Raw genomic sequence first — 60,948 nt, 5'->3', positions numbered from 1 at the left:
CTCTACAATGAAAATTATAGAACAATAAAGAAAGAAATTGAAGAAGACCTTAGAAGATGGAAAGACTCCCCATGTTCTTATATAGGCAGAATTAATATGGTCAAAATGGCCATACTACCAAAAGTGCTATATAGATTGAATGCAGTTCCCATCCAAATTCCAATGACATTCTTCATATAACTAGAAAAAGTAGGTATCAAATTTGTTTGTAAAAAAAGAGGACAAGAATGGCCAAAGCAATCCTTAGTGAGAAACATGAAGCAGAAAGCATCACAATACTAGACCTCAAATTATACTACACAGCTATAGTAAAAAACAGCATGGTACTTGCACCAAACTGCATGAAGACCAATGGAATAGAAGCACAAAGACAAACCCACATAAGTACAGTTATCTGACACTAGACAAAGCTACGAAAAAACATACATTTGAGGAGGAAAATAATACCCTTTTTAACAAATGGTGCTGAGAAAACTGAAAATCCATATATAGAATGAAATTTAAGCCCTCTCACCTTGCACAAAAGTCAACTCAAAGTGGATCAAAGACCTAGGAATTAGACCCGAAACCCTGAAAATGCTAGAAGAAAATGTAGGCCCAACACTCCAACACATTGGCTCAGGAGTTGATTTCTTTTGCAAGCCTCCGAAAGCACAAGAAATGAAAATCAAAAATCAGTAAGCAGGATGGCATCAAATTAAAAAGTATCTTCACAGCAAAGAAAACAATGTATAAAGAGAAAGCCAACAGAATGGGAGAAAATCTTTGCCACTTCCTATTCAGAACATTAATATCCAAGATATACAAAGAACTAAAAAAACTTAACACCAAAAAAAATAAAACCAAATAACCCGAAGTTAACAGATAATTCTCAAAAGAAAAAATACAGTCAACAAATACATGAAAAAATGTTCAACATCTCTGGCAATTAGAAAAATGCAAATTAAAACTACATTGAGATTTAATCTCTATAGTCAGAATGGTAATTATCAAGAATACAAATAATAATAATGTTGGCAAGGATGTGGGGGCAAATGGTATATTCATACATTGTTGGTGGGAGTGCAAATTAGTACAACCACTCTGGAAAGCAGTATGGAGATTCCTCAAAATAACTAGGAATGGAACCACCATATGATCCAGGTATCCCACTCCTTGGAATCTATCCAAAAGAATTAAAGTCAGCATTCTACAGAGTTGCAGCCACATCAATGCATATAGCATCTCAATTCCCAATAGCCAAGCTATGGAAGAGCATGGGTGCCCTTCAACAGATGAATGTATAAAGAAAATATAGTATATATACAAAATGTAATATTACTCTGCCATAAATAAGAATGACTTGTGGGATTTGCTGGTAAATAGATGGTTCTAGAGACTATCATGCTAAGTGAAATAAGCCAGTGCCAAAAATCAAAGGTCAAATGTTTTCTCTAATATGCAAATTCAAAATAAAGGGGGATTAAAAAATAAGAGAAGAAATATAAATGGAGTAGACAAAAGGGAATGAAAGGAAGGGAGGAAGGATGGCTTGAGGGAAAAACAATGGAATGAATCTGACCTAACTTTCCTTTGCACATATATGAATATACCACAGTGAATCTCACCATCATGTACATCCACAAGACACTAAAAAAAAAAAAAACTGGGAGCCGCCCCCTCCCCCTGCGCCGGCATAGTAGAGGGAACTGGGACCAAACACAGAGCAGGCCCAGCGGCCTGCTGAGGGGCAGAGCCGCCCCCCACCCCCCTCGCCTGCCAGGTAGGGGAAGGGTGACCACCGACAGAAAAGGCCCAGTGGCCCAGGGCGGGACAGAGCTTCCAATCACTCCTGCAAGGTAGGCGGGCCTGCGACCCACCGGCAGAAGAGGAGCAGCCGCCTGCTGAGAGGCTGAGCCGCCCCCTCCCCCTGCGCCAGCATAGTAGAGGGAACTGGGACCAAACACAGAGCAGGCCCAGCAGCCTGCTGAGGGGCAGAGCCGCCCCCCACCCCCCTCGCCTGCCAGGTAGGGGAAGGGTGACCACCGACAGAAAAGGCCCAGTGGCCCAGGGCGGGACAGAGCTTCCAATCACTCCTGCAAGGTAGGCGGGCCTGCGACCCACTGGCAGAAGAGGAGCAGCCGCCTGCTGAGAGGCTGAGCCGCCCCCTCCCCCTGCGCTGGCATAGTAGACGGAACTGGGACCAATCACAGAGCAGGCCCAGTGGCCTGCTGAGGGGCAGAGCCGCCCCCCACCCCCCTCGCCTGCCAGGTAGGGGAAGGGTGACCACAGACAGAAAAGGCCCAGTGGCCCACGGCGGGACAGAGCTTCCAATCACTCCTGCAAGGTAGGCGGGCCTGCGACCCACTGGCAGAAGAGGAGCAGCCGCCTGCTGAGAGGCTGAGCCGCCCCCTCCCCCTGCGCCGGCATAGTAGAGGGAACTGGGACCAAACACAGAGCGGGCCCAGCGGCCTGCTGAGGGGCAGAGCCGCCCCCCACCCCCCTCGCCTGCCAGGTAGGGGAAGGGTGACCACCGACAGAAAAGACCCAGTGGCCCACGGCGGGACAGAGCTTCCAATCACTCCTGCAAGGTAGGCGGGCCTGCGACCCACTGGCAGAAGAGGAGCAGCCGCCTGCTGAGAGGCTGAGCCGCCCCCTCCCCCTGCGCCGGCATAGTAGAGGGAACTGGGACCAAACACAGAGCGGGCCCAGCGGCCTGCTGAGGGGCAGAGCCGCCCCCCACCCCCCTCGCCTGCCAGGTAGGGGAAGGGTGACCACCGACAGAAAAGGCCCAGTGGCCCGCGGCGGGACAGAGCTTCCAATCACTCCTGCAAGGTAGGCGGGCCTGCGACCCACCGGCAGAAGAGGAGCAGCGGCCTGCTGAGAGGCAGAGCCGCCCCCTCCCCCCCGCGCCTGCAAGGTAGTCGGAACTGAGACCACCATCAGAACAGGTCAGACCTGCAACTGAGAGACAGAACAGGCCCAGTGGCCTGAGGAAGGGTAGAGCCGCCCCCCCCCACGCCTGCAAAGTAGGCGGACCTGCGACCCACTGGCAGTACAGCCCCAGAGGCCTGCAGAGGGGCAGTGCCGCTGCCTGCGCCTGCAAAGTAGGCAGAACGGCGACCACCGACAGAACAAGCCTAGCGGCCCGCAGAGGGACAGAGCCGCCGCCCGCGCCTGCAAGGACGGCGGACCTGCTACCGACTGGCAGAGCAGGCCCAGCGGCCTGCCGGCGTGGTAGGCACATCGCCCCAATTGGCGGAGGGGCAGAGCCGCTGCCCGTGCCTGCGAGGGAGACTTTGCAACTATACAAGACCAATATAAATATATAGGGGGAAAATTCAATAGCACAACAGTTTCACCAAGAAGAAAGGAACGCGAACAGTATGAAGAGACAAGGAAAGAAAGGACCACAAGCATTGCAGGTCAACTCAACTTTAGAAGAGGTAATAGCTGCAGCTGATGGAATGTCAGATAAAGAATTCAGGATATACATGCTTCAGATGATCTGGAGTCTCAAGGAAGACATCAGACAGCAAAATCAGACAATGAAAGATCACTTCAACAATGAATTACATAAACAAATCCAAGAAGCAAAAGATCAACTATACAGGGAAATAGAGGTTATAAAAAACAAACAAACAGAAATCCTAGAAATGCAGGAAGCAATAAGCCAACTTAAAAACTCAATTGAGAATACTACCAGCAGAGTAGAACACTTAGAAGACAGAACATCAGACAATGAAGATAAAGTATTTCAACTTGAAAAGAACATAGACAGCTCAGCAAGACTGTTAAGAAACCATGAGCAGAACATCCAAGAAATATGGGATAACATCAAGAGACCAAATTTAAGAGTCATTGGGATACAGGAAGGAACAGAGTTTCAAACCAAAGGAATGAGCAATCTATTCAATGAAATAATTCGAGAAAACTTCCCAGACTTGAAGAATGAGACAGAACCCCAAATCCTAGAAGCCTACAGGACGCCGAATGTGCAAAATCATAAGAGACCCACACCTAGACACATTATAATGAAGATGCCCAACATACAGAACAAGGAGAGAATTTTAAAAGCTACAAGAGAAAGGAAGCAGATCACATTTAGGGGTAAGCCAATCAGGATAACAGCTGATCTTTCAACACAGACTCTGAAAGCTAGAAGATCCTGGAATAACATATTTCAAACACTGAAAGAAAATGGGTTCCAACCAAGAATTGTGTTTCCAGCGAAATTAAGCTTCAGGATGGAAGATGAAATTAAAACCTTCCACGATAAACAAAAGTTAAAAGAATTTGCAGCTACAAAACCATCTCTTCAAAACATCCTTGGCAAAACATTACAGGAAGAGGAAATGGAAAATAACAATGAAAACCAACAGTGGGAGGTAGGACACTAAAGGGGGGAAAATAATCAAAGTGGAAAACAAACCATGTTTAGTAACATAAATAAACAAATATGGCTGGAAGAACAACCCATATCTCAATAATAACCCTAAATGTTAATGGCTTAAACTCACCAATCAAGAGACACAGGCTAGTAGAATGGATCACAAAACAAGACCCAACAATATGCTGCCTACAGGAGACGCATTTGATAGGAAAAGACATACATAGGCTGAAGGTGAAAGGTTGGGAAAAATCATATCACTCATATGGACTTCGGAAACAAGCAGGAGTATCCATACTCATATCAAATAAAATAGATTTTAAGCCAAAGTTAATCAAAAGGGATAAAGAGGGACACTACATACTGATCAAGGGAACCATACATCAACAAGACATAACAATCATAAATATATATGCCCCAAACAATGGTGCAGCTATGTTCATCAAACAAACTCTTCTCAAGTTCAAGAGTCTAATAGACCACCATACAATAATCATGGGAGACTTCAACACACCTCTCTCACCACTGGACAGATCTTCCAAACAAAAGTTGAATAAGGAAACCATAGAACTCAATAACACAATTAATAACCTAGACTTAATTGACATATATAGAATATACCACCCAACATCAAACAGTTACACTTTTTTCTCAGCAGCACATGGATCCTTCTCAAAAATAGATCATATATTATGTCACAGGGAAACTCTTAGACAATACAAAGGAGTAGAGATAATACCATGCATCCTATCTGATCATAATGGAATGGAACTGAAAATCAACGATAAAAGAAGGAAGGAAAAAGAATATATCACTTGGAGAATGAACAATAGGTTACTGAATGATCAATGGGTTATAGAAGACATCAAGGAGGAAATTAAAAAATTCTTAGAGATTAATGAAAACACAGACACAACATATCGGAATCTATGGGACACATTGAAAGCAGTTCTAAGAGGAAAATTCATTGCTTGGAGTTCATTCCTTAAAAAAAGAAAAAACCAACAAATAAATGATCTCATACTTCATCTCAAAATCCTAGAAAAAGAAGAGCAAAACAACAGCAAAAGAAGTAGAAGGCAAGAAATAATTAAAATCAGAGCTGAAATCAATGAAATCGAAACAAAAGAAACAATTGAAAAAATTGACAAAACTAAAAGTTGGTTCTTTGAAAAAATAAACAAAATCGACAGACCCTTAGCCATGCTAGCGAAGAGAAGAAGAGAGAGAACTCAAATCACTAACATACGGGATGAAAGAGGCAATATCACAACAGACACTTCAGAAATACAGAAGATAATCAAAAATTATTTTGAATCCTTATACTCCAATAAATTAGAAGATAGTGAAGGCATCGATAAATTTCTTAAGTCATATGATCTGCCCAGATTGAGTCAGGAGGATATAGACAACCTAAACAGACCAATATCAATTGAGGAAATAGAAGAAACCATCAAAGGACTACCAACTAAGAAAAGCCCAGGACCGGATGGGTATACAGCAGAGTTTTACAAAACCTTTAAAGAGGAACTAATACCAATACTTTTCAAGCTACTTCGGGAAATAGAAAAAGAGGGAGAACTTCCAAATTCATTCTACGAGGCCAACATCACCCTGATACCTAAACCAGACAAAGACACTTCAAAGAAAGAAAACTACAGACCAATATCTCTAATGAACCTAGATGCAAAAATCCTCAATAAAATTCTGGCCACTCGGATACAAAGGCACATCAAAAAAATTGTGCACCATGATCAAGTAGGATTCATCCCTGGGATGCAAGGCTGGTTCAATATAAGGAAATCAATAAATGTTATTCACCACATCAATAGACTTAAAAATAAGAACCATATGATCATCTCGATAGATGCGGAAAAAGCATTCGACAAAGTACAGCATCCCTTTATGTTCAAAACTCTAGAAAAACTAGGGATAACAGGAACATACCTCAATATTGTAAAAGCAATCTATGCTAAGCCTCAGGCTAGCATCATTCTGAATGGAGAAAAATTGAAGGCATTCCCTCTAAAATCTGGAACAAGACAGGGATGCCCTCTCTCACCACTTCTGTTCAACATAGTTCTCGAAACACTGGCCAGAGCAATTAGACAGACGAAAGAAATTAAAGGCATCAAAATAGGAAAAGAAGAACTTAAATTATCACTATTTGCAGATGACATGATTCTATACCTAGCAGACCCAAAAGGGTCTACAAAGAAACTATTAGAGCTAATAAATGAATTCAGCAAAGTGGCAGGATATAAAATCAACACGCATAAATCAAAGGCATTCCTGTATATCAGCGACAAATCCTCTGAAATGGAAATGAGGACAACCACTCCATTCACAATATCTTCAAAAAAAATAAAATACTTGGGAATCAACCTAACAAAAGAGGTGAAAGACTTATACAATGAAAACTACAGAACCCTAAAGAGAGAAATAGAAGAAGATCTTAGAAGATGGAAAAATATACCCTGTTCATGGATAGGCAGAACTAACATCATCAAAATGGCGATATTACCAAAAGTTCTCTATAGGTTTAATGCAATGCCAATCAAAATCCCAACGGCATTTCTTGTAGAAATAGAGAAAGCAATCATGAAATTCATATGGAAAAATAAAAGACCCAGAATAGCAAAAACAATGCTAAGCAGGAAGTGTGAATCAGGCGGTATAGCGATACCAGACTTCAAACTATATTACAGAGCAATAGTAACAAAAACAGCATGGTACTGGTACCAAAACAGGCGGGTGGACCAATGGTACAGAATAGAGGACACAGAAACCAATCCACAAAACTACAACTATCTTATATTTGATAAAGGGTCTAAAAGCATGCAATGGAGGAAGGATAGCATCTTCAACAAATGGTGCTGGGAAAACTGGAAATCCATATGCAACAAAATGAAACTGAATCCCTTTCTCTCGCCATGCACAAAAGTGAATTCAAAATGGATCAAGGAGCTTGATATCAAATCAGAGACGCGCCGTCTGATAGAAGAAAAAGTTGGCTACGATCTACAGTCGGTGGGGTCGGGCTCCAAATTCCTCAATAGGACACCCATAGCACAAAAGTTAATAACTAGAATCAACAAATGGGACTTACTCAAACTAAAAAGTTTTTTCTCAGCAAAAGATACAATAAGAGAGGTAAATAGAGAGCCTACATCCTGGGAACAAATCTTTACTCCTCACACTTCAGATAGAGCCCTAATATCCAGAGTATACAAAGAGCTCAAAAAATTAGACAATAAGAGAACAAACAACCCAATCAACAAATGGGCCAAGGACCTGAACAGACACTTCTCAGAGGAGGACATACAGTCAATCAACAAGTACATGAAAAAATGCTCACCATCTCTAGCAGTCAGAGAAATGCAAATCAAAACCACCCTAAGATACCATCTCACTCCAGTTAGATTGGCAGCCATTATGAAGTCAAACAACAACAAGTGCTGGCGAGGATGTGGGGAAAAGGGTACACTTGTACATTGCTGGTGGGACTGCAAATTGGTGCAGCCAATTTGGAAAGCAGTATGGAGATTTCTTGGAAAGCTGGGAATGGAGCCACCATTTGACCCAGCTATTCCCCTTCTTGGTCTATTCCCTAAAGACCTAAAAAGAGCATGCTACAGGGACACTGCTACATCGATGTTCATAGCAGCACAATTCACAATAGCTAGACTGTGGAACCAACCTAGATGCCCTTCAATGGATGAATGGATAAAAAAAATGTGGCATTTATACACAATGGAGTATTACTCTGCATTAAAAAATGACAAAATCATAGAATTTACAGGGAAATGGATGGCATTAGAGCAGATTATGCTAAGTGAAGCTAGCCAATCCCTAAAAAACAAATGTCAAATGTCTTCTTTGATATAAGGAGAGTAGCTAAGAACAGAGTAGGGTCGAAGAACATGAGAAGAAGATTAACATTAAACAGGGATGAGAGGTGGGAGGGAAAGGGAGAGAGAAGGGAAAATGCATGGAAATGGAAGGAGACCCTCAGAGGTATACAAAAGTACATACAAGAGGAAGTGAGGGGAAGGGGAAAAATAATACAAGGGGGACAAACGAATGTCAGTAAAGGGGGCAGAGAGAGAAGAGGGGAGGGGAGGGGAGGGGAGGGGAGGGGGGATAGTAGAGGATAGGAAAGACAGCAGAATACAACAGACACTAGTATGGCAATATGTAAATCAATGGATGTGTAACTGATGTGATTCTGCAATCTGTATATGGGGTAAAAATGGGAGCTCATAACCCACTTGAATCAAATTGTGAAATATGATATATCAAGAACTATGTAATGTTTTGAACAGCCAACAATAAAAAAAATAATAATAAAATTAAAAAAAAAAACTGTAAGTAAATAGCTGAAAAATGAGCAGAGTTGAAGAAAGGGAACAAGGGAAGGGAGGAGAAGAGGGATGGAGAAAATACTGAGGACAGAATTAGAACAAATTTATTCCATGCTTTATAATCATGTCAAAATGAATCCCTATTGTTATGTATAATTTAAGAGAGCCAATAAAAAAGAAACTAAAAACAATATCATAAAATAATTCAAAAGAAATTTTCCAGTTATTTCTTCTAATAAAAACGAACATTTTTGCTTTTTAATACAAATAAAATGTATTAGCATGAAGTGAGTTACATTGTGATGAATAATTAATGTCATTATTTTTGATTACTGCCAAAAGCAGAGTTAGATATACACATTACATAGCATGTCTTTTTTATATTTTGTTACTTATAACATCTGATTTTTCCTAATATACGCTGCATTATTTCCAATTAAATAATGAGTCGAGCTCAGATGACCATTAGCATCTTTAGCAATATTTTTAATTGAAAAAAGGTTACAAATTTGAAACTTGTATTAAAAAAAATAATATATACACATGACATGACAGCACATCTAAAAACTTTTAAACATATGTATGCTCTTTGACTTTGCAAAAATCTATAAATTATGAGAGCTATGCCATTTAAAACTTAAGAACTATGTTTTTGTCTGTACCATTACTCTATTGCTTATGTTTCCTGTTTCAATGAATACAATAAACTCTTCTTAGAAAAGTAAGACACTTGAAAGCCTTCCATGCAAGTTCCTTATTATTTTAAAATTATATTGGCTGATAAAAGCATTTCCACTACAGAACTGGAGAGATCTGGGAAAGTACAAGATGCACTTTGGGGTAGAACACCCAAATCATTATTACATTATGCCTCATGGCAAAATTAGCAGGCCAGCAAAATTTCAATAGTATCTTTATACGATGTATTTCATAATTTCTTAAAAAAGTTTTTACAATATTACTATAAACTATCAGCATTGTTGTAGCTGTTATTACTATCAGTATCATCACAACATCTAAGTAAAACTTGGCAAACAATTTTGTTCCCTTCCTTCCCCCAAATTTTTTTCTGTTCTGGTACTGGGGCTCAAACCCAGAGCCTTGTGAGTACTGAGCAAATGCTCAACCATTGAGCTACATTCCCAGCCCTCTTTATTCTCAAAATCTAACTCTACTGTCTGCGCCTAGATTAAATAGAATCCTCTAAAATGAGAGTTCTGACACTGGAAAGTTCCACAGTAAACAAAAGAGCCACAGTGAGCACAGGGGATTCATTTGGTTAATAGTCATGAACCAACCCTGTGTGCATGCACACAGACGCATTTCTTATTTGCTAAAGGAAAAATTAATCCTGCAGCATTTCCCCTAAATTGCTTCATATTCAAAAGTAAACTGCAGACAGTTGAAGATAAGAGTTTCTACACAAACATTTAACAGGAAAAAATACAAGAGAACATTTTTATATGCTATGTGTACAGAAGGACTTCCTAATCAGAAAATAAACCTCCTAAACAAGATAAAGGGCAAGCAACAAACAGAACTCCTAAAAGTAACAATGATCTTAAGCATCATAATCACAAACTTAATTATATATAATCATAAAAACTTTAAAAGACAAGTTGTGGAGAAATACATACTCTTAAGAATTGATGGTAAGAAGGTAAATTCACAAAGTCATTTTAAGAAAGGTGACATGACAGCACATCTAAAAATTTTTAAACATATGTATACTCTTTGACTTTGCAAGTTCCACAGCACAGATGAATCAAAATACCTCTATCCATTCAAAAGTATGTATATACAGGATAGTCATTGGATTTTATCAGTTGTATAAACTTCCAGTTCCCTTGTATCACAATGTAGACTCCAGTAACACCAATCCTCTTAAAAAACCAAAGAGCAAATAGAATTTTAATTGAAAGGATAAAACACTTACTAATATTCTGAAGATTTGCGAAACTATGGCAAGCATATTGTTAAGAGAAAAACAATTTGAGAATTTATTATAATTTTGACTTTGTACATGAAAATATTATTCTTATTAAAAGTTAAGGGGGAAAATTGTTAGAGGAAAACAATGTTAATGAGATAAACAAATGAGAACACTCTGATCTTTGAGATCATCTCTGTTGATACATTTTGCTTCCCTAACTCCAGGTTTTGTCCAAGATAATATGCAAAAATAAAGCCAGTACACTCTATGATAACTTAATATAGTTATGTCACCAACTGAATAATCTGATTTTGAAGGTAGTTAATATGCAACCAGCTGAAATGTCCTTGTCATCACTAACAGGAAATAGATGAATCATAAATGTTCTATTTTCTCAGGCAAAGTAGACTAAGTGTATGCTGGTATGATTAGATAAGTCACATTCAATCCCTAGCAAGCACATTGTGATCCAAGGAGAAAATATTTTTCTTATCTATTTTTATGAAGGCCCATCTACCTCCTAATTTTTCTCAATGCCCCAATATTCCTCCTTTGTTCTTTTTTTAATTTTTTTTTTAGTTGTAGGTGGACACAATACCTTTATTTTATTATTTGTATGTGGTGCTTAGGATTGAACTCAGGGCCTCACATGTCCTAGGCAAGTGCTCTATCACTGAACCACCACCCCAGCCCTCCTCCTTTGTTCTTAATGCCATGTGTTTTTCTGTACTTTGCTCCACTACTTTCTTTTCCTTAAAAATTTCCCCTTTCTTTTCTCTTCTTGTTTTGTTTGCCTCAGCTTTCTAGCAGTAAATATTTGCTTAGTTTTCAAAAGCTGTGCAGAACTTGTCCAAGTCAGATGCACTATTTTCTGTCAAAGACTTGCTACTCTAATAGCCTAAAGCATTTTTTTTCCTAGAATGGCTGTTGGATGCTAGTCCTACAGCAAATCCCACAGCAGATATGAAATGACCTCTTTCTCAGTCATTATAATGCAAAATAAAAATCTATACTAGTATACTAAGGTTTACAACTTTAAAGCTCTGCTACATACACCACTTTATATAAACTACTCCCACAGAGTTGATGACACAGATATTATGACCACAAAATTTACTGACAAGGAAACTGAAGCTCAGAACCATTAACTAATCCAAAACTACACAGTTCAGTCAAAGCTACAACTCAGGTGTTCTGGTAACTGACTGGTTCAGTCATTTTTATTTTTTTTCCTTCCAAATTTTTCCCTTTGGTGAAAGGGAACTTTCATAAAACTTTTCTTTTTACAAATATACAGAAAGTGGAGTCCCTCCTCCCAAAGATAATTTCTCCATATACATTCTTTTTTAAAAACTTTTTATTAACATATATTAACTTACATATTAAAGGGTTTGAGGTGGTATTTCCATACACACATATAAGTGTGCATTGATCAAATCCAACCTTCCTTCTGACACCCACCCCCACACATGCACACTTTCAAGTCTCTAGTGATCACTATTCTATTTCCAGGTTGAATATTTTTAGCTTTCTTATTGAGAGGAAAATCTTTCATACTTGTCTTTGTGTGTCTGGCTTATTTCACTTAACACAGAGTCCTCCAGTTCCATACATTTTGCTCCAAATGACAGGATTTCATTCTTTATAGCAGAATAATACTCCACTGTATACACATTCTCTAATACATCTGTTCATTGCATCCTCAGAGGCCTCATTCTGGGATTATCCCTTTTTATTATACATGGTTCCGTTGCCTACTTTTCATCTGCTCCTCCCACTCCGCATTTGTAGAAGCAACATTTTTTTTAAACTTGTTCAAGTATCTCTCCTTCTAAATATATCTTCCTTTCAGCCTGCATCTCTAATAAATACTGCCCTATTGTTTTTCTCCCCTTCACATAAGCCAAAGCCTGTTTCTCAGTTTCACATTCCTTAGGAAGCTACAATCAAACATCTGCTCTATAGAGACACTGAAATAACTGGATCACATTGTTTTTGTCTCTAACTCCAGCAGAAAAATTATCAATACATAATTTGATTTCACAGTGGCATTTGAAGGAATAACCAAGAATTTAGCAATAATAATTTATATCATCTTGGCAACTTATGAGTCATCAAATCAATGCTATTAATCCCTCCTATTTGAAGTAGTTAATCTTACAAGTAAGTGTTCAGTTATTTCTAGCTTCTTAAAGACAGTTTAAATTCTGTTATTTTTAAATAAATACTCTAAAAAATTATACAATTGTTCATAATTTTTAATTTAGTATTCTATTAATAATGATGTGTTGACATAGTCACAATTACTCTGACCTAGTAAAAAAAATCTTCGGTTGATTATTATTTTGTTAAAATGATCCCCTTTGTAGGAACTCAGAAATCCCACTCTCCTGTGTTTCTCCCCAAACTGACCCATTTGTTTCATTTGCATGTTTCTACACATCACAATAACAAAACTTATGTTCATCAGTTTTCTGTTGCTATGACAAAATACCTGAGGTAGATAAACTTAAGAAGGAAAGGTTTATTTCAGTTCATGGTTTCAAAGGTTTCAGCCTCTGGTTGCTTGGCCTCATTGCTTTGGGCCTGAGGTAAGGCAGAACTTTGCAGTAGGGAGCACATGATGGAGAAAATCTGCTCACTTCCATGGTGTCTTACTGTTCTGCCTTTCTGGACACATGATTTCCATTTTATGGTCAAATGCTAAACTCCTTATGCATGTTAATATCCCACAAGCACTTTCTAAAACTATGCTCTTTACTAATCCCCAGGCCTCTGTCATTCCTTCTGTTCTTCCCAATTTGTTTCCTCTGTTTTACCCACTAAGTTAAAAGCAACATCCTTTACTCAGTAAGCAGCTGGAAATTTAAAAGGCACATTTTTTGTTCCCTTGAAGATTATATAAATTTGCAATATTTTGCAATATTTTTCCAAATCTATCATGAATTACCCTGGTTCCAAATGCCATCAGCTCTCACCAATATAATCACACCAATTCCCAGCTGGTCTCCCTGCCTCCCACAGCACCTCCTCCAGTCAGTCTCCCAAATTTCAGGAAGAGCCATCTCTCCAGAAAACAAATCTGAAGTCAATCCACTGATTACTCCCCAAAAACCTTAACATTGCTAATTTTTTCCTGATTTGAAGCCAGCTTTCTTGACCACACTTCTAAGTATACTAAATAGCTCTCATCTCACGGAAAGCGCCTTAATTGTTGCCACCTCCTGAGCATTTGAACACATCATTTCCTAAGCTTAGAATTCTCTCTTCATCTCCTTCATCTCACAAACGCCACTCATACTTCAGAACACAATTTACATTTTTATCTCCCCTAAATTTCCTTTCCAAGGCCCCAAGTTTGGGTTGTATGCCCCTTTATATTTGGCCATTCTATCTCTAGGATCTTGCATGGTATCTAGCTCTAATAAGATAAATAAGTGCTTACAAAATAACCAAATAGCCACATCAATGAATGGATGGGTGGATGAATTAATAAAATTGTTGTATATAACTTAAAAATAGGTCTGTCATACTTAGAAGACAGGAAATTCAAATGTAGATGTTAGGAGTAGAGATCTTTGTTAGTTACAGTGGGTTGAAACTTGTTATTAAGGTCCTGTTACTTCTCCTCTTTTCATTTTCTTAATAAATGAAACCCCATTTTCTGTTATCATTCTTCCAGTGCCTGGATTTTCATTTGTGACCTAGTAAGATCACTAAGGTCAAAACCTACTATCTTGTTCTAATATTGTTTCCACAGAGGACCACTGAGCTCTGAAACAGCTTCAGCATTGAAGGAAGGCGTTATCAGATGGAGGCACACTGACTTAAAGTGAACTATTTTTTTTTAGTAATGAGTTATTGGCTTTTATTTTATTTATGATAAATGTCTGCCCTGTGTTTTATTGCTCTCTCTTGAATACTGCCAGATTCTAAGAGTCTTACAAAGTTGTCAATTGCAGAAACTGCCCTTTCCCAGGAGACTTACTATAAAATCAGTGCTATGAGTTCTAAATTTTCTCTCAACAAAGCTATAAAAGTTACATTAAAATTAGGGGTACTGAATTCCATTTTCAAAAGCATCATGGATTATTTATTCCCAGTCATTCTACAATGTCTTTATTTGTTTAAGTTTGAATGCAATAGTTCTAAAACGCCATTTATTATTTTTATTGGTTGTTCAAAACATTACAAAGCTCTTGACATATCATATTTCATACATTTGATTCAAGTGGGTTATGAACTCCCATTTTTACCCCGTATACAGATTGCAGAATCACATCGGTTTAAAGTGAACTATTTTGAGCCTTCCCAGTGTTACTTAAACGGCAAAACTTCCTTGCCAACAATTCATACAAGACACACAAGAAGAGTTGTAAAAGGCACTATGGAAGGTGGTGGGGACAGAGAGAGAAGTAGTTGAAAAGCTGATTAGCTGCTTTACTGTAAAAGCTAGAGAAAGTGAGCATTAACGGGAATATGGTTTTATCCCTCCAAGAATTCTATTTAGCCTGCCAGGGATTAACCTTGACTGAAATTAGACCATCAATGACCCTTTCAGAGAACGTTCAGAGACCTCAACTTTGTTTAGAGAACTTTATGCTGTGCAAACAGGAAGTTTGCACAGAGAGCAGCATAAAGCCCCATTGCTTTGCCGTGTTTAGGACCAGATCGATTGGAGGGAGTAGGGTCCAAGACAGAGTTTGTTCTCCTCTGGGCCTTTCTCCCTGCAGCATGAGGAAGAGCAAACTTCTTCAACTAAGTCTGGTTCTCCTCTTCCTGATCCTCCTGCCCACAGATGCCTCCATCTCTGGAAAACCGTGAGTTCCTCAGACAGCATGACAATGGAACTTAAATAATTTTTCCTTTATTTCAGATTCTCCTTTATTTCATTCATCTTTCCTCTGAAACTGTCACCATTATCATCTCTAAGTTTCCTTCCAACCATGAGATTTTGTAAATTTGGTGTATTTATTTTTCACTTAAGTCTTAGTCATCTTTCTCTAACTCACTGGATCTCTAAATCTCTAACCTCCCCCAACGACATGCAAAGCTTAAGGAACATCAGAAATTGATACTTTTAAAATAACTCAATTTTCAGTTACTCTTGTTCCTATGGATCTAATGAGGACATGCTATTTTTTTTTCTTCTTTCCCTTTCTTAATTTCCTATCTTCTACATCATAAAATAAGGACAAAACTTTCCCTAACCAGACCTGACCATGGAGCATTGTCCTGGACTATAAAAACTCTCTAGGGTGCACTGGTATTCCCAATGACCAGGGAGGCTGATGCCAGCAGACCACAAATTCTAGGCCCACCTTGGGAACTTAGTGAGATCCTGTTTCAAAATAAAAATTAAAGGGGCTGGGGTCGTCATGGCTCAGTGGTAGAGTGCTTGCCTAGTATGTCTGAGGCACTGGGTTTGATCTCAGCACCACATGAAAATTAATAAATAAAATAAAGGTATTGAGTCCATCTACAACTGAAAAAATAAACAAATAAATAAATAAAATAAAAATTGAAAAGCACTGGATGTGTTCAATAGGCCCTGGGCAAAACAAAACAAACAAAAAAAAAAAACCCCTCTAGGGTTCCAAATAAACGAACAGGTGAAATACAGGTATCAATGTTGCAAAAGTAAAGGACTCTTCCTGACAGAATCAGAGCACATGGTAATGTAGTCTTTGTTTCACCAAAAGTGAAAAAAGAATTAAAGGAAATACCACCTGACCGATGATGAGAAACTATTCTTAGTAATACAGTACTGGGTGATTTGGGTCATAATACAGAGTTGCAGGAAGTAATGGCAATGACATGATTTTTTTTTTAATCTGACATTTACTTACTTTTCTGGGACCAATTCTTTATATCTACATAAACCAAAGTAGTAACCAAAGTATGTCAGCCCTTATTTATTTCTTAAAATAAGAAATATCTTAAGATAGATATATAAATTCACTTGAAGGAAAAAGTTCATCATTCTCACTGAATATGTGCTTCCAAAGAATTTTAATTTTATGTCTAAGATGTATAAATCATAATTTGTAAGATATTTATTTTATTTTTATCATTCATACACTAGAACTTTTGAAAATAATTCAATCAGAAGAACAAATTTAGTACTTACAAGTTTACAGTGGCATTATATTTAAAAGTTAAAATTAAATTTCTATACCCACATAAAATATTGTATAAATATATGTATATACATTTGCATACATATTTGTAAAATGTAAGAGTGATGTATAAAAAATTTTAAAGCATAAAAATCTTAGAATAAACTTCTGTGTGGATAAGTGGCCTGAAAATTAAAGTTCAAGAATAAGAATGAAAAGGAAAGATGTTAAATTTTTGATCATAAAAAAAAAATTCTTACTTTTAAGTAAATGATATTGGGTATATTATCTCTATAATATTTAAGGTTCTATGGGAAACTTGTGAATGTAATGTAAATATTAATTGAAATAGCAAAATAATATGCTTCGCTATCATTTAAAATTGTGATAAAAATAATCTTCTCCTCCTTTGTGGGTTAGTATCCACATATCGGAGAGAACATTCTGCCTTGGGTTTTTTGGGACTGACTTATTTCACTTATCATGATATTCTCCAGTTCCAAACATTTACAGGCAAACTAGACAAAGAGGAATTAAGGGAAGGGAGGGTGGCTGGGAATAGGAAAGACAATATGAATGAGACATAACTTTCCTATCCTCATATATGAATACATAACCAACGTAATGCCACATCATGTACAACCACAATACTGGGATCCTAATTAGAACAAGTTATACTTATTCTATATGTATAATATTTCAAAATATATTCTACTGTCATGTAAAAAAATTTAAATAAATATAAAAATAAAATTGTGATGAAAATAGATGCTTACTTGAAAGTATTTAAGAGGTTGCACAATGTCTAAAAATTATTTTAGGAGTTCTATATGAAAAACTGTTTAAAAACCACAGAATCAACCTTACATTATATTTATGGGTATTGAGAAATTTTCTGTCCTGTTCATAAATTACTAAGATCTACATTCATCACTAGAGGACCATTTTTGGATGGAGCCATCCTCTAGTCATGAGTTGAAAAGCAAATATTTAAAATTAAAAAGACTGTGGCTAGGTAAAGTACCAAGATTTCATAAGCTGCTTACCACAACTAAGATTTTAATGACTCACTTTCTTTGAGCCTCAGTTTCCATATTTATAATGTGAAAGCAAATACTTGCCATGTAATTTTCAGAGTTGTTGAATCCACACTTACACACGTTTCACAAAAGTACTATGCTTTGAATGGTTTTTCTGGTGCTCAAATGCCTGAGAGCTTGCTTGCCTTTTATAGCGATCCTAAAGTATAACAGATTTACAACATAAGTAAATATAACTAACATTTTTATTCAGATTTCAGATGTGTACATTTTTGTGTTTCCTAAAGTGAGGTCCTTATAAAGTTTAATCTGCTTGAGGCCCACCTCAAATAAAATATTCACTGCCATGGTGTATAATGGAGAGGGGAAATAATTCTTATGCATGCCGTTCAACAACAGTTTCATACTCATGAATACGTTCTTCTTAGTATAAAACTAATGATGATAACAACAATCCTGAAGGAACATAGTGCTGTTGATAGCAATGTCTCCCTTCTTTCATTCTCTTCTAACTGGACTTCCCCATTCCCAGACAATATATGGTGCTGGTCCCCTCCCTGCTCCACAGTGGGACCTCTGAGAAGGCCTGTGTACTTCTGAGCAACCTGAATGAAACAGTGACTGTAAGTGTCTCCTTGGAGGCTCTAAGGGAAAACAGGAGCCTTTTCACTGACCTGGTGGCACAGAAGGACTTATTCCACTGCATCTCCTTCACTGTGAGTATGTCTGTTCAAATATACTCAGTTCTATTGGTCAGGGTCTGGGGATCTAATATTGTCAAGAAAAGGCTTTGGGAGGCTAGTAAGAACTTCAGGAAGGACTCTAAAGGAGAAACTAAGTGTAGGAATTACAGAGCAGTGCATAAATTTCCAACCATAAGAGACAAATATTTATAGGCATGTTGAAAATTAATTTAATGGTCAAGGAAAAATTATATTAACCAGGGAAAGAAGTATGCTCTAGACAAAGGAAAAAAAATGTGACTTCTTAAAATTAAAATGGAGAAAACATTTACAAAACAAACCAGGTCATGGTTCAACACAAGCCACCAGTAGTGGACTTAACAGGAAAACATCACACTTTTTCTAATAATAAAAATTGTAAGCCAGGCATAGTGGTGCAGTCCTATAATCCCAGTGACTCAGGTGGTGGGGGATTGAGGCAGGAGAATTGCAAATTCAAGGCCAGCCTCAGCAACTTAGCAAGACCCCCAGCAACTTATCAAGGCCCTATCTGAAAAAAATAAAATAAAAAGGGCTGGGAATGTCACTCAGTGATAAATTACCCCTGGGTTCAATCCCCAGTTACTCTCTCCCACCAAAAAAAAAAAAAAAAAAAAAAAAAACCTCTAAAATTACCCTAAGCAAATACCCAATATCTCTTTAGAGTCAACTACATAAGGATACTTGCAACCTCGTGCCAATGAAATATCATCATGCTTTATTTTCACAACATTAAGACATGCTTCTACCATGCCATTTTAGCATAAAGCATCAACTTTGTAAAGCTTAGTGTATAAATGAATCAAAATTGTTTGGTCTGAGCTCTATGAAGATATGATTCTCAGTTATAACTTTTCTTAATAATCTACTTTTTGAAAACCTTGTGTTATGTCTTTCCATTTGGAAAAAAAGTAGAAGCACTTCCTGTCTATGCCAACTTTCCCAGATGGGAATGAGGGAATGAAATTAAGTGAAAAGGGAAAGATCTTCAGACAGGAGTGGAACAGGGTATGGAGAAGACTTGAGAGGCTGAATGGGTTCCCAGGATCTCGTCTGTATTTCAGGTTCCACAGTCTTCATCCAGTGAGGAGGTAATGTTCCTTACTGTCCAAGTGAAAGGATCAACTCAAGAATTCAGGAGGCGGAACACAGTGGTGGTTAAAAACCAAGAGAGTCTGGTCTTTGTCCAAACAGATAAACCTATCTACAAACCAGGACAGACAGGTATGAAGAGATTTACAGTCAAGACAGCATCAAAAAGGAAAGATCTTCCTCCCCTGCCTAGTACCCCAAATCCCTAAAATCCTGGTGCCTTAATAGCTTGTCTTACACTAAGCTATGGGCCCAGTCCAGGGTTTGGGAAGCTCACGGAAAATACTTTCGTTTCAGTGAAGTTTCGCATTGTCTCATTGGATGAAAACTTTCACCCCCTGAATGAGTTGGTGAGTCTCCTGCTAATATTTATGTATAGTCACTATTATTTGTATAAACTGGATGGGAACCTCTTTTTTGTGTTGAAATGATAACCAGGGAAAGAAAGAATCTGATATCACTAATTTCTGATGTTAGAATAGCACAAGATCCTCATGGAAAACATTATCCCAGGTCATGAGTACACAGTATATGTCTTGGTCTGATAATCAGTTGTCAAATACTTAAACTTACTCTTTAGATTCCAGCTAGGAAAATTAGAAAAAATTATTAAACAACGGATGCAGAAAAACTGTCAAAAAGCCTAAGTTCAAATTGACTTCTCAGAGATTTAACGTTTTTCTAAACACATTTACCAAAATCTCTGTGAAGGAATATGAAGGTAATCAATGTGTTCCTCAGTATTGAAGCTTCAGAATTTGTGATAGGAAATAACTCTTTCTATTATAGTGTAGATATCAAACCAGATTCTTCATTTTTCTCTCTCAAATTGACAACTTCACATTTTGTCATCTCAAAAAAATAATTCTTCTCTTCTAGCTCCTAAGACAAAAGATGATGAAATAATCCTTGCTTCTCTTTCTCACATCCACTTCCCCTTCACCAGGAAATCATTGGCTTAAAATACATCCAGACTACTTCTCACTACCTGAATTGTAACAACCAGGCCAACCAGCTGTAAACAAGTTCATTGCAATTACTTTGAAACTCACCTCCCAAGCTCTACCTTCACTCTTATATACAAAATCAAATACCACATCCATCATTCTATCAGCTTTATACTTATTTGTTCTTTCTTCTTGGCACTTATATCTATATTACATATGTATATGAATGATATATATAAAAGGTCTTTTTTATCCATCCATAATAAGCTTACTTTATTGAAATGTAAGCTTCATAAGAATAGATATATTGTTCTTTTATGCTTTGCTATATTCTCAGCATCTAGAATAATACAAACACAAGAGTAAATACATAATAAATATTAGTTTCAAAAAATGAATACTCAGTCATGTTATCCCATTTGGCTTTCTAAGTTTTACCTCTTTTTTAAATTTACAATATTTCTATGATTTCTTATTTATAGAAGCCTAGTCTTATTTTATATGCCCTTAAATATTTTTTAAAAATATCTTTTATAGTTGTAGATGGATACAATATCTTTATTTATTTATTTTTATGTGGTGCTGAGGATTGAACCTAGTGCCTCACACACGCAGGGCAGGTGCTCTACCATTCAGCTACCGCCCCACCCCCCACTTAAATCTCCCTAAGGATAAAAAATTGAATTACATGAAAAGAAAACATTGATTAAGAGAACTATTTCCATTTCTTCGAGCTCTTAAAATTACCTAAGAATTCTGTTAGCCATATTAATAATTAGACTTAAACATGATTAGATAAGTATCTAAAAATTAATTAAGATATCATAAGTGTGTCTTCCTCAAGCATAGCAAAGCAATGTTTTTTACTCTGCCATTGTATGATGCAATTTCCTTTGGGATCCTCCAGATAAATTATTGGCCAGGTTGTAGCAATTCATTCTGAATGCTATTCACACTTAAGTAATGTTAGTAAATTCCATTCCTAATGAATGGCAATACACATATATATTTGTTGATGGTCTAGTATTTAACATCAATTATTAATTGATTAAGATGGATTAATTAAAAGTTTTATAAAATTTAACCTGGAGTCATTCTATGATTTATTATAGAGTGTGCTATTCTTCATTTACATGGAATTACTCCATAGAAATGAGAATAGGGAATATTTGGGAACTATTATCAACTTCTTTCTTTTCTTTTTGTATTTCAGATACCACTACTATATATTAAGGTAAGTAGCATGAAATATTCCATTATTAGAAGGAAAAAATAAATTCAGAGAAAATATTCTTATCGGACAGGTTCTTACAATATCTCAGAAATTTGTCATTAAGGGAGATGCCTCCAAATTCACACAAGGCTACATGGTTATAACTCATCTCCCATCCAAACCCCTCACTACTACCCCATTTTTCCTCTTTGTGAAAAATGAATATAAGGTAGATTTATAGATTCCTTTGATTATCTCTAATGTTCTAAGCAATTTTGTAAATGATAACTAATGTATCCACAGGATCCCAAAGGAAATCGCATTATACAATGGCAGAATCTCAAGCTAGAGAGTGGTCTCAAACAACTGTCCTTTCCCCTCTCATCAGAGCCCCTTCAGGGCATCTACAGTGTTGTGGTACAGAAGGAATCAAGTGGAACAATAGAACACCCCTTTGCTGTGGAGGAATTTGGTATGGATCATGGAAAGTCATGGAACATTTTTCTTCATATTTAAACTTTTAGGGACTAAAATTTAAACTTATTTATAGTCCTTCCACTTCCCATGGGTGAAACTGGGCTTGGAGTAGAACTAATGACATCCAAGGACTCCAATGATCTTTGAATAACTCTTCATATAGCTTGGTTAATTTTGCAGTACAGTTTAATATCCAAAATAAAACATCTTTATTTTTGTAGAAGCATTCATAATTCACTAAGGTTCAGGGATCTGTCATAGTCCCTCAACCAAAATCTTCATTTGAGAGTAAAATAGATAACAGATGTATTAGAGAATAAAGCTACCTTTTTCAAAGCCCCAAAGTATCACTAGAGAATTGTTACTGAGAATCTGAAAATATTAATGCCCCAAGAGTTAACAATCTTCAACCTCCTTTTTTACCAATTAACAGTGCTTCCCAAGTTTGAAGTGCAAGTAACAATGCCAAAGATAATCACTATCATGGAAGAAGAGGTGAACGTGTCAGTGTGTGGCCTGTGAGTTGATTTTTTTAATCTTTTAAGGGAAATTATTCAAAGGAGATTCACCACTTGAGATATTTTGGCTTGTTTCTCTATCAGTAGCCTCAACACAAATACTTTCAGTACTCTGGAAGCATCCCCATCTCTAGAATGTTCTCTTGTTGTTTTTCTACTCTTCCTATTTCCTTTCATGTCTTTTTCAGAATTACTGTAACTATCATGGGGTGGAGAACTGTTTCCAGAGAGGCTATTCTGCTAGGAATGACTGAAAGTGGCACGCACCCACACATGAGTGTGTGCACACACACAGAATAGTGTTGAAGCGTAGTGACTTTACCTTAACCAGAAATAACAAAACATCTATGTGGGAAATAATCACTACATGGTTATAAAGAAAATTCTATCATCAAGATCATTTACCTGCCCTAGAAAGCACAGTGAGAAAACAAGACTAGATTCAGAATATATAGAGATAATCATGTAACCAAAATCTCATCTAGTTCAGCAGTCTACCTAAAGCATGTCACATATCTTTCTGTAGCCATTTTTACTAAGATAACTGAACACAATAGCTCAGCATAGTTCTTCCCAACCTTAAAAATTCATGTTTCCAAGGTCTTAGATCCCCATCAATGGTAGCCCCACAGTAGCACAAAAAAAAAAAAAAAAATAGGCTAAGTGAAGAGATAGGTCCTAAAACCTAAAGAGTACTCATGTATGGCACCTACTATTCAACTGGGCCCCTCTGCCTGTGCTATTTAAAGGTAATGGTCACCAAGTGCCCAATCCCATTAACTTATGAGCTAATTCTCTTGCAAATAGCAATATAGAAAATACTCTAAATAGGGAAGGAAAAAATGCCCAGAAAAACACAGCAATCACCTATCATATATTTATGCCCAATCCCATTTTTATAAAAGCAAATAAAATGCAATATAAACATAGGTTTATACTGAGGAAACATCATCATACTAATAGTTTAGATTCCTATGTAATTTTCAGGTGCTCAATACTTCTATTTGATTTTATTTTCTTTGTTTTGTTTTTATTGGTATTGCTTTTTCTCTTAAGAGTATTTTTAGCTCTTGGAGGAGAAAGGAGAGGGAACATGGGGGTAAGAAACATGGTGGAATGAGAAGGACATCATTACCCTAGGTACATGGATGACTACACAAATGGTGCAACTCTACACCATGTACAACCAAAGAATTGAAAAGTCGTGCTCCATTTGTGTACAATGAAATGAAATGTATATAACTAATTAGAAAAAAAAGTTTATATAAAAAAGCAAATATGAACTGGTCAACATAAAAAAAGTTTAAGTTTAGCTTTTTAATAATGAAGACATTATTAACATGGTATTGAAATGATAAAGTCAAAAAAGACAATGAAAGAATAATATAGTGAATTTCAGCATATTCCACTGGAGATTTTCTAAAAGAGAAGAGTAAATGCTCAGTTTGCTTGCCCTCAACAGGTTTTGAGCCCTTCAGAAGCAGAGGGAAGTACAGAGGGTGAATATACTGTAGCTAATAGAAGTTTCAGGTAAGAAATAGAGGTGTTCTGTGTCTGCTGTGACTCATTTGCAATGTTCTCATGGCAGATACACATATGGGAAGCCTGTCCCAGGACATGTGACTATGAGCATTTGCAGAAAGTATAATAATCCTTCTAACTGTTTTGGTGAAGAGTCAGAAGCTTTCTGTGAGAAATTCAGCCAGAAGGTAGGTTGAAAACACTGCCTCTTAGGGGACTAACAATAAAGGCATATTGATAAGCAGTGAATAACAGCATGATGTTAACTTGGGAAGAACAATCTAGAAGAGAATTCCATGCTAGATATTATAATTTTCTCTAAATCAATGACTTAGCACAATAGGAATTATCTTTTGTAATTGCCCACTTGAATGCTCTAGAATGTAGGAGTCCTCCAAACTCTTTGGGCATTTACTTCTATGAAAGGAGGAAAAAAACATACATCTTTTTAATTACCTTTGCCGAACAGGTTCTGCTCTCTTTCTATAAGCAAGAACCTGTCACATCTAGATCCCAGGGAGGTAGGAAAGTCTTCAGATGGGCAGCCAATTCCCAGCCACGACTGTCAACTATGAGAGGAGAACCCAAACTGTGGTGAAGAGTTAGCTTTATACCATAGTAAGATTATCCCCAAATTTTTAAAACATTCTATCTCATTGTCTCTAGAGAATTTCAGATACCAAAGAATATATGTAAGAATTTAAGATATTTTTATATTATGTATAAGGTTATAGATAAGATGTCATTGTGAAATACAATAATTAGTTCCTAGATAGTATATATGTTGTACTTATCATAGAAAATGCCTAGATTAAGTTATCTCAAAAAATCCATTAACTGAGCACTGATCTGTCCAGTACAGTTATACATGTTTTTGTATTTTATTTTCTCTGCTCTTAGCTCAACAGCCATGGCTGCTTCTTCCAACAAGTAAAAGCCAGTATCTTCCACCTGAAGAAGACAGGGTATGAAATGCAACTGCAGGTGGAGGCCAAGATCCAAGAAGAAGGAACTGGTTTGTGTACCATGTGGATATGGAAGAATGACAATGAGCATTTATTCATTTCCTTAGCCAAATAATGAATTAAGGGAAGGGTAGTATAAGAAGTTCAGGGACATCATCCTTCAATAAATCATTTTTTTTCCAGGTGTGGAAGTAACAGGAAGAGGGTCCAGTGAAATCACAAACACCATAACCAAGCTCTCATTTGTGACAGTGGACTCACATGTTAGACAAGGGATCCCCTTCTTTGGACAGGTGGAGTATTTTGCAGTTCACTAGTCAAACCACATATGGTTTCTGATCTAGTTATACTTAATTTGTTATCAATCAACCACAGTAGGAAATATAACCAAAAGCAAACAACCACATAAAAATACATCTATTCATCTTAAATTTATATACAAAAATCTATAAAATCATTCTAAAATTCTATCAAAATTTAAAGTTTTTTTCTCTCTCTTTTGGAACAGAAATGTAGGATGTCACTTGGTCTCCTTTTCTTGGTTTGTCAAGCAATCTCAAATTTTTAGTCTACTTTCTCACAAGAATCTAGAAATTCAGGATGACCCATTACATTATCCTGCTAACACTAACTTTGTATAGAAATGGATGAGCACCTACTGGTGCTTATATTTTTTGTTTGGAAGTATCCAAGATTCTTTTATTCCTAGTATTTCACTTGTAAATATATTTACATTAATTTTCTATTAAAAGTATATTTTAAAAATATTAAACAGGAATAAAGTTCTATTTAAGGTTCCCAGATTTTAAAAGTATAAATTTTCTCACAAATCAAAAAAAATTATTTTTACTTTTAAAAAATTATACTTTTAAAAATGTTTACTTGTGTTTAAAAAATATATCATTTTCAAATACATTTATTTGAAAATAAAGAATTGGAATTTTGTGCCTATTCTTATGTTTGTACATGCAACTGATATTTCATTGACAAACTTAAGATTTTGTTAATCAATTATAAATACTGACCCAAGTCAGTGTATTTTGCTTGTTGCAACCAAAAGTAGCTTATAATTAAAAAAGGATTTTGAATGTTCCCACCACAAAGAAATAATAATTGTCTGGGGTGATAGATATGCTGATTACCCTGATTTGATCATTACACATTGTAACATGTAATGAAATGTCATATTGTGCCCCATAAATATTTACAATTACTATGTCAATTAAAAATAAAAACTTTTGAAGTACTTCATTGTGAAAAACAAAGTCACCTTGTGGAAAATATGAACTGTGCTACACTTCTCCTGTACTACTCAGGAGAAGGTAATTTGGCTTTACCTCACTAATACTTTGTGCATCACTTCACTTTTATATTTTTAATATGGGAAGTGCATCATAAAATCTGCCTACTTTCCAAAAGATGGAAAAATCTAGGTTGAGAAGAAGATACCATATATAAACTACCTGGAAAAGCACACAGGATAGTGTATTAGCCATTTCTCGGTTATGTACTTATGATACTTTATGACACTAATTGTAAAAGCTAATAATCTACCTGAAAATAAGTGTTCAAGTCTCAAATAAATTTGACTCCTGGATTAAAATTTTCTATTACTATGTTATTCTGGTGCCCTGTAACTATCCAAGAGTTATAAAAATTCTCAGTGTTTCTAAAATACCCAGAATACATTCTTCAGATCATCCCTATTATTCTTGTCACTTTCTATTCCTTCACTCTGCCTTAGTTTTCTTTGTAGAATTGATTACTACTAAATAAGTGTATATTATTTTTGAATGTATTTAACGTATGTCTCTTTTACTTGACCGTAAGCTCTGTGGTGAAAGAACTCTTTCTTGCTCACTGCTATATCCTCAATACCTGAAAACTATAGGAGGCAACATATAGGAGGCATTCAAAAATTATTTGTGATGAAATGAATATGTTTGCTGTTTTTAATCTTCAGGTGCGCCTTGTGGATGGGAAAGGCATCCCTATGCCAAATAAAATCATCTTCATCACAGCAAATGAAGCTAACTATCACTCAAATGCTACCACTAATGAGGAAGGCCTGGTGCAGTTCTCCATCAACACCACCAACATTATAGATACCTCTCTTAGTATCATGGTAAGTTTGGAAATAAGTTACCAATGACATGAAGTGTCCTTGAAAAAAAGTTGCAACCTAAAAGAGATGAAATTTACAAATTGTGTTTAATCATATAAAAAGAAACAAATTAGAAATTAGAAACCAATTTAAGGTCAACTTTTAAAAATTTTGTGAAAAAAATTAATATATTGTTGTGGTTAAAAGTGTGGGTTTTCTGCCTGCTTTTACTCCCTCTATCCCAACCAACACAAACAAAATCTGGTGAGGCTACATTAATATCAGCCAATAGAATTGAAGGCAAGGAATATTATGCACGATAAGAAGACTCATTGCAAAATGTCTGGATCATTTCACCTGGAAAATACAAACATTCTAAATTTATATTCACCTAATTATATGGCTTCGACATGTATAAAGCAAATACTGACAGAAACTGAAAGAGAAATGGGAAAATCCACAATCATAGAGAAAGTCCATGATGCATGTATCCAATAAAGGGTGGAAAAAATGGGAAAACTTCAGAAAAGTGACAGAATATGTGAACAAAATAATTAATAAATATAAGTAACTGATTCCATGAATGTCAAATAATTCCCAAAGTCATATTTTTTGAATTTATATAGAAAATTTTCTAAAATTTACTATATTCTGGTCCTTAAAACAAGAAACAGTAATTTCTGGATTTAAAAAATCATATCAAAGATGTTTTCTGACCATCAAGGAATTAGAACTGTAAATTGTTAACAAAAAGATAAATATAAAATTCCCAAATGTTTTGGTATTAAATAATTATATTCACTATAATCTATATGGAGGAAAAGAAATTACTATGTAAATTTAAAATGTTTTAACCAAAAGATAATAGTTTGTCTATAGCTTGAAAAAATATTTTCTATACATAAAATTGTGCCATTTGAAAAAGAAAAGTGTGGGTTCTACTTTAGCAACATTTGTGGAATGTAAAATGGTACAGCTACTATGCCAAATAGTGTGACAATTCCTCAAAAAAATTAAAAAGTAGAAATTACATATAATAATATAATATATATATATATTACCATAAATACTAGTGTGTGTGTGTATATATATATATATGTATGTATATATAATATATATATATATATATATATATATATATATATATATATATACATGTGTGTGTGTGAGTGTATTGGTGATGACCCTATTCCACACTTGGGTTACAATAAATAATAATAATCTATTATACATTTCGAAAATATGTAAGAAAGGATTTCTAATTTTCCACCATAAAAAACATGAAAAACATTTGGATAGATATGTTTAACCTGATCTAAATGTTACAATATATATATATATATATATATATATATATATATATATATATATATATCTCAAAACATCACATGGTGCCCCATAAATATGCACAATTATTTCATGTTTATGTATGAGCTAAATTTTTTTAATTAAACTTAGTCAAAGAGTTGAGAGTAGGCTTTCAAAAGAGATATTTGCACACCCATTTTTAAATTCTTTTTTATTGATTTTTTTAAATAAATGACAGCAGAATGCATTACAATTCTTATTACACACATACAGCACTATTTTTCATATCTCTGATTGTATATAAAGTATGTTGATACCAATTTGTGTCTTCATACATGTACATGGGATAATGATGTCTATCACATTCCACCATCCTTGCTAATCCCCTGTCCCCTCCCTATCCCTCCCACCCCTCTGCCCTATCTAGAATTCATCTATTCTTCCCATGCTCCCCTCCATCCTACCCCACTATGAGTCAGTCTCCTTATATCAAAGAAAACATTAGCATTTGTTTTGGGGGATTGGCTAACTTCACTTAGCATTATCTTCTCCAACACCATCCATTTACCTGCAAATGCCATGATTTTATTCTCTTTTATTACTGAGTAAAATTTCACTGTGCACACTCATTGTTTATAGTAGGGATTCACCATGGCCCAGGAGTAGAAACTACCCAAATATTCATCAACCTATGAATGAATAATTTTTTTAAAATGCAGTATATATATCCAACAAAAGATTTTTCAATCTTAAAAATTCTATCACATGCTACAATATCAGTAAACTTTGAGGACATTATGCTAAATAAAAATAAGATGGTCACAAAAAAAGACAAATACTACATGATTCTACTTCCATGGTCTCTAATATAGTCAACGTCATAAAAACAGAAAATAGAATGAATAGTGGTTGCCAGGGGCTGGACAGAGAGAGAAATGGCTAGTTGCTGTTTAGTGGATGTAGAGGTTTAGTTTTGTTAACTTGAAAAATTCTGAAGATACTTTGCACAATAGATATACTTAACACTACTAAACTGTACACTAAAACGTGATTAAAATGATAATTTTATGTTGTGATTTTAACCACAATTTTTTCTTAAAGTGTGGGTTCTAAAGTGAAAATCAAATAAACTGGATATAAATACTGACTCAACCCTACATTAAGGGAAATAACTGGACAAACATTTATGTTTTATTCCTTCAGCTGTACAATAGGTAAAATATGATCTAGTTCTTAGGGTGGCTGTGAGATTAAATGACCTAGTGCACCTTAAAGTACTTAGTGATGCTCCCTTTAACTGTTACATACTTTTACTCTATAAATGCCCTAACATAATTAGCATTTAGTTTCAGAAATACACCCTCGATAAATTGTCTTACTTTGCTTTTGTCCTGCTATTTTCCCAGGTGGTCTATTTCTATCCATTTAACTTGTTTTATATAGCATGCAGTCTATTCATTAATAGATGTAAATGTGGTTACACAATAAATGTTGCACAGTCATAGTGATAAAACCCTCTGCCTTTTAGAAGGTTTCATGTTGGTGTACAAAGAAAGGATAAAGAGTATATTTTACTGATTCAGCTTTAAATGGATCATATAAAAATTGCTAACAACTAAAACTTGAATATTTGCTCATTTATCAAGTCAGAAGTATCCTGAATGCTTTCTACGTGCCACTGTACTAGTTCTGACAAAATATTTTAAAATTTTCCCTCTTTTGATGCTCTCATATATTATCACTAGAAAATATCATAGAGATATATTATGAACAAAGCATTTTGCTGGCATAAAGATTCATTCATGCTACTTGGGACCTTGAGGAAGCTTGGAAAGAGCCAAGGAGCAAGATCTGCAGGAAGAGAAGTTGAAAATACAACTGAAATTGAGCTATGAAGCATAAGAATCCAGAACCACTAGAAGCATTAAAAATAATCAACTTAAGATAGTCCTGGAAAGACAGGCTTCCACTAATTCACCAACTCTTTAAATAATCCTTTTTATGACTATAATGCACCAATTTTAAAACTTGGAAACTGGGTGCAGGGTGCACACCTGTAGTCCCAGCGGCTCAGGAGCTTGAGACAGGAGGATCACAAATTCAAAGCCAGGCTCAGCAACTTATCGAGGCTCTGCGCAACTCAGTGAGACCCTGTCTCTAAATAAAACACAAAATCAGGCTGGGGATTTGGCTCAGTGGTTGAGTCCCTTGGGTTTAATCCCTGGTAGCAAAAGAATAAAAACAATAATTTTAAAAAGTATTAAAAGTGTGGAAAGAAAAAAATAAAATAAATGAATAATGCTTTTTGCAAAAAGTTTTTTCAGGCCCCAAAGGTTGCAATATTTCCTTTATTCGTAATACTCACTTAAACCCCATCATAAAAGAAGCAACTGCTTTATAAAGCACAACTCTTCAATTTCTAGAGAATATTTACCCTCTTCAATCAGTTTTCACAGCCCAGTGCATCTACCTGCATAGTAAAGTATCCAAATTTCAAGCAAGCTATTCAGAGCAAAGAATGCTTCCTTTTATGCGCTTCAGATATACAAATACCAAACCCAGGATGCTCTGTAATGTAAAAGCATAAACCATGCCTGCATTTGATACAAATCTTTCTTATCTCTTACTGTAGAGCAAAACATTTCTAACTACTGGTTAAGGTACAAGAGTAAACTTACAAAGTTCTGTGAGAACATTGGTCCTTGATACATAATCTATAAAATAACATTGTTTTTTATTCATTAGGTCAAACACAAGGATCACAGCCCCTGCTATAACCACCAGTGGCTCTCAGAGGAAAATGAGAATGCATATCACACTGCTAATGTTGTATTCTCCCTGAGCAAAAGCTTTATCCACCTTGAACCTATTCCTGGTAAACTGCCATGTGGCCAATCTCAGACAGTCCAGGCACATTATCTTCTAAATGAACAGGTCCTACAGGAGCTGAAGCAGCTCGTCTTCTATTATCTGGTAAGAAGGGAGGTCCCTGCATTGACTCGTCTATACAAGGAGCTCTCTGTGGGGCAAGTAATTATATAGCTCTTTCAACACCACTATTTTGACTTCTTATCCATGTTCATTTTGAAAGTTTGACTTTTCTTGTGGCAAATTATTGAGAGCAGGGGCTAAATAAAGCAAGCATCTGGCATGGAAGTCAAGACTGGAGGAAAATCTCTTTGGGGCAAACTAAATTTCCTTTTTTATTTTCTTTTTGCAGATAATGGCAAAGGGAGGCATTGTCCGAACTGGGACTCATGTCCTGCCTGTGGAGCAGGGAGACAGTACGTATTTCCAAAATGTCCATATTTCTGCCCTATTCTGACCCATTTAACCTTACACTACAGAAATATTTTCAAATACAGATAATTTCCATCTAATCTCTGTAAAAAGAGGAAGTTAAAGGAAGGAAAGCAATATTTCTTATTTTCTCCCTTTATAATATATTTGTTTTCTTTTTCTTCCAGTGTATTCTGTTTAATTATTTAAACTATTGATGTTATTGTGCATACCATATACTTAACTGCAAATATTTATGGATCTCTTCTCAAAATGAGAGACATTTTAGCATTGCATAAAGAACGGGGAGGAGGACAGGAAAGTTCTGGGAGTCCTTCTATATTCCAGGTCTTGTTCGAAATCATTGATATCTTAATAAGTATCTTATTTCTCCTTTGAAGGTAGTTATGATTTTCAAATTTTAAATTGAGTACTTCCATGGTTGAATGGGCCTCTCCCCATAAACAAATATGGAACAATATAAATCTTTGAGGTTTTCTCCTATTCTAAGGAATCTAAGCAATGAGTTACTGGAAAACTATAAATGAACTACTCTTTTGACATCTCTGAACCAACACAAAGCACCAACTTAGGAATGTTTAATGCAACCTCTAAATAATCTACAGAGGCATTAAAAAAAACTTCCAAAGGAACATAGTCTTCCTCTGATAAAAGGACGAAATATTTGCTTCACAGAAGGGGAGAGAAGATATGAGCATAAATACAATGTGCTAAACTCTTAGCATAATTTAAGTTTCTAATTCCCTTTAATCTGGACCTCCTAGTGTGAGGTCTAGATCAAATGGTACCAAAGTTAGATGTATCCACACCTTTAGTTCAGAGTCTTATGTAGGTGAGCTAAAGCTAAAATTGGTGAGAAATCAACATGTGATTTATGTAGGAGAGGAAGGTTTTCAAAAGTTAGGATTCTTATTAACATGTACTGTTTATTATATCTACTCACAGAAGCAGTTATTAACCAGACCAAGCTCCTAAAATGGCTGTGTGACACAATGATTTTATTTCAGCTTTGGGGAGATGTATAACACATGACTGATCCTCTCATTCTCTCTGTTCCAGTGAAAGGCCATTTTTCCGTGACCTTCCTTGTGGAGTCAGACTTGGCTCCAATTGCTCGATTGCTAATCTATGCCATTTTACCTGATGGGGAAATGGTTGGAGATTCTGCAAAATATGAGATTGAAAATTGTCTGGCAAACAAGGTGGGTGCTTCATACCATAAAATTTCAACATTCAAAATTGATAGTTACTATAATTATGAATTACTTCATAAGTGTGAGCATTGAAGCCAAAGGGTTTAAATGAATTCCCCAGAGACAACCAGCAAAGTAACAACAGAATCACAATAAGAAGCCATGTCAGTTGACAAAGTCTGCAAAATTCTATATATACCATTGTCTTTAACATTTCACAGCTCAAAGTACCTTGCTCCCTTCTTCTATGAAGAAATGTTGGGAAGTATGCAACCAAGTTTTTAAAACCACAAATATCCAAAACAAAAAAACAGGAGCACTTAGATTTGTTTGCATTCCACCCTAAATTAATAAGCACCTCATTGTGTATGAAAGAATAAAAAATGACACCTCAAAATTAGTAGTTTATAAATCATAAGTCATTTCAATGCCTCTACTGAATCTTGAGATTCAAAGTAAAGTACAGAAGACAAAAAGCCTTAGTACTTATAAAATACCAGTCACCAGGAAGGCAAACAAAGTAGTTATGCATTAAATTGAAGAACACTCAGGAAATGCAAGTGAACCCATGGTTAATCTGGAAATTTGCTTTTCTGACATCTGCACCAAATTCACAGGTGGATTTGAGCTTCAGACCAGTACAAACTCTTCCAGCCTCACATGCCCAGCTGCGAGTCACAGCTTCTCCTCAGTCCCTCTGTGCTCTCCGAGCCGTGGACCAAAGTGTGCTGCTCATGAGGCCCGAGGCTGAGCTCTCTGCATCATCGGTGAGTTCCTGACAGCCTCACAGATCACGAAGGACTGTGCAATGGGCTTAGATCAGGAAGAAATGCTTGAGTCGGACAGGATCTATTAAAATTATATCTATCTATAAGTTAATAATTTTGAGCTCTTTCATGTGTGCTTTCTTTAGAGAGAAAGATAATTGTACATAATTTCTCATGTTCTCTTTCTCTCTCTCTGTACACACACACATACAAAACTAGCTTCTGCAGCTGAAAAGAATTAATAAAAATTTGTTGCACCATGTACTGAACCAAATAAAAGAATTTTTAAAAACATAAAATATGATAAAAATTAACCAAAAATGGACTTATGGTTCAGATATAGTAAAGTTCTTGCTCTACGTCACATGGCAATACAAACCCAAATATGATTGTATAAGACCATCTATATATGAAATGCTGAGAGAATACAGGGCAGGTTGCAAAAAGAAAGGGACACATACACAAATAAAGAAAGTAACTCTGAGGAATCAGAAAAGTTATTTGTAAATTATATTTATTAATGTAGAAGAGTCCATGTACTATACAAAGCCTCTGAATTCCCTCAGCTTCGTGAAACCAATAATAGTTTTAACATTTTGAAAATCCTAATGAAAGTGATACATTTTCCTGCACTAAGACTGCACAGATTAGATGAAACTTCAGATTTATGTTTCTATAATTAAATCTGTTGAAATTATGACTATCTCAAGCTGATGACTATCTCAATAATTTCTAAAAAATCATATATAGTCTCTGATGATTAAAAATTACCAAAAGTGAACTGCTAAATGACACTGATAAGTAAAATATTTTTAAATACAGTGTTAATAAAAGAAATAGCAAAATGGTATGATATTTCACTTAACTACTTAATAGCATGCACAGGTTGCTGCTCATATCTTCAAATTTTCAATATGAGACAAACTGGAAAAACAACTTACTGAAGTTTTTTTCTATCAAAATTTTACAAAGGAAAATTTTATATTTCTAATTCCCTAAATAGAAACTTATGAGGATATATTTCTTACTTTTTTGGTTCTTCTAAGTGGGATTTTAGTTGAAGCTATTAGGTATTTTTAAAGGAAGAATTAAAAGTATATTGCAATAGTGGGAACATAAGTATATATGGAAAAATTAATGTTTTATGTTTGCATAACAATTTTAAGTTCTCAAAGGTTTTTTAAATTGTACAACTCTTTTTTAATTTTTTTTTTTAGTTGTCAATGGACCTTTATTTATTTGTTTATATGTGGTGCTGAGAATCAAACCAGTGCCTCACACATGCTAGGCAAGTTCTGAGCGATCCCAACCCAAACTGTAACAACTCTTTATTATTAAATTATTAATAATAACACAGAAGCTTTCAAGTATTAGTAGGATGCTAGTTCTTCTCAATCCGTGATTAGTATTTTATTAATGAAATACTGTGCTCCTACTACCAAGAAGTCATTCATTTAACACATATTTAATACCTACTGTGTTCAAGACACTACGTTAAATGCTGCGAGTCTGGTAGTGAACTACCAGAAAGATTTAAAAAATAGGTCTGGCCAGATACAGTGTCCACCACCTGTAACTCCAGCAGCTCAGGAGGCTGAAGCAGGAGGATCACAAGTTCAAATATAGACTCAGCAATTTGGCAAAGCCCTAACCAACTTAGCAAGACCCTGTCTCAAAATAAAAAACAATAAAAAGGGCCTGGGGTTGTGGCTCAGTGGTTAAGTGCCCTTGAGTTCAATCTACAGTACAAATATATATATATATATATATATATATATATATATATATATATATATATATATATATATACATATATATGTGTGTGTGTGTGTATTTGTGTGTATATACATATATATATATATTTATATATCTGGTGGGATTTACATTTTCATAGATGAGACCGACAATACATGCTTTGGAGAGAAATAAAAGCAGGAAGGGGCAAGGAGAATGTTAAGAGAGTTGCCTTTGAGAAACTGTCTAAGTTCATCACACCACATACTTTGCCCATCTATTCAATTTCAAACTTCTATAAATTTCATGCCATGCACCTATCAGCACTTTTATGTCTGTCTTACTTCTACCCTTCAAATGAATCTGAAAGTGTGGTTTTCAGTATTTTGCAGATTTATGTCTGGTGTGAATCTGGAGCATTTTGCTTCTATGAATAATACCTTAGAAAATATTATCCTGTCTTATATAGAAGATGCATACAATACCTAGTCATATGCCTGTTTAGAGTGTGTGTGTGCCTGTTTAGTGTGTGTAAGTATACTAATGTTCCTTCTACAAATATGACCATTAAAAGATTAATATTAAGCTACTTGTTCTGTTAAATACTGAGTGGTAATTATTCTTTTTCTTTTCTGCTTGCTCTAAAAATAGTAAGTTAGCCCCCATGTTCTTTGCATTTACACAGGTTTATAAGCTTTTACCAGTGAAGGACCTCACAGGCTTCCCTGAAAGTTTGAATGAGGCTGAAGATCATGGAGACTGTGTCAATCGTGATAATGTCTATATTAATGGAATCCTGTATTCCCCAGTGTCAAATACAAATGAAAAAGATATGTATAGCTTCCTAAAGGTAAATTTCTGATGTTGCAGAGAATCCTTAAGGTTCTTAAAATATCACATATAGAGAAATTATTTACTTTAATGCCTTTTATCATGGTTGAGGTTAATGGAACAGAGGAATCAAATGACTTCCTCCAAAGTCAATAACAACAGTAGCTCTGCTAAAAGCAACAGAACCAGGACTGGAACTTCTGGACTCTTAATCAAGTTTCCTTTTTTATTAAAGTTCATTGCTTTGGATTTTTAAAATTTTTTAGATGTATATGGACACAATTAATTTGTTTTATTTATTTTTATGTGGTGTTGAGGATTGAACCCAGTGCCTCACATATGCAAGGCAAACACTCTATCACTGAGCCACAACCCAGCTCATGCTTTGTGATATTTATAAATTTCCTTTATATAAAATAATTACTGTTTTAGACAAAATGAAATTGTAACTATACTAATATTCCTTCTACAAATATAACCATTAAAAGTTTAATATTAAGCTACTTATACTATCTGTTGAATTCAAAATATATGTGTGTGTTATGTACTAATCAGGTGATCATTTTCTTTATAGGATATGGGCTTAAGAGTATTCACAAACTCAAAGATTCATAAACCAAAAGTATGTACACAGACTATAGAGTATCAAGCGAGATTTTCAACATATGACGGTAAAAAATTAAAATTATTTACTGCCTAAAGTGTTAAATCCAATAAAAGTATTGTTTCTAAGACAATATGTGATAAACATTAACAAAAAAAAAAAAGAAAAAAGAACTTGTGATTCAGATATACTATAGTTTTTGCCTAAGGTTACATAACAACACAAGCCCAAATGAGATTATCTCAAGTCTCCCACAAATGCAAATCTGGAAGGAACACAAGGAAGACTATGTAAAATGCTATAAGACAGGTATAGATATGTAAAATAAAGGCAGGGTTAGCTCTGATTAAGGAAATCTTTCATGAAGAATCTGCTTCTGATAAATGAAGATGTATGGGGTTGAAAGGGAAGAGAAAGTTTCCAGGCATAAGATCAGTGTAAACAGAAATAGAAATGCTCACAAGACTATATTCTCATCAGTCAAGTAAAGAAGCTCTTCGGCTTTCCCAAAACATCAGCCAGTGTTCATGTGGAAACACACATTCATCAATGTGTGTAAGCTATTTCTTTGGTGAATCAGTAATAGTGATCAAGGATTTATTTGTAGTCTTATATTGTAAAATTATAGTTGAAGATAAGTTTAGGACATAAAAAAGAAAGTCAAAAATACTTTGACTTTCAAAAATACCAAATCAATTTCTTTTGTGGAATTTAAAGATTGTATTATTTATAAATTATATAATCCTTACCAGTAAGATTTATACTAAACTTGTGTAAGTACAACTTATGCAAATTTTCTGCAAAGAAAAAATGGCTGTTAGCCAGGTATGGTGGTTCATACCTGTAATACCAGCATCTGGGGAGGCTGAGGCAGAAAGATCATGAGTTCAAAGACAGCCTCAGCAACTTAGCTAGGCATTGTCTTAAAGTAAAATAAATAAAAACAGCTGGGGATGTGGCTTAGTGGTTATGTGCCCACAGTACAAAAGCAAAAAAACAAACAAACAAAAAAAAAAACCCTGGCTACTAAATATTTACTTGTACTTGTACCTAACTCTGACCTGCTTACATACAATGAAATAAAAAGCCTTTTTATCCTGACGCTTTCATCCTTATCAACTGTTTCTCAAAACTCTATATCTACTACAATTTTTCTTTGCTCCACAGAGGAACACACCAATGGCAGTTTGGCCTCCTGGCCGCCTCCTGTGCCATAGGTCTCCACTTAGCACAATGGGTAGTAGTCTCATAGGACTCCACAGAGTCTTTCTGCTCCAGGAACAATTCAAGGCTTTCTACCAAGGTCACTGTGATCTCTGTGATTCTCGTCCTCTAGCTCAATTTATTCTAATACTTCATAATTGACTAAAATATCACCTCAAACAAATTTCCCCTAACTATGAAAGTGTCTCCTCCCGGTTCCGCTTTATTTTATGACCCTATTTATTCAGTAGCACTTATTACAATCTCTCAGAAGCTTTACCTTTACATTTATTGTCTTTTCTCTCACCACCATAGCACCAGTTGCACTTTACAGAAGCCAAATTCAGGAGATAGATGCGCCAGTATCTCACAAAGAGACTGTAAGAAAGTACTTCCCTGAGACATGGATCTGGGACTTAGTGGTGGTAGAGTAAGTAACTTCCTTTATCTGTAAATGCAACAATATAGATTCCTTACAATTTTTACTTCTGGGCTAATTCCTCTTTTTATTGTAAATATTTTAAATGTACAACATGATGCTTTGATATATATATATATATATATATATATATATATATATATATATATATAGTGAAATTATTATGACAGTCAAGTAAATTAACACATCATTTCTTGTTGTTGGCTTGGGGGTGGGGGTAAGAGAATCTAAAATCTATTCTCTTGGCAAATTTCCAGTATATAATATATTGCCTTTAACCATGGTCTTCATGCTGCCAATTAGATTTCTAAATTTATTCTTCCTACATAACTGTGATGTTGTACCCATTCACTTGTCTCTCCTTACCCACCCCTGCATTATTCACCATTCTATTGTCTATTTCTATGTATTCAACTCTTTTAAATTCTCCGTACAGGTGTTGTTGTGTCTTACTTCATTTAGCATCATGACCTCAAGGTTCATCCAGATTGTCACAAGTGGCAGGCAGTATGACCCTTTCCTTAAGGCTGAAAAATACTTCATTTTATATATGTACCACAATTTCTTTATCCATTCATTCATCAACAGACATTCTGGTTGTTTCCAAATCTCAGTTATTATGAATAACACTGTAATAAACATAGGGGCACATGTATCTCTATGAGGTGATGATTTCAATTCCTTTGAGTAGATACCTTGAAGAAGAATTTCAAAATCATATAGTTGGGGTGTTGTGTGTGTGTAATCTCCACACTGCTTTGCATAATGACTGTACTAACTTACAGTTCCTCTAATAGTACACAAAGATTCCCTTCCTTTACATCCTCCCCAACTTTTTAATCTCTTATCTTTTTGATAAGTCATCCTAACAGGTGTGAGATGATAATAGATGTGAGGTGATAATAGGTGTGAGGTGATAACTTCTTGTGGTTTTGATATGTTTTCCCCTGGTATTTAGTAATGTTAAGAACTTTTTCTTAGATCTCTAAACTATTCTTATGTCTTCTTTGAAAAAAAAAAGTCTATCTAATAACTTGCCAACTTTCTGATACAATTATTGGGGTTTTGCTTTTGAGCTCTGTGAGTCCTTTATACATTTTCAATATTAATCCCTTATCATATATACGGTTCACGCTTATTTTCTTAATCCATGGGCTGATTTTTCACTTTGTTAACTCTTTCCTTTGCTGTGAAAGGCTTTCTAGTTTACATAATCCCATTTGTCTATTTTTGCCTCTCTTGGCTGTGCTCTTGGTGTCATATTCAAAAAATCACTGCCCAGACCAATGCCAAGATTTTCTCTATGTTTTTACATGAATTTTATAGTTTCAGATCTTTAATCAATTTTGACATGATTTTTGTGTATGGTCTGATAAAGACCCAATTGCACTCTTCTGCATGCACACTCTCTCCAGTTTTTCCAGTATCATTTATTAAAGAGACTTTCCTTTTCCATTGTTTCTTCTTAGGGGCCTATTGAAAATTAGTTAATCATATATGCTTGAGTTTATTTCTGTGCTATTGTGTTTCATTATTCTATACATCTTATTTCATGCCAGAATCATACTATTATTATTATGACTTTGTAATATAGCTTGAAATCAGGAAGTGTGATTCCTCCAACTTTTTCTTTTTTTAATACACAATATGTTTACATATTTATGAAATATAGTACAATGATTTGATATATGTATACAATGTGTGATGATCAAACCATGATAGTATTTACACCTTCTAAGATAAATTTATCCTTTCTATGTGTTGGCAAACTTTCGACTCTTCTAATTTTTTTGAAACCCATCAATTACTGTTGTAGACTGCAGTTATCTTATTGTGCTGTAGAATACTAGAACTAACTCCTTAGGTAGAGGTTAGAAAATGGGCACTAATAATCTCTACCCACCACCATTTCTAATCTCTAGTAACCATTATTTTACTCTTTTTTTCCTATAAAATCAACTTTTTATATTTCACCACTTGAGTGAGATCATTTTATGCCTGGCTTATTTCACCAAACACACCCAGGTTACCACAAAAAACTTTCTTTTTTATTTAATATTTGTGTGTGTGTGTCTCACTTTTTCTACTTTAAAATTGCTTTTTGCTGTTCAGGATCTTTTGCAGTTGCATACAAATCTTAGAATTACTTTTCTACTTCTATGAAAAAATGCAATTGTAATTTTGATAAAGATTATAGTGAACCTATATATCCCTTGGTTAGAAGTGTCCCTGGATAGGTCTCTCCAAGTGGGCAGTGGAACCTCCACCCAGCCAGGGTAGGTTCTTGACTTACAGCGCTAAAAACAATTTCAGGACATGTCAAAAGCAATATACATGCAAAGATTTATTAAAAGACTGCACTTATTTCTGGACAGCCAAGTTTCTGCTAGAAATCCTAATAGTCTTATTGAGAGTCCCTTCTATATAACAAATGAAATTTTCTTGTTCCTTTCAAAAATATTTTTATCCAAATTTTGTCAATTTTATAATGTGTATCAGTGTGGGTCTCTGGATTCATTTTATTTGGTGTTCTCCAGATTTCTTGTATCCAGTTTTCTATTTACTTCTTTTTTAAAATTGATTTTATTTTTTAAATACACAACAGCGGAATGCATTACAGTTCTTATTACACATATAGAGTACAATTTTTCATATCTTTGTATATAGAGTATGTTCATGCCAATTCATGCCTTTATACATGTACTTTGTTTTTTTCTTTTTTGCATTACAATTCTTATTACACATATATACCACAATTTTTCATATCTCTGTTTATATATAAAGTGTGTTGACACCCAATTCGAGTCTTCATATATGTACTTTGGATAATGATGTCGATCACATTCCACCATCCTTGCCAATCCCCTGCCCCCTCCCTTTCCCTCCCACCCCCTTCCCTATCTAGAATTCATCTAAGCCTCCCATGCTCCCCCCTACCCACCCACCCCACTATGAGTCAGCCTCCTTATATCAGAGAAAACATTCAACATTTGTTTTGGGGGGATTGGCTAACTTCACTTAGCATTATCTTCTCCAACACCATCCATTCAAATGCCATGATTTTATTCTCTTTTAATACTGAGTAAAATTCCATTGTGTATATATGCCACACTTTTTTATCCATTCATTTACTAAAGGGCATCTAGGTTGGTTCCACAATGTAGCTATTGTGAATTTTGCTGCTGTAAACATTGATGTGGCTATGTCCCTTCGTATGCTGTTTTTAAGTCCTTTTGGTATAGTCTGGGGAGAGGGATAGCTGGGTCAAATGGTGGTTCCATTCCCATATTTCCAAGGAATCTCCATACTGCTTTCCATATTGGCTGTACCAATTTGTAGTCCCACCAGCAGTGTATGAGTATACCTTTTTCCCCACATCCTCGACAACACTTATTGCTTTTTGTATGCATAATAGCTGCCATTCTGACTGGGGTAGTTTTGATTTGCATTTCTCTGATTGCTAGAGATGATGAGCATTTTTTCATATATTTGTTGAACTTTCTATCACTTTCTCATTTCTTCTCTTGAGATTCCAGTAATATATACATTATTCTTCTTGATGGTGTCCCACAGCTCCCTTAAGCTATCTTTTCATTCTTTCTTTTTGCTCCTCAGATGAAATGATTTCACAAGACCTGACTTCAAGTTTGCTTGAAGTCCTTTTTTTTATTTGATGCAGTCTGATGTTGAAGCCCTCTAATTAATTTTAAGTTCAATTATTGTATTCTTCAGATCTATGATTTCTACTTAGTAGTTTTTATATTTTTCTTTGTTGGAATTCTTACTTTGTTCATGCATTTGTCTTCCAATCTCAATTAATAGCTTTATGACTATTCTTTAGAATTCTCTGTTGAGTGTATCATCTGCCTCCATTTCATTAAGGTCACTTTCTGGAGATTCATCTTTTTCTTTTGTTTGAAATTTTTCCTGTTTCTTCCTTTTCACTGACCCTCTATATTGGTTTCTCTGTATTAGGAAAAGCAACCATACCTCACTTTTGTTAAAGTGGTCTCATGTAGCAGAAGGACCTCACTAATAAGCCCAACCAGATATTCTAGGTGCCTCTTAAACGTTTGTATTTATCCATATTGTCTTATTCTTAGTGGACCCAAGGAGATTAAAGTATAACAAAGTCTGTCAATGTCTTGAGATTAGCAAGACAGAAGCTAATTTCTTGAACTGCAGCAGAAAAAGTTAGCATATTAGGTAGATACTTTAATTACATTGATCCTCAAGGAGAAGCTGGGAGTTAGAATATATCTTTCATTCACTCTGTTCAAAGCTGGGAAGAGGATCTGTGACAAATGCTTCCATTCTTATTCATACTACACATACATTCAACTTAATGCTTTGTTCTTTATTTTTTGCTCCCTGAGACAGGCAAGTTAGCTGGACACTTAGCTTTATCTTGGGAGCCAGCCAATCAGAAGAGTTATTGGAAGGAACCACATACTCATTCATGTTCCTAGAGACAGACTGACTGCCTGATCCTTCGGCTACTAAATGCAGGCTAACTGAAGGCCTGATCCACAGAGAGCATCTGGGATAGTTGAGGCATTAAGTATGTAGTCTAGCCTTCTCCAGGGAAAAGCTGGGTGCTGAAAAGTTTTTACCTGTTCACTCTGCACTGAGCCCTAGGAGAGAGCTGCTGAAAGTGCTCATGTACCCCATTTAAAACCACCTTTTTGTTCTCTGTGGTTTCAGAGTACTTGAGAATGAAAGTACCATCCAATCTTAGAATCATCTAGAGGTAGATGATTTAGGAGCCAGACACTTGGATAGGAGCTGTAAAAGTTGGGGTGCTTGATGTGTTGACCAATTTCTTCCAGGAAGAAGCTGGAGACCCAGTTTTATCACTGAAGCAAGCCAGGAGTGGAAGGCATGGGAAGTGCCCACACTCTAATTCTGTACTCCAGAAGTCTACTGTTTACCTGTCCCTTCTCTCCCAAACAAGGCCAATTAGAAACCCAACCCTCAGTAATAAGCATGTAGATAGACCCATTTCAGGGAGAAGTAGGAACTTTTAGCTAACTTTTCAAAATCCAAGTAGGAACTTTTAGCTAACTTTTCAAAATCCAACCACTTTTAAGCTTATTGCTGTTTTCAGGAGAGGTTTAACATACTATGTTATAAAGTATCACTAGTATAATTAAATCAAAACTAAGAAATTTTACAAAAATTTAATTCAAGGATTTACAGAAAAAAGAGGAATGGTTCTAAATATAACCAAGCATTGAGCGGATTAACAATTATGAGATCCTTTATTGGTCAGCAATCTTAGGTTAAGTACAAAATCAGGCCAAATAGGCACAGTAATAGCAGAAATAAAAAATGATAAATCTGCCCATGCTGAACCTGCATTTTATAGAAAAAAAAATTAACGATACTTTCCAATTACTTATTTAATCTATAATTATATTGTCTATAAAAAGTATACTACAATGATATATCTATAGGAGGTTCTGATAGAGACAAGCCTTGAAAAAACAGGGTTGGAAGAAAAGCCTTATATTTTTCAATGCGTGGTCTGAATTATGCTCTTCGTTATTTGTATTTCTATTAAATGCATTCAAATCATGATAACAGAATCATTTTATAAGACCTCTCTTCCTTGAAGAATTTATTTCACTTATTTCCTGTTCTTCACATTACCTTCCTCCCAGCTCATCGGGTGTAGCTGAAGTAGGAGGAACTGTCCCTGACACCATCACTGAGTGGAAGGCAGGGGCCCTCTGCCTGTCCAATGACACTGGGCTTGGTCTCTCTCCCACTGCCTCTCTCCGAGTCTTCCAGCCCTTCTTTGTGGAGCTCACAATGCCCTACTCTGTGGTCCGTGGAGAGGCCTTCACACTCAAGGCCACTGTGTTGAACTACCTTCCCAAATGCATCCGGGTAAGGATGTCTTTTCTAAATTGAATATAAGGCAACAGTCAAGTAAATTAAAAATTGCATTTCTAGGAATACTGACAAACTCTTTTATATAAGATGTGATCAACAGAAAGTGAATACCATCAGAGAGATATTCATATCTTATATATATTATAATTGCTATTATCTCTAAGTACTGAATTGCAAAAACAAGTTTCTAACCCTTATTATAACCCTTTAAAGTTAGATAGTTTGGGCAATGATTTTGAGGTGGGCTGAAGTGTAGCTCAGTGGTCAAGTACTTGCTACCATGTACAAAGTTCTGAATTCTATTTCCAACACTTGGGGGGGGATGGGGATTTCTGACATAGACAACAAATATCAATGTTCTTCCTGCTCATGTCAGATTTTCTAAGATTCACCTTCTACATTCCTTCATAGTTAACTTATTGATTATGCTCAACCTCATTTTAAAAGTTGTTTGTGAGCACATTACCTGTGCTGAAACCATAACTATTTATAGACTTGTAAACTCTGCTGGGAGAGCTTAGAAAAATGACCAATCTTCCAGGTCACAGAAACAGAGCTCACACAGGCAAAGAGCCAGCATTACCTTGCCTCACCTTTGGTCCCACCGTCTGGAAGAAGAGGCTCCCCTAGAATACTAAGATCAACCAACATTACTAAGATTAAGTTGACTCAAGTTCTAAAGTTACTCAGTGCTCACTGATAAAATCTTTAAGCCTAAGTACCCCAACACCTAACCATTCCCTCAATATCCTTTATTTCAATACCATTATCCTTCTGGTCTCCTACTTATAAACTTTTTGCCTGTTGTGTGGTTTCAGGTCCGCATACAGCTGGAAACCTCCCCCACATTCCTAGCTGTCCCAGTGGAAAAGGAACAAGGGTCTCATTGCATCTGTGGGGATGGGCGGCACACTGTGTCCTGGGAAGTAACTCCAAAGTCATTAGGTGAGGAACAAACTCCTGGAGTTTCTAATTCTCTACTCAAGGATTGTGTGTCTCAGGGTTACTTCCCTCAAGCCAAGACATCCAGAAGGTAGGAGGTCTGTAATTCGAGGATTCCTAGAAGGATACCCTCACTTCCTCACCTCCATCTCCACCTTATATTCTCAGTATCAGAGGCCTCTAGGTTATGTTGCTTTATTTCTGCTCTTATGTTTTTATGAAACATAAGCCTACAGAGCATTAAACATTTATAAATCTTGAAATCAGAAGCACAGAGGAAAGGAAAGATGGTTCTTATCTCTACTGCTTTTTTGTTTTTGCTTTTTTAGGAAATGTGAATTTCACTGTGAGTGCAGAAGCACTGGAGTCTCAGGAGCTCTGTGGGAGTGAAGTGGCTATGGTCCCTAAATATGGAAAGAAAGACACAATCATCAAGCTACTGTTGGTTGAAGTAAGTGAACCTGTCAATTTGATAAGTCATACAAAAACAGCACCGAATCAGGTTAGGGAAGAAGAGATGGATAATATATAGTCCATAATAACATTCATACTACACATATTTGGATATAATTAATAATTATAATAATAATATATGATAGTTTCTTAAAATTTTTCTTCTCTATTCCTATCCACCTATCATCCCCATCTCAGTCTCTGTCTCATGTATGTGTGTCTGTCTGTCTGTCTAATCTGTCTCTCTCTCATGACATGTTTTCTGTATTTTTCCCTCATGCTGTCATCTATCAACATGTCTCCTTCATAATGCTTATATTTAACTTGATAATATAATGCAGTTCAAGTCCTTCTCTTTAGTATTCAAAATTCTGTTGTTTATCAGTACACATGCCCTGAGAGTCAGTTTATGATTATCTCTAACTTATTTTTCTTTTCCCTAAAGCCTGAAGGACTAGAGAAGGAAGTAACATTCAACTCACTCCTTTGTCCCTCAGGTAAGAGTCAACTATTTTGATTAAAATAGCACTAAATACAGCTTGTATAATGTTTGAAGTCCAAAGAATTTTTGTATATTTTGTCCCTTTCACTGTGAGGTAAGACCTGATAACGTTTCTAATTCTGTAACTTTCCTAAGTGCAAAGATTAATGCTTGCATAGTCTTTAACCTGATACTGAGATATATATAAAGATTGCTGGCATAACTTTAGATCTGCTTCTCCATCAGGGGGCAGCACTCCACCTGATCCCAGCTTTATTTCAAACTCTGCATGTGTGAGTCTTTTATTTTCTAATCCTCCATAGCCCTTTGCTGCAACCACAAGTTTGGCCTTGCTGATTATGGCACATTGCCTTTATTTTGCTGAAGTATATTCCTGCTGTACTTAATCTGTTGAGAGTTTTTTCATGAAAGGATGTTGAATTTTGTCAAAGCTTTTACTTCATCCAATGAAATGATCATGTGTTTGTTCTCCCTTTTATTAAAGTGATATGTAACATTTATTGATTTGTTTTTGTTAAAATATACTTGGAGATAAATCACACTTGATCATGGCAAATGATACTGTTAATGAGTTGTTGAATTCAATTTGCTAGTAGATTTTTGAGGATTGTTACATCTATGTTCATAAAAGATACTAGCTTATAATTTTCTTTTCTTGTAATACCTCTGTCTGGCATGGGTAGTGCTGTCGCATAAAAAGCTTTTGGAACAGAAACACATACATGGCACCAAGATCCATATGCTTTTCACCATGAGTTCTTTTTTTTTTTTTTTTTTTTTTAATTTCTGCCTGACTCATGTGGTCCAGCTGTAATATTATCCCCTGGATTCCCAGGGAGGTGAAGCCAGAGTGGGCTCCCTGGAAAGCATCTTGGAATGCTAAGGGAGCTGGATAACTGCCTCTGATTCTTTTCCTCCTGTAGAAACCCCATGGACCCAGGGAAAACTTCTCCTCTAGTATTGTATCTACCTGGAGGAGAGAGTTGATGTGGTTAAAGTGAGATAATTCTTCTTATCCTTCTAATTTGGTTTTAATTCAACTCTGTGGACCACACAGTTTTCTCAGACTTATTTCCAAGTATCAGAGGTTTCAAAAAGATGTACTTGTTTCCAGATATCTGCTAGTTCAACTTTCTGTGGAAAAGGTGGACATATGCTATAGTCTTAGTTTTAATGGAACTAAAGAAATCCCTTCTTTAGTTTACATTTATACTTCCAACAGTATACATTTCCATAATGTATACTTAATCATTAATTACCACCTTTTTGCAAAAAAAAAAAGTTGTATTAAAAATATTTTGTTGTGGTTTTAAATTATATTTCCCTAATCACAAGTGAACATAAGCTTATTTTTGCATGTTTATAAATTGCCTTTATATCACTTGACCATTTATGTTTTGAATATTTTAATTTTTTAGCCTTACTTGCATGACACTGGATTTTTTTATTAGTTGACTATATTGCATATATTTTCATTTATGTGGCTATTTTTAAAATTTTTCTTATGATATCTTATTTCTTATATACACCTTAAATATTATGAATAAGAGAAGATATATACCACACTTCTCTAATTTTCTTCTTCTTGTACTTCACCAAGATTAAAAACAGCATTAGATGTATGTTCATCACTAGCAATTATTTAATTTTAAATGAGTCAAAATGTTGTCCTTCTCTTGGTTATTTTTCTTTTCAGTTTGCTAATGATGTTTGTTGTCTCACAAAAGTTTCAATATTAACTTTATGATAAGGGATGCAATATGAAAGCAAATACTACACTTCTCTCATTTTCATCTTCACATAATCCACCAACATTTAAACAGATACATATGTCCATCTTTAGTAATTATTTTATTTTCAAGAAGTCAAATGCTATTCATCTTCATCTCCTCATACCCATTTTTAGGTCTTCATAAAAATACTATATTCATTAAGGTGAAAATTGAAGAAAGAATATAAGATTATTGTAGAATTTGAGTGCTTTGGGGGAATTTTCCTTTGCTTATGTATATATACAGGTTTTGTTGGGGGATTTTTTTCCTTATACAATGCATTATTGATTAAGGAGGGTGAAGGCAGCCAAAAAAAAATAGATGATCTTATCATAGCCATAGGATGAACGCAACTGAACCACAACATTACAAGGGTCTTATCAATCTGTTTTAAAATGAAACTCTACATACAGGGGAAAAAAATGTGTTCAGGGATGAAATTCAGAATATCTTAGAATCCCAATAGCCATGTATAAGATGTTAAAGAAAACTGTTCTGCAAAAAAGAAGACCAACTTTTCAGGAATAATTAAGTAAGTCATAGTTTTAACTGAGGGATCATAAAATACATATATTGCATCTTCAGAAACATATATTGCAGAAATAGTTTCCCTATGACTGATTTGTTTCTTCCCTTAGGCGCTGAGGTATCTGAACAATTATCCCTGAAGTTGCCACCAAATGTAGTAGAGGAATCTGCCCGAGCCTCTGTCTCAGTATTGGGTGAGTTTCCAGTCCCTAAGTGAACTTGGATATTAACAGCTTCTACTATATTTCTTTTCCATAAATATTTATTTAAATTAACAGATATAATTTTAATGTTTTCCCTCTTTGGGTTTGTTTATTGCTTCCGATCATATTTCTATCTATGAAATACACCTTCCTAAAAATCCTAATTATTTTCAAGCACAGCTAATTACTGTTTTCCTTTTAATACTTCAGATAGACTATAATCTCTAAACTTTATGACTTCCCTCTCTCCCATTTCATAGGAGATATATTGGGCTCTGCAATGCAAAACACACAGAATCTCCTCCAGATGCCTTATGGTTGTGGAGAACAGAATATGGTTCTCTTTGCTCCTAACATCTATGTTCTGGATTATCTAAATGAAACACAGCAGCTGACTCCAGAGATCAAATCCAAAGCCATTGGCTATCTCAACACTGGTGAGTTACTGAATGAGTGAGTAGAAAGCTGACAATATTATTTCAATTTATTTCCCAGTACACTTGAATTACTTATCAATACTATGTATTATACATCAGTTTATCCTACCATGATTGCTACTATGGTATGAATACTCTGATGGTTAATTTCACAAAAACTATCCAATCTCCAGTAAAATTTTCAGCACTCAAAACCTTCTAAAGTATGACAGAAATATTCAGCAAAAGGCACAAGAGAGGCCAAAGCATTTTAATAATGTCTCTAGCCTGTGAATACACATTTATCTGTCATATTGTTTCACTAACCTTCCATTCCAGGTTACCAAAGACAGTTAAACTACAAGCACCAAGATGGCTCTTATAGCACCTTTGGGGAGAAATATGGCAGGAACCAGGGCAACACCTGGTAAGTGAAGAGCAATTTTATGAGCTCTCATTTCTGCACCAAATTTTTTCATATATTACCACATTTGTATTCACAGAAACCCTAGACATATACTAGCTAGATAAATACAGAAAAATTAGCAAAGTAACAAGCCAAAAATCTGATGTTTAAATACAATGTGTTAGACTTGTTCCCCAAATTTACCCTGTTGATAATATACATAGTGTTTGTTTCTAAATTGGCTCCCATAACCATGAGTTTTTAAATGACATTGTCAGTGAACATATTACTTCCAGATAAACCACGTTAACTCAATTTTTATTGTTTTCTTAGATCATGCTTATCTTGACTGAGAAAAATATCACTAAAAGGAGAAAAGAATTAAGGAGACTGTGATATGAGACATTATCCTTTAAATCCCTTAGGCAAAAACCAGTTAAAAGTTATTACATAAAAAAGCTGATTATAGAAGATTCTTTCAGGTATAGAAGAAATCTCTGAAGAAAAGAGAGATCTAAAACCCTTCCTCCTGAAGTAACTAAGAAAAATAAGTAAGTTAGAAATGCTTAGACTTCCTGTGGCAAATACCAGACCTATAGGAAATATGAGACCTACAGATACTAGGAGACTAAAGGAGAGAGGAATTCTAAGTACACAAAAATTCCTGTTATGTTACTCTTCTATGTAGAGAAGTGTCATAGGAAGCCTATTGTTGGTATGTGGTTATAAAATCCTTCTGACAATATAATATCATCATCACTTGCTCCCCCACAGGCTCACAGCCTTTGTACTGAAGACTTTTGCCCAGGCTCGAAAATATATCTTCATTGATGAAACACACATTACCCAAGCCCTCACCTGGCTCTCCCAGAAGCAGAAGGACAATGGCTGCTTCAGGAGCTCTGGGTCACTGCTCAACAATGCCATAAAGGTGAATCATTCCAGGGCTAGTTTTGATGTGTCCATTAGGATATCTATAAGGGTGAAGAAAAGAAGTGACAATGTAGAAATTCCTGACAGAAGTCATCCAAGGAAAATAAAACCTGGATAACACTAAGAAAGAGGGAATGGAACTTAGAATTTTTGTGATACTTTAGGTCATTGGGGATGGATATGAATAAAAATAAATTCCATGACACAGCTCAATAGAACAAGCTGTTCAATGAGATTCTGAAAAGCTAAATTATTCAAGTCTTTTCCTTTTCCATATTCACAGGGAGGAGTAGAAGATGAAGTCACCCTCTCGGCCTATATCACCATAGCCCTTCTGGAGATTCCACTCCCAGTCACTGTAGGTACCACCTCATTTCCCTGGTAAAGAGTAGTTCTGCATGCAACAAAACCACTTACCTGCTCTCTGAAACACTAACCTACTGAAACCCAACTGTCAGCCTTTCATCTAAGCAGTGTCAATGACTTCCAGACCAACAGAGAATTTGGCCAATCTATTAAGACAGACTTGTACTTTCCCAGTCATGCCTCTGGGCTATATCCCCCTTTAGGATTTTTCTCCGGAGAATCCTAAAGATATGGTCTATGTTTCTGGGCTTGCATAGGTAAGAATAGCACCCTGGTACAGTCATACATGCCTGTAATCCCAGCTACTTAGGAGTGGAGGCAGGAGGATCATAAGTTTCAGGACAGGCTAGGCAAATCAGCAAGACCCTATCTCAAAACAAAACAATTTTTAAGTCTTGGGGCTGCAGTTCAGTGGTCAAACACCCCTGAGTTCAATCCTCAGTACCACAAAAAATGTATATGTGTATATGTGTGTATATGAGAATGGCAGAGCAAAATCTATTCTTTCAATATCCATTAGAATGAGGAACAGATGAACAAATGTATTCAAAAACTTCTTTATCTCCTGTGTCATAAACTGTGTGATAACCTGGGAATGCTAGCACCCCTCTTCACATAGTTTAGTTTTACTTTTTGTTCTCCTATCACAGCATCCTGTTGTCCGCAATGCCTTGTTTTGCCTGGATTCAGCCTGGAAGTCGGCAAAGGAAGGAGCCCATGGCACCCATGTCTACACCAAGGCACTTTTGGCCTATGCATTTGCCCTGGCAGGTAACCAGGACAAGAGGAAAGAAGTACTGAACTCACTTGATGAGGAAGCTGTAAAAGAAGGTGAGAGAACACCTTATATCTTTCTCTCATCCCACATTCTCTGTATCAAGAACTACATTACAAAACTTCCCTACTCCTACCTCTTATGATCCTTATCCCCCTCTTCTTTTATATACACTATATATAAATATAAATATATATATATATATATATATATATATATATATATACACATATATGTATTCCACATCATATTTACATATATTCCACATCATATTTTTATAAGATTCAGGATACCTTAATAAAATCAGACATCAAAATATAAGAGATGATAGATTTAGTAGTGAGAAGTTTGGCCTCTGGAGACTAGCTTCAAAGTAACTTATGTATGTGATCATGGGCAAGTCAGCAACTTGTCTGTTTCAGTTCCTTCATCAGTAGAATGAGGCTAATAATATAATTTATCTCATAAGATTGTTGTAGTAAATAAATGAATACGTGGAAAACACTAGTAGAATATATGGCCAAGAGAATTCTATAAAAGTACTAGCTATTATTACAAAGCTATCAGTTCCTTATACCCAACCCTTACACAATGCCATCATATCATCTTAAACATAAGGAAAGATTCATGGAATTGCCCCATGAACAAATTCTGATATTTTAATCTGATTTCACAATACCAATAATGTTGACCAATCTATTCATGTTCACAAAATTCTTCTACATATACTGTGGTCTATATGAGGTATTAATGAAATAGAAAATAAAATGCAGATATTAAAATGGCCAATAAAGTGTATTCTACCTTTGTCTTTTAGCAGTGTACTTTAATATTTGGTAAATGTTTCAGATATACCAAGAAAGCATAAAGAATATTTAGAAACACCCATATAACTCCCTCCCAGTGTAAGAAATAAAGTATTACCAATGCAGAAAAAAAAAGTCCCTATGTTACCACTTCTACTATCAGAGGTTGTCATTATCCTGAATTTTTCATTACAATTTTCATGTATTTTTTTATATTTCTGCTACATATTCCTAAGTAATATTATAATTTTCACATTTCACACCTTTAGATATGCAGTATTACATTTAAGTAGCTCATTTGTTCATCTTTTATTTTTTAAGTTCAACATTATACTAATGTCAATCTCCACACATGTCCCTGTAACTTTAGTTCATTACTTTTCACTGCGGTACAATATATTATAATATAATATATAATTAGGTTATAATTTATATGTTGAGTTTCTCCTCATGAATCCTTTGTTACCTTTTGCTATTACAAACAACACTACAGTGAATATTCAAGTGTTTATCTCATTGTACATGTGTTTCCCAAAATTATACTTTGATCATAAGCTAAACACACTTTCTCCATTTCTGAATATTGCCAAATTGCTCCAAAGGAGCAGTCAACATCCCATAGTAGTGAACATCAGCTCCCACAGCTCCCAATGTTTCACACCCATGTGGTATTTCATGTACTAGTACAATTTTTAGTATTTTAAGGATTAATTTTTTTTCTTTTTAAATCTAATGAGTGTGAACTGTATTATTTCATGTGATCTGTGATACCCACAAGAAACCTCTAAGGACAGGCCTGAGAAAAATCTTGACATATTCTAGATATGGTTTAAACAACATCAGAAATAGGAAATAGCCGCAACCAGTGAGAGAACTTGCTCGGCCATCCCAACTGTAGTAACTATTTCAAAGTACAGATGGCAATAGGTTCTGACTCTGGCAACATTAGCTGCCTTAACTTGGTTGAAATATACCAAGTTCATATTTTCATTGAGGGGAACGTGTCTCTATGAGGTTTGAAATATTACAATCAGAAAGAAACCCTCTCTTCAGCTCCAATTTGGATACTTTCATCTTAAAATAAATATGAATATTTAGTCACTTATGAGTATCTATTTCTCCCACCCAGATAATACTATCCACTGGACACGGCCTCAGAAACCCAAGGCACCACAGGGACTTTTGTACCAACCCCAGGCTCCCTCTGCTGAGGTGGAGATGACGGCCTACGTTCTCCTCACTCTCCTAACAGTCCAGCTGGCCCCGACCTCAAAGGACCTGACTTCTGCAGTGCCCATTGTAAAGTGGATCACAAAGCAACAGAATTCCCATGGTGGTTTCTCCTCCACCCAGGTTGGTTATTTGCCAGAATCTTCAATTAACCTTCAAGTAGAAAAAGACAAACACAAGAGAAAAAAAATGAAAATGAAAATACCTTGAAAGATTGTCAGCATATAGGGATAATTATATAAGTCAAAGATGACTAAAAAGAAAATGCATAGAATTCTGGCACCCTGTCCCTGTGCTATCACAGTCTCCTGTTTTCAAAACTCTGCCTCCCTAAAGTAGTGGAGTGGCATCAGCAGAACAAGGGGGAAGTCTCTTACCAACTCTTCTCCAGTTTTAGGAATCCCTTCACAACTGTTCATGGGAACTCTAAATACAATAATCTTGCCTTGAGAATCTCCATTCTCAGGTCCTTTGACACATTTCATGGCCCCCATCTGCCTCTTAGTACACATTCATTCTTAGAAGCATAAGGAATTGTTTTTACCCATCCAACTTCCTAAGTCTAACTATATAACCATGTATCTAAACATGAAGATGAGATAACATCTCAAAACAAGGAAGCCATATATCTGGATGGGGCTAGGCTTTTTTTTTAATAATAATACCCACCTTCCAAGAACTACCAAGGGGTCCTATAAGAACTACCTTCATCCCTTCCAAGGGCAGTGCCCTCAATGACTTAAGGACCTCCCACTAGGCCTCACCTCTTAAAAGATTCCACCACCTCTCAATTTCACCACTCTGAGGACCAGACACTCAACACGTGATCCCAAAAGGACAAACCATTTCCAAACCATTGCAATATCTAAGTGGGTTCTCCCACTCCTCTTTCAGGACACAGTGGTGTCTCTCCATGCTTTGTCCAAATATGGAGCAGCTACTTTTACTAGGACTGGGAAAGCTGCACAGGTCACCATCCAGTCTTCAGGGACATTTTCCTCAAAATTCCAAGTGGACAACAACAACCGCCTGTTACTACAGCAGGTCTCCTTACCAACAGTGCCTGGGGAATACGGTGCAAGAGTGACGGGAGAAGGATGTGTCTACCTCCAGGTGAGACTCTCAGGGTAAAGGAGGACAAGGGTTTACACAGTATCTGTTATCACCCAAAAACCCTAGCTCAGCAAACCATGGAGGCAAATCAGAACTGAGGAAGATGACGGGAATTCTGATAAGAGGGAAAAAGAGATTTTGTCTTTAATATTCCACAGACATCCTTGAAATACAATATTCTCCCAGACAAGGAAGACTTCCCATTTGCTTTAGAGGTACTGACTCTTCCCCAAACTTGTGATGGACCCAAAAGCCACACCACCTTCCAGATCTCAATGAATATCAGGTAAGATTTTTTGACTATATCACCTAATTCTAGGAGTAACAACCAGTCTTCTTACCCAGACTCCTCATCAAGCTAAACATTGTGACAGTAAGTGCTCACACTGCATTTATTTAAAAGGTAATATATTCTTTTATGTTGATGCAATAGAATTTCTTGGTGATGAAGTTTAAATTGTCCATCCCCTGCCTCTAGGACCTATTATTGTCTAATGTTACTTAAAAGTTAATGTTTCTCCTCAATAAAAAAAAAGAATATCACATTACCTATGACCTGAATTCCTTCAATCTAATGAAATCCTGAAATCCTGTTGTACTTGATATAGTTATGGCAAAGAAAGAATTCTTGCAAAGCTTGAATAGGAGAAAAGAGTGAATCTTTGGTTGTAATTCCAACGGGCAATAAATAAATCTCAAGTTACATACAATACAATCAATTTGGGAGGGAAATATATTTATACACATTTAAATAGCTACCGGCCTCACAAAAAAAGTATCTGTCTGTAAGAATATTATAATTTGGCTGGGAAAAGATTAAGATAAGTGTATGTAATAAACATCTGGCATAGATTAGAGGCCCCCAGTCAAAGAATCACTTGTGGTGCTTTCTTAAAACACAGATCCTCAGAATCCACACATTTGAAATTCTGATTCAATCAGTTCTGAAGTAGGGCTGGTCTCTATAGCTATAACATGTCCTATTAAAAATTCTTATGCACTACCACTTTTCTAACCATTGGGATGGCATACTTGGGAGGATTTAATGTGTACCTTGTAGAGTACTTAATATGACATAGAAAAACGGGAATATTTAATAACATAGAAAACCCTAATCCCTTCTTTGCTGGGTTCTCAGATACACTGGGAGTCGTCCTGCCTCCAACATGGTCATTGCTGATGTAAAGATGGTTTCTGGCTTCATCCCCCTGAAGCCAACAGTGAAAATGGTAGGTTTATTATAAGCCCAGGATACTCTGTTCTATTTAATGTTTTATGTATCCCTACACTAAGAAAATACTGTTATTAAAACAATATTAAATCAACCTCTATCAATGATTTATATTATCTCCAGACTCACAATTAACAATTTCGCATGTTTGTATGAGTTCCCACCAAGTGCAGAGTATTCTGTCAGAAGTCATGATGGCTAAGGTAAAAAATATCATAGGTTCCTGCTTGCACAGAGCTTAGAATCTTAATGCACATGAACATGAACCCAAGAAAAAACATGAAAATGACTGACATCAACTATCATAAGTATTACAGAAGTTAAGAGAAGAGATTGCTCTAAGTCAAATAAAACAAAAAATTTCCATCACAATATGAAATAGGAGTAATTCCCAAGTTTAGGCTATTTAGTTCCTTTCAGATAAATCAATTTTACCATGGGTCATGTGCCATAATACTATTAAACTCTTCAGCCAAATTACCTTTAATTTTTATTTTTCCTACATGTTTTTACTGACAAAAAGCATTTGAAGGAATTGGGAATAAGAATTTTCACCCCTCTGGATCCTCTAGGGGTTTCATTTATTTTATTAATATTGTGTTTTTTAATTTTCTTCAGCTTGAAAGACTGAACCATGTGAACCGGACTGAAGTCAGCAATAATCATGTCTTGATTTACCTGGATAAGGTGAGAGCCCTGCCAGTGTAGCTGAAAAAAATATAGATAAAAATCCTTCTAAAGATGTTGTCTTGGAAGTAAGTTCATGCGTTTTGTAGACATCCCTTCTAAACTAGAAATCTGAGAACTCCGATGAATGTTTTTCTTCTCTTTTATTTAAACCTGGGATTATGAGTAGAAGTAGCTTATTCTAATATTTGGATATAAATATTTCTTGAACCCTATAAGCAAGGGATTGTCTAAAAAATGTTTTCATTATGTCCACAAGTTATTTTGAAGATACTGGATAATGTAAGGAAGTAACCAATTGCAATTAGTCAATTATTATATCAGCATCCCCATCAACAATATAAAAGGGGAAAACACTGTCAATCTCAGCTAGACTTGGATCATAAAATAATAAAAACCAATAATAATAAAGATAATGATAATCAGTTCACCAATGATAATCAGTTCACCAATAAACCAATGTGATTTTATAGATAGGTATGGCAACATAGTTTATGCATGCCTATATTGATAGGAATCACACTTTGCAAAATCATTATTAAAAACAAAAGCAAAAACAAACTTGAACAAACCAGCAGTGGTATGTCATTTACATACCTCTTCTACACAAGTACTTCCAAAAAATGGAAAAGCAAAACTATACCAAATCTTTGAATAGTTTTTTTTAAAAAAAAAGGACATAGCCAGTTAACCAACAAAAAGCATATAGTATTTCCCCCATGCACAGAGCCACATGATGGCACTGATGGAAGTTATATAAATTGTGTTCATTATTTAAGAAATGTTTTGGCAAATATCCCTTCTAGTCTAAAGACTTTTGTACAATTTAAGGATCTTGTAGTATGCAGTTAGTTGATAAAGGGTTTTTTCCCCCCAAAAAAAGCAGATGAATGCTTATTCATCCAAGGAGAAAAGAAAGCTTCCTGGAAAGTCCATTTAACTCTCTTTTGCTTTATAGGTGTCAAATCAGACACTGAGCTTGTCCTTCACGGTTCTGCAAGATATTCCAGTAAGAGATCTGAAACCAGCCATAGTGAAAGTCTATGATTACTATGAGACAGGTAAGTGTGGACAACTTTCACATAGAAATTAAAATTCCTCATCGGAAACATAGGTTTAAAAATGTATAGGGGTGATTTATTACATTAAATTCTCTTTATCACTTCATTTTGTCTCCAAGTTTGATTTTCCCTTTTTTGTCTTTGATACATACAAAATAGAAGGTAGTAAGTAGTGCATCAAGTGAATGACATTGACATTTCTGATACAATTAAGTTCTTCCAACAGCAAAGATTCTTTCACTGACTTCATATAATGTTTGTTTTTTTCAGATGAGTTTGCAATTGCTGAGTACAGTGCTCCTTGCAGCAAAGGTAAATGATTCATACTCCTTCAAAATGAAGTCAGAATTTTTCTGGTTTGTCTCCCAAATCTCTTCCTTCATAAAATTCTGGCTAAATATTCTTCATAGGTATTATATTGCTCATACTGTGTATTGTTGCAGAAAAACATGCATTTGAGAAGAACCAAGGACTCTGTCAAATCTCAGATGGCACAGAAGGCTGCTTACAGGATAATTATATATAATAGAGTTCATTTCCTACTAATTGGATTTCCTTAGGCACTATGATGCTCAAATTTAAGGAAAGGAATGTTTTCTTTTCACTGAAATCTAAGTTTATCTTAATTTCCTTTTCTTTCCACTATCACAGATCATGGAAATGTCTGAGAACTACATGAACAAAAAGTACTTTGCTATATAGTCTCTGTTCACAGGACTTCACAGAAAAGAAACTCTTCTTGCATCTTCAAAGATTTGATAAATAAACATTTTTCTTATCAATTTCTAGCATTACTTCCTCATTAATTCAATAATCATTTCTCCCATTTACATGATTCCAAATAGAAACCTGAGACAAAAATTAACAGCAATCAATGGCTGAGTGAGTTCAGAATATGATAAAACTTAGCAATGTTGGTCTGAGTAAGCTTCACATAGGAGAAAGAAAAAAGTGTTGGATTATATATGAGGAGAATTCATTGTGTGTTTGGTTATAGAAATGCCTGAAGGGAAAAAAAAAAAAAAGAAATGCCTGAAGGAAAAAACAATGAGTGTATTTTTATGAGAAAATAAAAAGACAGACTTGACTAAAGGAGACTTTTTACAATAAAGGGAAGTAAGTAAAATACAAAATTGGGTGGGTTATATTGGAAAGCAGCATAACAAATCAGATCCTGAGCTACGTGGGGGTTACGTGTCCTAAGTTAGACAGGAATCTGCCAACTGCTAAGGGTGACCAGCTTTGGGTATCAGATTCAGTAATGGACAACAGACTAAAAATGTTGAAGTGATACATGTATAAGCAAGTTTTCTCAGAAAAGAGAATATATATGTTATGGTACAAAGTCAAATAGGAGTGTTATATTAGGCCTTCTTCTGGAAATTGGAGTCAGTATTAAAGCATAGATACAAAGTGTTCGGCTACAAAGATGTTTAGATACAAAAATCAGAGCTCCCAAAATCCAAAATCTCATGTTTTTTTAAGATATCTTATTTCTTTTGCAGTCAATACTAAAATCATCTATTATATGAAATTAGAAGCAGAAGCTTCCAGTAATTTTACAGAAAGAGTGAAAAAGAAGGTAAGAAGGGAGATTCAGAGCATGATACTTTCTAGGGGCAGTCCTAAAATCCAAGCTTTCATTTGGCACTAAACTGAAAATATTGAGTTTGGCAGAAGGTGTAGGTAATATTCCCTAAGAACTTCAAAGAACTCTGAAGTTCAAGCAATATTTAGTTCTGTTACCAGACTGAGCCAAAATAAAAAAGTAGAATTTATCTCATTCCACTGGTGATTCCTTTATATAGTTTCTTTATATGGTTGTAGTAGGCAGTAAGCCCTATACCCTCATTCCTTATAATGAATATATTACACTACAGGGCAAAAGAAATTTTGCAGTTGGATCTTAAACAGGGAAAATGTTGGGTATTATCCAAGAGAATCCAGTGCAATCACATGAGCCATTAGAAGATAGAGAGATTCACTAATTGGAAAGTCAGAGAGATTTGACTCACAAAAAAGACTGGACATGTTGTTGACTTAAGGATAAAAGGAAATATATGTCAAAAAAGCAGTGACCTCAGTTCTTAAACAGCAAGAAACTAAGTTCTACCAACAACCAAAGAGATTAAAAGATAACTACAGGCAGCTAGAAGCTCGAAACCATAGCCCAAGTAGACCCTAGTAAAGTGAATATTTTACTAAACCCTAGTAAAGTGAATTCAGTCACATTGTGTCAAACCTCTATGTTGGATAAGTGCTTGCTGTTTTAAGCACATAATTTTTTAAAAATTATTCTAATTTGTTATATATGACATCAGAATGCATTACAAGTCATATTATACATATAGAGCACAATTTTTCATATCTCTGATTGTATACAAAGTATAGTCACACCATTCATTGTGGGGACAAGTGCATGGAGTACTGCATACATGGCATACATTAAGGACATCTGAGTTGCAGGCCACTCCCCTCGTGCTAGGCATGTGAGTGGCAGGCCACCTGTAGACACAGCCGTGGGCGTGAGCTGCGTGTTGCAGTCCCTGTGCTTCCCTATGGCCCACTCTTCCATTGGTCACTGCAAGGACAGCTGGCCAGAAATTGTATTGGTGGCTGCCTGTAATCTGCTTAGTTACGCCTGAGTATATATACATGGTAACTGCGCAGTAAAATCAGACCTGCTTCCTGCTTGGTCTCCAGAGGTCTTAATTAGTGACTCCGCAGCCACACTCTCCTCCACCCTGTTCCGTGAACCTCCTTGCTGGACGCCTGAGAGCTCACACAATTCATATCTTCATACGTGTACTTAGGGTAATGATGTCCATCTCATTCCACCATCTTTCCTACCCCCATGCCCCCT

At 35.6% G+C, this 60,948-nt stretch overlaps 1 protein-coding gene across 1 annotated transcript; it reads left to right on the top strand.

Annotated features, from left to right (window-relative positions):
- The first annotated feature begins 15,400 nt into the window (after positions 1–15,400).
- LOC139705249 (alpha-2-macroglobulin-like) lies at positions 15,401–58,766 on the top strand. Its single transcript, XM_071610400.1, has 36 exons — positions 15,401–15,486; positions 18,358–18,541; positions 19,612–19,771; positions 19,937–19,989; positions 21,800–21,820; positions 22,103–22,271; positions 22,710–22,794; positions 24,383–24,503; positions 25,216–25,330; positions 25,464–25,573; positions 27,244–27,405; positions 31,438–31,665; positions 31,913–31,976; positions 33,052–33,194; positions 33,803–33,952; positions 36,372–36,536; positions 37,092–37,188; positions 38,640–38,754; positions 44,427–44,655; positions 45,480–45,606; positions 45,933–46,054; positions 46,502–46,553; positions 48,969–49,052; positions 49,322–49,498; positions 49,817–49,904; positions 50,658–50,814; positions 51,100–51,174; positions 51,833–52,013; positions 53,893–54,116; positions 54,888–55,106; positions 55,265–55,392; positions 56,245–56,335; positions 56,956–57,024; positions 57,983–58,085; positions 58,356–58,397; positions 58,737–58,766. Exons 1-36 carry the CDS (start codon positions 15,401–15,403, stop codon positions 58,751–58,753), a joined length of 4,413 nt encoding a protein of 1,470 aa, XP_071466501.1. The 3' UTR covers positions 58,754–58,766.
- The last annotated feature ends 2,182 nt before the right edge of the window (positions 58,767–60,948 follow it).

Source organism: Marmota flaviventris, chromosome 3 (assembly GCF_047511675.1).
Source record: "Marmota flaviventris isolate mMarFla1 chromosome 3, mMarFla1.hap1, whole genome shotgun sequence".
NCBI classification, from domain to species: domain Eukaryota; kingdom Metazoa; phylum Chordata; class Mammalia; order Rodentia; family Sciuridae; genus Marmota; species Marmota flaviventris.
Note: the sequence above shows the minus strand (reverse complement) of the source record. Positions and strands in the feature narration are given on the sequence as shown.

Coding starts and splice junctions, on each gene's coding strand:
- LOC139705249 (XM_071610400.1), top strand. CDS start 15,401: ATGAGGAAGAGCAAACTTCTTCAACTAAGTCTGGTTCTCCTCTTCCTG. Junction 22,272..22,709: donor CTTTGCTGTGGAGGAATTTG/GTATGGATCATG, acceptor ACCAATTAACAG/TGCTTCCCAAGTTTGAAGTG. Junction 31,666..31,912: donor AGCTCGTCTTCTATTATCTG/GTAAGAAGGGAG, acceptor TTCTTTTTGCAG/ATAATGGCAAAGGGAGGCAT.